At 34.1% G+C, this 61789-nt stretch overlaps 1 pseudogene; it reads left to right on the top strand.

Moving 5' to 3' along the window:
* The first annotated feature begins 23619 nt into the window (after positions 1 to 23619).
* On the top strand, positions 23620 to 59687 carry LOC116874536 (annotated as a pseudogene).
* The last annotated feature ends 2102 nt before the right edge of the window (positions 59688 to 61789 follow it).

A 61789-nucleotide genomic window follows, 5' to 3' on the forward strand; every position in this document is an offset into this window, starting at 1 on the left:
AAAATACAATGGTTCAGAATCTGTGGGACACAACAAAGGCAGTCCTGAGAGGAAAATATATAGCAGTACAAGCCTTTCTCAAGAAACAAGAAAGGTCTCAAGTACACAACCTAACCCTACACCTAAAGGAGCTGGAGAAAGAACAAGAAAGAAACCCTAAACCCAGCAGGAGAAGAGAAATCATAAAGATCAGAGCAGAAATCAATGAAATAGAAACCAAGAAAACCATAGAACAAATTAATGAAACTAGGAGCTGGTTCTTTGAAAGAATTAATAAGATTGATAAACCCCTGGCCAGACTTATCAAAAAGAAAAGAGAAAACACCAAATAAATAAAATCATGAATGAAAGAGGAGAGATCACAACGAACACCAAAGAAATACAGACAATTATAAGAACATACTATGAGCAACTCTACGCCAACATATTTGACAATCTGGAAGAAATAGATGCATTCCTAGAGACATAAAAACTACCACAACTGAACCAGGAAGAAATAGATAGCCTGAACAGACCCATAACCAGTAAGGAGATTGAAACAGTCATCAAAAATCTCCAAACAAACAAAAGCCCAGGGCCAGATGGCTTCCTGGGGGAATTCTACCAAACATTTTAAGAAGAACTAATTCCTATTCTCCTGAAACTGTTCCAAAAAATAGAAATGGAAGGAAAACTTCCAAACTCATTTTATGAGGCCAGCATCACCTTGATCCAAAAACCAGACATGGATCCCATCAAAAAAGAGAACTACAGACCAATATCCTTGATGAACACAGATGCGAAAATTCTCACCAAAATACTAGCCAATAAGATTCAACAGTACATTAAAAGGATTATTCACCACGACCAAGTGGGATTTATTCCAGGGCTGCAAGGTTGGTTCAACATCCACAAATCAATCAATGTGATACAACACATTAATAAAAGAAAGAACAAGAACCATATGATACTCTCAATAGATGCTGAAAAAGCACTTGACAAAGTACAGCATCCCTTCCTGATCAAAACTCTTCAAAGTGTAGGGATCGAGGGCACATACCTCAATATTATCAAAGCCATCTATGAAAAACCCACCGCAAATATCATTCTCAATGGAGAAAAACTGAAAGCTTTTCCACTAAGGTCAGGAACATGGCGGGAATGTCCATTATCACCACTGCTATTCAACATAGTACTAGAAGTCCTAGCCTCAGCAATCAGACAACAAAAGGAAATTAAAGGCATCCAAATCGGCAAAGAATTCAAACTATCACTCTTCGCAGATGATATGATACTATATGTGGAAAACCCAAAAGACTCCACTCCAAAACTGCTAGAACTTGTGCAGGAATTCAGTAAAGTGTCAGGATATAAAATCAATGCACAGAAATCAGCTGCATTTCTCTACACCAACAACAAGACAGAAGAAAGAGAAATTAAGGAGTCAATCCCATTTACAATTGCAACCAAAACTATAAGACACCTAGGAATAAACCTAACCAAAGAGGCTAAGAATCTATACTCAGAAAACTATAAAGTACTCATGAAAGAAATTGAGGAAGACACAAAGAAATGGAAAAATGTTCCATGCTCATGGATTGGAAGAACAAATATTGTGAAAATGTCTATGCTACCTAAAGCAATCTACACATTTAATGCAATTCCTATCAAATGTCATCCATTTTTTTTCAAAGAAATGGAACAAATAATCCTAAAATTTATATGGAACCAGAAAAGACCTCGAATAGCCAAAGGAATACTGAAAAAGAAAGCCAAAGTTGGTGGCATCACAATCCGGACTTTAAGCTCTATTACAAAGCTGTCATCATCAAGACAGCATGGTACTGGCACAAAAACAGTCATATAGATCAATGGAACAGAATAGAGAGCCCAGAAATAGACCCTCAACTCTATGGTCAACTAATCTTCGACAAAGCAGGAAAGAATGTCCAATGGAAAAAAGACAGCCTCTTCAATAAATGGTGTTGGGAAAATTGGACAGCCACATGCAGAAAAATGAAATTGGACCATTTTCTTACACTGCACATGAAAACAGACTCAAAATGGATGAAGGACCTCAGTGTGAGAAAGGAATCCATCAAAATCCTTGAGGAGAACACAGGCAGCAACCTCTTCGACCTCAGCCGCAGCAACATCTTCCTAGGAACATCGCCAAAGGCAAGGGAAGCAAGGGCAAAAATGAACTATTGGGATTTTATCAAGATCAAAAGCTTTTGCACACCAAAGGAAACAGTTAACAAGACCAAAAGACAACTGAAAGAATGGGAGAAGATATTTGCAAACGACATATCAGATAAAGGGCTAGTGTCCAGAATCTATAAAGAACTTAGCAAACTCAACACCCAAAGAACAAATAATCCCATCAAGAAATGGGCAGAAGACATGAACAGACATTTCTGCAAAGAAGACATCCAGATGGCCAACAGACACATGAAAAAGTGCTCCATATCACTCGGCATCAGGGAAATACAAATCAAAACCACAATGAGATACCACCTCACACCAGTCAGAATGGCTAAAATTAACAAGTCAGGAAATGACAGATGCTGGTGAGGATGCGGAGAAAGGGAACCCTCCTACACTGTTGGTGGGAATGCAAGCTGGTGCAACCACTCTGGAAAACAGCATGGAGGTTCCTCAAAATGTTGAAAATAGAACTACCCTATGACCCAGCAATTGCACTGCTGGGTATTTACCCTAAAGATACAAACGTAGTGATCCGAAGGGGCACGTGCACCCGAATGTTTATAGCAGCAATGTCTACAATAGCCAAACTATGGAGAGAACCTAGATGTCCATCAACAGATGCATGGATAAAGAAGATGTGGTATATATACACAATGGAATACTATGCAGCCATCAAAAGAAATGAAATCTTGCCATCTGCAACGACGTGGATAGAACTAGAGGGTATCATGCTTAGCGAAATAAGTCAATCGGAGAAAGACAACTATCATATGATCTCCCTGATATGAGGTAGTGGAGATGCAACATGGGGGGTTAATGGGGTAGGAGAAGAATAAATGAAACAAGATGGGATTGGGAGGGAGACAAACCATAAATGACTCTTAACCTCACAAAACAAACTGAGGGTTGCTGGGGGGCGGGGGTTGGAAGAAGGGGGGTGGGGTTATGGACATTGGAGAGGGTATGTACTATGGTGAGTGCTGTGAAGTGTGTAAACCTGGCAATTCACAGACCTGTATCCCTGGGGATAAAAATATATTATATGTTTATAAAAAATAAAAAATTAAAAAAAAAAAAGAATCCTGAGTTAGATACTTTGGTCCTGACATGGTATCTCCATGATGTCTCCAGTGCCTTGGGCTCCTTCCATAATTCTCTTTACCATCTTTAACATACAGTTTTCATTCTCATGTATCTGTAAATTAAATCTCTTGAATCTGTAAATTGGACTGTAAAACTTTTGCTTCACAACCACATGCTATTAGGAAAAAGAAAAAAGTTTAAAAGAGGGGTAGGGAAGTGGAGCCAATATTGGAAAAGCTAAATTGTCACTGAAAAAGTGATCAAATTTAGCTTGCAGTTTTTTGGTTTAAGTGTAACATAAGGTTTTAAGTTCTATAATTAAAAAAAAAAAAAGCCTGAAATGTTTTCTAGTTGTAGCGACTATATTATACAAAATTCAGATAAGAATTATTTATTTGTATTTATTAAATAATGGTTTATTTATTTATATTTATAAAATATTTATTTTATTAATAAAGAAGTTTAGAAACTGAAATGTGTACCTAGCTCTTCCCTTTAGCACCAAATTCAGGATTTCTGAGTAACTTTCATTTCTTTCAACTATTAGACTTAGCTCTACAAAACTGTGTGATTAAAAGCAACTGTAATCAGGCTTAAAACATGTATAGTGCCTGAAATCAAATGATGTTGAAGGTAAAACTTAAAGAAAAAAAATATATTTTTATTTTAGAAAAAGTACAAAGGTAAGCCAATATGCAGTAGTCAACAATTCATGATCTACAGCACATCCCACTGGACTGGCTAGAAAGGACTCATTCCTTGGAATTGGACAGACCTCCCTGTCAGTCACTCCACTCATCACAGGTTCTGCCTGTTATAGGAGCTTATCCAAACAAGCTCTCTATGCAACTGTGACTGGCACAAGTTGAGCAGCCCACTTACTGTTTGTGGAGTCCCTGAAAGTTGCTTCAGGGCTTGAACAAACATGGCCTTCCCCCCCACACACATACCTTTTTAAGTCAGGCACAATAAAAACCTACAAAAGACCTTTAAGATTACACTTGTCTGTTAATTTTATTCAAAGAGGATCAATTAATAACTAATACCAGGAATAGTGTCAGATCATTTTTTTTTAATTTCTTTATAAAGATTCAATTTTTTTTTACTTATTTGACAGAGAGAGTGAGAGGGAATACAAGCAGCGGGACTGGGAGACGGAGAAGCAGGCTTCCTGTTGAATAGGGAGCCTGATGCAGGGCTTGATCCCAGAATCCTGGGACCATGACCTGAGCAGAAGGCAGACGCTTAATGAATGACCCATCCAAGCGCTCCAATGTCAGATCATTTTAAAATCTGGGCCCAATATTAATAGGGTTTCACTTCACTGGGCAAGTTCAGACATTGAATAAAGTGATTTCAGTTTGTACCAATGAGCTAAAGCATAGGAATATCACTACATAGATGGATAATGACTATTGCTCTAATTCCTGCTTAAAATAGCTTTCATATAAAAAGTGTACATGGAGGCAATCAAATACAGTGGTTGATACACAGACTTGATGTTGAATGGTACTGGGTTTGAAACACAACTCTCCCAATTGGTAAATGTGTGTGACCTTGGATAAGATATATATATATATATGTTCTAAGACTAATTTTCTTACTCAGCACATTAGGGATATTAGTATCTATATCATAAAAATATTGGTAAAAGGTACTAATACATAGTAAATGCTCATTAAATTTCAGTTATTACTATTATTATTTTGCCATTATTATGGTTCAAGTATATTTGTTAAGGCAAAGGTATACTACTCTATGAAATCAGAAAACCCTTCTATGCAAGATTTTCTGTATATATTTTTCAAACATTTTTCAGAGCACAACCCTAACCAGAATATTGGATTTATATGCAAAGGATTTATATCCCCTCTACTGTGGTAAATCTACAATGGTCTAGAGAAATTCAGGTGAATGAAGTAGAAAAAGAACACGTTGCTCCAGTTCCTCCCCTGTACGCCTGGCACCCAGATCTGGATTAAACATTCCTAGTACTGAAGGCATTTAGGAATCTGAGGTCCCCTTGAGCTAATTGTGAGAAAATTCCCTTGATACATTGAGTCTGTGTATCTTTTTTTCTTAGTAACACCTCTATAATCCTAAAACATTTAAAACAGAACTAGGCTTTAAACAAACTAATGCTTTTCTTGTCAAAATAGTTTGGGACAGTCTATAAAATAAGCTTATGGGAAGAGATGAATCTCTGTAGGAAGAGAGCTAAAGAAAAATAGGAAATTCTACCAAAAACCTAGAGATCAAAATCAGCAAATGTTTTCTTGTGCAGTTATCTACCTATAATATAGACAAAGGCTTCAAGCCTAGAAATGAATCAGTCAAACTTGCGTGGGCTATACCAAGAGTAGATGAACTTTTTCTCTCAAGGGACATTTAATAAGCATTTTGGGCTTTGCAAGTCAAGAGGAAAAATCAAGAATATAATGTAGGTAGCTTTATAACAAGAGAGAAAACAAATTCCACAAAAATTTTATTGACAAAATTCACATATAAAAGTAATAATTGGGTACAGTTTCTTTCTTTTTTTGTAATAAAAGTCTAATAAAAAATGAAGTTCTGTTTTTGATGAGACAACATTTTTCTTATTTAGGGTTTAAAGTCAGTGATCCCTATTATCGAGTTGACTGAAAATTTTCACTTGTGCTATGAATTGTGCTCATTTCTGTACTGAATTTTGTCTTTTCAAAATTCATATGTTGAAGCATAACCCAGAATATGACAATATTTGGATATAGGGTTTATAAGGATATAATAAAGATAAACTGAGGCCATAAAAATGGGGCCTTACTCTGATAGGACTTGTGCTCTTCTAAGAAGGAGAGACCCCAGGGATGCATGAGCACATAAGAAAGACCATGTGAGGACACAGCAAGAATGCAGCTGTCTATAAGCCAGAGTCCACACCAGAAACCAACCTTGCCAAGACCTTGATCTTGGACTTCTAGCCTCCAGCAACTATGAGAAAATAAATGTCTGTTGTTTAAGCTACCTGACTAATACAATCTGTAAAAAAAAAACATTCTTAACACAGTGGCCATACAAAACAGGTGGCAGGCAAGAGTTTGCTGATCCTAGGCTAAATGATCAAGAAAGAAACTATTTCTGGAAAATTTCCTTGAATAAAATGAGTGAAGTAAAGCAGTACATTCTAGCTACATGGATAAGATCTTACTTGCTCTGGAATCAGGAGCACTGAGCGCTCAACAGGTTCTCAATTAAGCTTTCCCTCCTCCAAATTCAGAGATTATACCATCTGTGTTTCCCATTAAGAACTTACCCTCCAATCTTGGTATTATACTTACACTGCTCTTTCATTGTCACTTAATATTTTTGGTCTTCTAGACTACCATAATCTTCCTGAGAGGAAAAGCAATGCCTTACAAATATCTGTAAATAAGTTAACTATTAGATGGCCAGCTCTAGAGAGATTTCATAATTTGGATCTACTCCTGGGATGTTCACATTCCCTGGTGTTTTAGAAATGGCTACTGGTTTTGCTTTACAAAATGAACATGTGATGGGTATATCTCAAGTTATCCTAATTTGCACAGTGTTTAAAAAAGGAACAAACCCATCTGTATGTGTTCTTTGGAAAAATGTTTATTGGGGGTCCTCTGTCCATTTTTAAATTCCATTATTTGAAGGAGTTTTTTGGGTTAAGTTGTATAAGTTCTTAATATATTTTGGATATTAACTCTTATCAGATAGGTCACTGGACCTAGAGAGTATATACTAAGTGAAATAAGTCAGACACAAAGACAAATACTATATGATTTCACTCATATGTAGAATTCAAAAAACAAAGTAAGTGAACAAAGAACAAAAGAGACAAACAAACAGACTTTTAAATAGAACAAACTCGTAGTTGCCAGAATGGATGTGGGTGAGGGAATGGATGAAGTAGATAAAGATCATTAAGAATACAATTACTATGATGAACACTGAGTAATGTACAGAATTTGAATAATTATATTATATACCTAAAACTAATATAAAATTGTATATTAATTATTCGTTAATTATAAAAAGAGGAATAAATCTGTTTCAAATATTTTTAAGTTAAATAGATACACCTAAAAATTTTGGTTTTTTCTCTTATCACCTCTTAACTCTGAAAAGAAGGGGGTTGATGGAGGACAGTTGACAAAGGGTGGGAAGGAGTCCCTGGATAGAAGTCCCATCCTAGCATCTCATCATTTTAGTGTATAGTATTCAAAATAACGGTGGAAGGGAAAGAGAAGTTCACAGATATAGGAATATGTTAGGTCACTTTCTTCTATTCTGTCAGAGCATCCCAACCCTTGCAGCAGTGATGCATTGGCCAGTGTTCCTTCAATAGGGAGCTGCCCTAGTGGCTGAATGCATCCCTTTCTTGAGACACTAACTAGGGTATAATATTATATACCGTCATATAATATACCTAACTCTCCTCACCTCACCATAGCCAAACATTTATTCAAAACCCAAATCTACTTTATGTCATTCTATGAAAATATTATAACAAAATTTTCTGTAACTCAGCACATCATCTAAAGGATTTCTCATAGTAAGATGCAGTAATTGGAGGAAAACTAAGTCAAGAGGATTTTCTTGGTTGTATCCTACCCTAGAAAACAGTATTTTTTAAAAGATTATTTATTTATTTATTCATGAGGGTCAGAGAGAGAGGCAGAGGCTAGGGAGAACCAGGATCCCCGCAAAGCAGGGAACCCAAAGCAGAACTCGATCTCAAGACTGTGAGATCATAACCTGATCCGAAGGCAGATGCTTAACTGATTGAGTCACCTAGATGCCCTAAAAATCAATATTTTGAAGTGGTATAACAAAGGACATTAGTTGTACCCCAAATCTATTTTCTTCTTATTCCAAGTTAATAAAATTATTACTATTTAAAGTCTTTATTTCTCAGCCTCCTTTGCAATTCTGTGTAACCATTGGACTTAGTGGCCAATGTGATGTGGACAACAGTAATATGTGAAAACTTTTAGTCCCCCCAAACTGGGTAAGTAACATATAGCTAGATGATCTCAGTAAAATTAAAATTTTAAGATTCCAGGGTGCCGGGGTGGCTCAGTGGGTTAAAGCCTCTGCCTTCGGCTCAGGTCATGATCCCAGGGTCTTGGGATCGAGCCCCACAACGGGCTCTCTGCTCTGCAGGGAGCCTGCTTCCTCCTCTCTCTCTCTGCCTGCCTCTCTGCCTACTTGTGATCTCTGTCTGTCAAATAAATTTAAAAAATGATCTTTAAAATTTTTTTTAAGATTCCAGAGAAATCTGGACTTTAGCATCCAATCTAATCTATACTACTAAGAAGACCAATAGAATAGGACATCCATTAAGTTCACAATTCCCTTTATGTGGTCCTAGCACACTTTGCCAAGAAGTGAAACATAGATTGTATTAAATTCTTCCCAAAGTTAGGAAGCCCCTTGCCAGCTCCTGGAGGAATTTGCCTAAAAGCGGGTTGACGAAAGGCATCTCCATTCACAGTACTACATGTGAAATGATGGCAAAATGATCTATACAGCAGAAAAAATATGGGTACTAATGAACCATATGATAAAGAACTCAGAATTTCTTTGAGTCAATGGGCAAGCTATGTGATAGTCTGCAGAAAAGCGGATGAGAACCAATTTTCAGAGACTAAGGAATTATCATCAGGGGGAAAGAAGGCTAAAGCACATGAAAATGGGTCACACTCAACAAGTCCCATTTATCACTGTCACTAAAGACCACTCAAAGCCTCATTGATAGAGCTCAGTGTGCTTGAGTAGAAGTCAGGAAAGATCAGTGATGGCTAAGAACCTGAATTCTGAGAATCAGCTGATGATACCGTCTCTGCCAATGTCAGCAGGGATATAACTACAGGGAGGAAGAGTAAGTTTCCGTTCAGAAATCATGAGGACCCAAGAGGAAAAAATGGAGTTGCAATCAGTTTTGTAGTGATTTTATTCTTGGAAATCGTCATTACATTAGAACTGATAACTCTGCATAGTTAATTTTAACAGCTGAAAAATTATCTCAAAAACTCGGTTCAAATCATTGTACTAGAAATGTCAATCTCTGGAAGGTATTTTGACTTCTCAAAGTATAACTTTTAAATTATTCTACTTCACTTGGAAAGCTGAATGATACATTTAAGAAAAAAAATACACATTATTCAAATGAATTGCTTAAATATAAAACCATGGTGAGTGTTAACAACAGCATTATAGCTAGAAACCTTTTCTGGAAATTGAGTTTTTCTTAAGTCTTGCATTTTTATCCTATTAAAGAGTGAGTTTTCACATTTTATTTTTATCTCATAAAACAGCAAATTTTCTTCAACATAATGAGATATAGCTACATAAGAATTCCTCCCTCTGAATGCAGTATAAATTATAACTGCTAAATTATTTTTTAAATATTTACATATGACTTTATAAGTTGTGTTTTATTGATTCTATTTTACCAGTAAGTTTTATTTATCCTATTTAGGCAAAAATTGTTTAAATTGAATACTAAAAACAAGACATACTTGTGAAGAATCTTTCTCCCATTTGGTTCAGAACTTAGCTTCTTTTCTAAATGCTTTTCAGTTATACAAACAACCACTGCTTTTAGGAGGTTTTAGAAATAACGAGGTTTTACTTAAATATAATTAGTTTTATAATGTGTGATATTATTTCATTTTAAAATAATTTTAAATTTATTTTAAAAATTGAAATATTACTATTTTTTAAAAATTTCCTAAATCATTTGAGAGTAAGTTACCAGTAGAATGCTCCAAATGCTTCAATGTGCAGTTTTTACCAAAAAGCATATTCTCCTATGTAACTACAATACAAACAACACTGATATAGCACTACCTTTAATCTATAGAGCCACATCAATTTTGCCAATAAAGGCCTGGACTCCAATTGCTTAGGATCAATTTTCCATTTAGTTGCCATGTCTCTTTTAATCTCCTTCAGTCTGAAACAATGTCTTAGTTTTCCCTTGACTTGCATGTTTTTGACCTGAGAAGATTACAGGTCAGTTATTTTCAAGAATTATTCTCTATTTGGACTTGATGTGTTCTCATGATTTAAGTTTAGGTTTTACAAGTTTCGGTGGCAATTTTACTAAAGTGATGCTGTGTCCTTCACATTGTATCCTTCACACTATCGGGCTGTGTGCACTATCACAAGTTTCATTCTTGTTTTATTTCCCCTCTCTACATATTTGTAATTCTTGCACTCAACAGTAAAAGCCCCTTCCTGCTCTTGATCTACAATTCACTGACTTAGAGATGTTGCTTTGGTTCAACCAGTAATGACTAAAAAAGGGAAATTTAAAGGACATATTATAATTAACTAAATTACCTGAAATGAGATGAAACAACTCTAAAATTCTTCCTTTAAAAAAAAATACATATTTCTTCAATCCATTGTAGTTACCTTGGTCTGGATCCTCAGCTATCGGTCCTGAATACAAAATAATGGAGGACTGTCTGAGAATTGACCCAATGAGGATCAAAAGCTCTGGGGACAGTTACTGCACATTAGGAGCCATGGGCTTGTCAAAACATTGGGTAAAAATGAAGAAAACAGAGCAAGTCAAACTTTCTGATACTAATCTTACATCCTTTGGATGAGAGTATTCATTATTAGTTCTTTGAATTTTCTAAATTTGACCTGCCCAAAGTTGTCACTTATTGGACTTCTATTATGATTACTTCATTAAAAAAGTTTAGCCCTTCAGTCAATTTCACAATTTACACTCACTGGTCACTAAGGTTATATTATCTCCCAAATATTTCTGGAAATTTTCCAAAACTAAAGAACAATCAGAAAGAAAAGGAGAGTAGGCTTTGTTTCATGATTTTGGAATTTCTGCTTCTAATATAACAGCTTTTTCCTGTAATTTAAATAATCTTATTTGTAGAATCCCTGAGAATTATTTTTCTTTATCTTTGAAGTCTAGTATGTTTTATTAACATATTTCTCAAGGTTGATGATTCCAAATAATTTTCCCAGTTTCTTAATGGACCTTTCACTATATGGGTTCAGGATTTCTATTTCTGTAAATATTTCTTCAATCACAATGATAAATATTAATTTAATCCCAATGTGTTGATTTAATCCTTAGGGACTCCAATTATACAAATATTATGCCTTCTTTGCCTGTTTTCCATTGTACTATTCTTTTACTTGTTCTTCTCACTTAAGTTTTGTATTCTTTTTTTTTAAGATTTTATTCATTTTTTTGACAGAGATCACAAATAGGCAGAGAGACAAGCAGAGGAGAGGATGAAGCAGGCTCCCCACCGAGCAGAGAGCCCGATGTGGGGCTCGATCCCAGGACCCTGAGATCAAATCTGAGCCAAAGGCAGAGGCTTTAACCCACTTAGCCACCCAGGTGCCCCAAGTTTTGTATTCCTGATTGTTCCTCAGCTTTTCTTAAAATATTGTGAAGCTTTGTTTAATTTTATTATCTCTTGCAGTTTTTTTTTAATTTTTGAAATAATTTGTTCAATGCCTTCTACTTCTTTACCAAATTTAATCCACCTTTCCTAATTTCTTCTTTTTTCTGATCTTAACTTTTAATATAATTCAAGGGTTTTTTGTTTTTGTTTTTTCATATCCCTAAAAGTTTGTTTGAGTATAATTTAACTAAGTTTGAAGTGTTGTCTCATTGTCCTTTTTTGCTACATGTTTTTCTTCTTGTTATTTTTTGGAGAGATGCAGAGTATTATCAAAGCTCGTTAAATTTGTTTTCTGATTTTTATAAGAATTCTATGTAGATGTATTGAGTTTTCTTTTGTTCATTGTTGTTAACTGTGGGTGTTTTTACAAAACTTCTAGTTTAATGGCATCCTCTTTTGTTAGATTATCAAAATAGATGAAAATCTAGACCTTTAGTAGGATCTTTTTTTTTTAAGAGAAGAGGTGTGTGTTTCTGTCATTTAGTTCTCTGTTGTCTGGTAAGACCCTAAATTTTATTTCCCCTCTGTTACCTAATGGCCCAAAAAATCCTTTCATTTTTCTTTTCCCTGCTGCTTTTCTTGGCCTGTTCTTGTTCACTGCAGTGGTGCTACCATGTAAAGATTGTTTTCTTGGGATTTGATGTTTTTCTTTTTTTATTTACCATTATTTTGAAGTTCAGTCATTCTTCATTTTCAAGTCACACTTAAGGCAATTTGTGTGTGTGTGTGTTTTGTTTTTTTGCTATTATTTTTGTTGTTTTATATAGCTTTTCTTATGGTCTTGAATTGTCTGGGGTGGATATATTGAAAGATGCAGACTTAGACAGTTGTTTTGTCTTCAGCTCCCTGGAAGTTCTTTTTCTTTTAAGTTTTTGTTTTTATTTGGCTTATGTGCCTTAAGTCAGGTTATATGGACTGAATTAAGTGAGTAAGTTATATTATTTACAATTATTACTATCTCCTCTAGTAATCACATACACACATTATGATAACAAGGGTGAAATTTAAATTGTTAGTAATGCATTATAACCAATAAAGTGAAACTCGAACAAAATAATATCCAATCCTGAAGTTGGAGATTTCCATTCCATTAAACACAGGGTAGATATGCTACATAGCAATCAAGGAGAGCATTTTATATTACCAAATTATACTGCTGCTATACCTGTTATGTAGTTACAGACAAAGGAGTTCAGTCTTATGAATGTCAACTGGGCAGTTTTCACTAGTAATAAATTAAGTTTGAATACATTAAAACATTTAAATGAAACTGCACTATATTACCCAAAATGAGGTAGGTGTAGGTCATTAGAGCATAAATTATTACCCATTTTAAAAATTGCTAGTTTCTTGTTTTCTGGCAAGGAAACAGTGAGCCATTTTAGAGACTTGGCAAAGTCAAGTGTATTTTAGCACAGTTTCAAGATAAAAACAACTTGTCGTGTCAATAGCTGAGGCAAAGAAGCTAAAGAGATGTAGTTCAGTACCAATATATCCTATTTTGCCATGAGACTGAAAAAAAAAAAAATAGTGGTAGTGAGAGGTTTGACTCTACATTTCACTTTACCAGTGACAAATTATAGTGATTATTGGAAATAATCCTTATCTAAACAATAAACAATTTTCTATTTTAAAATTTGTTCTCACTTGCACTCAGCTTCTTCTTTCTAGTACCCTTATCAAGAAAAAATCATTTTCCTCTCTTCCAAATGTCTGCAATATGCTAACGTTATTTGGAATTTACATGATGAATTGTTACTAAAGATGTTCAAAACCCTTGCATTGCCCCACATGCATTGCCCCAGGGCCCATCTTCAACCACGTAACAGCCATCTTCTCCTTTTTTTCTCTTTCTCCAATTTGCCAAAGGGACTAATTTTTTTTATTTCTAAATTTGTGGTTGCAACCAACTAATCTACCCTTTGGGGATTTCTCTTCCTCAAAACTTGAAGTCAAATGGGGATGCTTTCTCCCTTGTTCTTTCTCTTCTTTCTTGCCACTAAAAATAAACAAGCCAGTGGATTTTACTGCTAATCACTAAAAGGGAAAAAACAAGACTTCACAAAATTAAATACAAACAAGTTGCCAGAATTATAAATTTCCTACTTCATGGTTCCTGGAAAATGATTAATTTTCCTTTCTAAAATTGAAACTTTAGGCTCTTACACAAATTTGCCTGGCTGTTAATTTTTGTTCTTGAGATAGGCTTCATCAAACAGATCAATATTCCTTGTATTTTTGTCTTTAATCAATGCACTGCTTGAAACATTCTTATAAAATATACTACCTCCCAATCATAAAATATCCAAAAATCCAGGTAATAAGTTCCTCTTTTATTCAAGTGGAAAATTTGCATGTCATTAAGCTTCATACTAAGCCAAAGGTTTTTCTTCTGGGTATCTTCTTAATATGAGTCACTTCTTTGAATTTTAGCTTGGTCATTTCAGTTTGTTTTTTTCTTTTTCTTTTTTTAAGTATAGTTTATTTTTATAGCAGTTTTAGGCTCATAGAAAAATCAAGTGGAAAGTACAGAGAATTCTCATATACTCCCCTGTTTGTACACGTGTACAACCTTCTTCATAATCGACATCTCCCACCAAAGTGGTGCATAAATTTGTTATAATTAATAAACCTATACTGACACATCATTATCTTCCAAAGTTCACCACTGACATTAGAGGTATTGGATTTGCACATTCTTTAAGCTTGGAACAATGAATATAGTGTGATATAGAATTATTTTAGTGTGATATAGAATTATTTTATAATTAATATAAAAAAATAGAATTATTTTACTGCCCTAAAAAATCCTCTGTGCTCTTCCTATTCATCCTTCCCTTACCTCTATCCCCTAGAAACCACTTATTCTTTTACTGTTTCCACATCTCTGCCTCTTCCAGAATGTCATGTAGTTGGGATCACGGACTTTTCAGTGTCTAGACTTTTCAGGTTGGCTTCTTTCACATAATAATATGCATTTATGTTTATTCATGTTTTTCATAGATTTGATGACTCACTTTCTTTTAATAGGCTTTATTTTTTTAGAATACTTTTAGATTCAGTTTTGAGCCCATGGTAGAGAGGTTTTCCCTACACCTGAAGCACACATGCACAGCCCCCTCCATTACTGATATTCCCCACTAGAGTGGCAAATTTGTTACAATTGATGAATCTACATTGATACATCATAATGATCTGAAGTTCATAGTCTATATTACGGCTCACTTTTGGTGTTGTAGATTCTGTAGGTTTGGACAAATGTATAATGACAATATCTACCATCACATCTACCATACACAGCAGTTTCACTGCCTTAAAAATCCTCTATGCTCTGCCTATTCATTTCTGCCTCCCCACTAATACTGGCAACCTTAAACTTTTTACTTTCTTCATATTTTTGCTTTTTCCAGAATGTCACATAGTTGGAATCATATAGTAGGTAACCTTTTCAGATTGGCTTCTTTCGCTTACTATTATGCATTTAAAATCCCTCCTTATATTTTCACTTCAGTGATAGTTCATTTCTCTTTAGAGCCAAATAGTATTCCATTATCTGAATGTACCATAGTTTATTTATTCATTCATCTATGGAAGGGCATAGCAGTGGCTTCCAAGTTTTCACATTATTTCTTTTTATTATGCATATTTAATAACTTGAATTTTGAATTTTTTCAATATGGGTGGGTGCAAACTTTCTAGTTCTACAAATGTCATCAGAGGGTGAATTGTAGGGTCTTTTTCAAGCTTCTTACCCTTGTGAGATTCCATAAACACAGTGCTGATGTATTTATTTATCCCTATCCAGCAAATCTCTTCCATTTCTTAAAAAAAAAAAAAAAAGCCTCAGAATATTCCAAAATCAGTCAGTCATTTGGTAATAGGTTGACATTTTAAAAAAATTTCTTACATCACAAATTGAATGTATTTCCTTTCCATTTTTTTTTTTAATTTATAAAAAACAACCAGATCATGACAAAGTGCCCTTCTACACCTTAAGATCACTATCAGTTTTGGAAAAAAAAAAAGACCTTTTGAAATAAGGACAACTAATTTGAAAATTAGTTTATTCTAAATTCTTTTCTCTAGTACCCTTAATAGGAAAGCATATAAAGAAATGTAGGCATGCTTTTTTTTTTAAAGATTTATTTATTTATTTAAGAGAGAGAGCACAAGGGGAAGGGCAAAAGGAGAGAGAAAATCTCATGCAGACTCCTGGCTGAGCATGTAACCCAACATGGGGCTCGTTCTCAGGACCCCAAGATCATGACCTGAACCAAAATCAATAGTCAAATGCTTAACTGACTGAGCCACCCAGGTGTCCCTACATGATTTTTATTCAAAGAAACTGTATTTAACTGTTTTTAAAAAATGAATATCTTAACTACTGCTTATTCTAATCTATTAGTATTGAACTGTCAAGACACCAGAAGGCTACATACCCCTTCCCAAAAGATATGCATCTTTCAAGATATCATGGGTTAATTTTTTACTGGTCAATATAGATCAACTATTCCCTAAGGCTCTGTATCAGAAGACTAAAACACCTAGAGGAAAGTAACTTTGGGAGTTGATATTTTGATGAATAGCTCCTTGAAAATGCTCACATAGAAAGGTGCATTTTCTTACAGTACAAAAGAATGTTTGTTCTTTTTCTACACTGGTATTTTAGATACAAGGGATTTTTCTATCATTTTATTCCTTTTCTCAACCTGAAATAAAAAGAGGAACCCTGTCTTACATCCTTTGGTTAACAAGGCTTGTTTCTTGCCTCACTCTGGTCAGTCTATTTTCTAGACCCGCCACTGGTAAATGTTCTCATACTTTGTCTCTTTTCAAATGGTTTCTCTGTTTTGTACCTCTTTCCTCTTTCCTTACAATGGAGATTTCTTGAATGTTTTTCTGTCCATGTAATCTAGTGAAATTATAAGACCTAAAAGAAATACCAATATGAAAACATAAGATACTACAAATAGGGCAGTGTGTAATTTAAAAAGAGTTTGGTCCTGTGAAGAAACTCAGAAAGAACATAAATAATGTGTTAAATACATTCACAGGAATTTTAGTATTTGTGTTGCAAAAGTCAACATATAATTATGGAATGCTTCACAAGTTCACTTTTGACCTGTGTACATAAGCAATGTACAATTAGACCTTCTTCGTCCTGAAAGATTAAAGCAGACAAACAACAGGACACCAACAAGGTATTTCTATGAACTTACTAAACCACAATGAACATTAGATTTTTCTTTTACTACATATAATTTCCAAATGGTTTATCTCATCTACCTCTGAGGTAGTTAAGAATAAAGCAAATAACTCTGAGATCGTGCAAGAAATTATTGAAGCTGACAAATGCTGTATGGAATTTCACAAGCTTCCCTTTCTAGCAGAGGAAGCTGAGTGTGCAGTACTTGAGGAATCAGGAAATAAAGACACCTGGTTACAATTTATCACCATTTTCTTTGGCTACACTGACTTTCTTGTCTTGTGATCTTTTATTGCTCTTGACTTCCCTCATTAACTCTTTCAAATACATTACTGCATTATGCTTTCAAAGTTCACAAGGGTGCAGTAGATATGGGACTTAAAAATACTGTACAGGATATAGATCAGAAGCCTTGTGTTGTTAGACCCCGGTATTAAGCAACAACAGTTATTATGTGTGAGTTTAGATAACATTTGCCCCCTTCCCTTTCCTACCACCTATTGTTGCTTTGTGAGATTTCAGGGGAAGACATGTTAATAATTGTTTCTGTTTAGTAAAAATCCTGTGGTCTATTGGTCCTGCTTTAAAAAAAAAAAAAATCAGCAGTAAAGGAGACCTTGCATCTATAATTGTCCTACTTGGTTGACCAGAAAATCTGGCCTCAAGCTACACCTACCCACAAACTGTTTGAAGCTTTCTTTCCAAGCCCAATATCCCCAGAGTTTCTGTTGAAATGAATAGATTCTTTGAAATGCATCTGTATATATAATATTAAGAAAGAAATTTTTAATATTTGTCCATTTTCCCTCTTAAAATGTCATCTTTAGTCTATGATTACAGTACTTCACATTTATTGAAGAAAACTCATTCTCTTCTGCTAAGATGTTTAAATCACTAATGTTAGCCAAGAAAAGTCTCTTGGGAACTAGATCCACATATCCAACTAATTACGGAACCTCCACTTGTAGGTTTCATAGTCATCTAAAACTCAACATTTCAAAAATTCAACTTGCCAACTCTTCCCAGCTTTCTCAGTTAACTTTAACTTCTTCTATTGTTTTCTGATACCTAAATGACTGTTATAACTATGCATGCAGTTGACCTAAAAAAAACTTTCAACTTTATCTTAAACTATTACATCTCACTCATAACTAATTTCATCCAGTGTTAAATATATTATCTTCAAAATATGTCTTAAATCTATTCACTTCTCTTACAAATATTGCTTTGAACAAACCAGCATCCCATTTTAGTATCTTAATTGAAATCCTTTTTCCAAGGTTTATATATTCTCTAATCCATTATTCACATTTGGAGGTAAGAAATACATCCAAATTAAGTATGATATCTTATAAATCTTAAAAGTGCCTACTATTTCTCTAGCTTCATTTATTATCATTTTTAATTAAATAAGCTTACATCACTTAAGTCATCATGAATTTACTAACAGAGCTATTAGGCTCATAAACTGTCTTTAATTATTTTTAAGTTGTTACATTCTATAATGAAGAATTATTAATTATAATGGTAGGCACTTACTTACTTCTCAAAAAAAGTCACACACTATTGCCTAGCAGCAAATTAACTAGTATCAACTGTACTAAAAGCCGAAAAATATTGAAGGTGTATTTAAATGTCTAATAGTTATTAGTTAAAATGAGAAGAAGAAAAAAAAAACTAGTGAAGGTGGCACTGATTAATATAAAGCAAAGATTTAACAGGTACAAAAAATTATTTTATTAAAAAAATTACAAAAGAAAATATTCTTTAACTTGGGTATAAGGAAGACTTTCTAATTATGACTAAAAATCCAGAAACAATGAAAGAATGACTAACTGGCTATATCTTTTTTAATTACCATGGCAAAAACACTATGAATGAAATAAAAATGTAACTGACAAACTGGGAAATAATATTTGCAGCACATATCACAGAAAAGGGCTAATAATTCCAATATATAAAGAACCCTTAAAAATTGAGAGAAAAATTAAAAAGCCTGGAGGCATAACAGACAAAAAATAGTGATGGAAAACTCTCAAATAAAAGATTAAAATATTATCTTTAAACATAAAAAAATTTCAACATCACATATAATTAGAGGAAAGCAATTTAATACATCACTGAGATACTATTTTTACCTAATTAATTGAAAAAAATTAAAAGGTAAAACAACGCATCTCTTGGTGGGAGTGGGGAAACTGACTTTCATGTATTACTGGTGGGAACACAAATTTATAAAATCTTGTGGAGGAGGATTTGGCAAAACCTATCAAAAATACATATGTACTCACTCATTCAGTAATCCCAATTTTAGAAATTTATCAAAAAATACATCTCCAGCAATACTAAAATACACATGATATGCCCAAGGATATTCATTGCAACATAACTGGTTATTGCAAAGTACTAGATACAATATAAATGTCCTTACATAGAGGAGTGATTGAATGAACTCTGATACATCTATATGGTATATCTGATAGAGTACTATGCAACTGTGAAAATGAACTGACATGGAGCAATTTCCAGAACATTCATTGTTAAGAAAAAAGCTTGTCAAGAAAGGTATCTTTAGTATGTTACTTTTTGTTTAAGAAAGAGGGTGAAATAAAATGTGCAAGAAACACAGAAGGGACAACTAGATAGTAATAAGATTGGCTACTTTCAAAAAGTGGGTATAAATGGCATATTTGCTATATTCTCTGAATACACGTTTGCCCTGCTATCCAAAAGTAGAGTATCTCTATGAAAACTTTTGTAAACCACAATAACCTAAAGCAAAGAATATCCCCCATTTTCCAAAAATTCACACTACATAATTTCGCTTTCACAAAGACCTACATTAGTACCTGTTTTTGTTAATTGAAAGAAATCCAAAGATTTTCACTTAAAAAAAAAGTCTTTACTAATACGGATCTTTTGTAAAACTATGAAAATAGTGAAACTAAAGCTGGAGAGGCACAGAAAACTGAATCTATAGGTAACAAGGGAGAATGAATTGTCATGAAAATTTTGATTTAATGTGCCTCATGGAACAACTTTTAAGTTATTTTAAACAAGTATTTTGTAAATGCTAATTTTTTAGGATTCCACCTGTTGGCATACAAAAATATATAAGGATGGACATTCTACCTCCTCATAGTCCTCCTTTTTGGAAATTTCCATCATCCTCAAGCAAAATAAATCAGTTTAATATTGGAAGCTATGTGAGGATTGATTCAGCATTCCATGTACTGGCTTTAAAAATTTAGTCTTGGGGCGCCTGGGTGGCTCAGTGGGTTAAGCCTCTGCCTTCAGCTCAGGTCATGATCTCAGGGTCCTGGGATCGAGTCCCGCATCGGGCTCTCTGCTCATCAGGGAGCCTGCTTCCCTCTCTCTGCCTGCCTCTCTGCCTACTTGTAATCTTTCTCTGTCAAATAAACAAATAAAATCTTTAAAAAAAAAAATTTAGTCTTGTGCATATTGTGGTGTTTTTCTGTGCATTTTAAATTTTTCACACAGTTTTTCTACAATCAATAATCAGTGGTGCTTTGTACCTAAATTTTATGTGATTTTAATAAAACATGGGTAGTTGTAGCCACCTGCTATTTGTGGTTTAAAATAAAAGGTTTTCTTGCCTGCAAAATAAAATAAAATAAAGTGACAACTTGAACTTTGGTAAGCAGAGAATACCCTTTTCTACACATCTGATTTTCATAGTCATGTTAATATTTCATATATACAAAAAATTAAATAAATCCACAGAACTCTAAATCTGAATACAAATAAAAAACATATTAACTTAAATGTGTTCAAATGAACAACATTACAACTTAGAGGGGAGGGTTGATAAAAATGGAGTCACTTTTAATATCGTGGTTAGAGTATACACCCTCCCAAGCTAAACACAAAAGAAAAAAGTACTTCCTAAAAACACTCAAAATAAATTGAAATCCAAGTAGATGCTTTCTCTATGATAAAAACATGAATAAACAGTTCTGAAATAACTTTCTGCTTTCTAGAACTGAACACATATGTAAAAACTTTGTAACTTTGTAGAAATGGGAGATACATTTCTCAAGTACAAACAAATATGGAAATTTAAAAGATAGTATAAGGCCTGTGGACTTGGATTGGACTTGCCAACATCAGTGTAATAATTATCTGTTTTTATATTCTAAAAACAAAGAAGCAATGGCTCCCCAATAGCGAAGAATAAATCTAATAATGGGATTTTGATTTCTAAATACCACTTTCTTCTTAAAAAAGCCAAGAATTCTTGGGGAAATGGCTGATAACTGGGTTAGGGAAACACCAAGATAACCCTGGAATAATTCTGAGCCAGAATGTAAGCAAATGCACAAAGAATAACAGAGGAATGTCAAAAAGGCCTGGAATCAAGTTAAAGGAAATAGCATTATAACTTGAATATCAAAATAAAGTAAAAATTATATTCAGTAAAATAGGAATCCACAATTCATACTGATAAACCTAACAGGAAAGAGGACAAACTACTTCTTTCCAGTAACACACTAACTGATAAATGAAATCACCATTTGAAATCATTTTTGAAATCAACATTTGCCAACCACTATTACAATATCTTTTCCTTTTTTTTATTATAATAATTGATTCAGTCAAGAATCATCAATAGATGCTAACAATTAGTCCAACAAGAGTAAAAATATATTTATTTTTGCCTATCTCTACAGAAGGTACTCAAAAATAACAAAATGTAAAATAGTAACATTACAGGGAAGAAATTTGACAGAAACCACCTCAACCAAATGATCTAATTAACATTGCCAGTACTGAGACAAATCAACAGCAAGTGCTCCCAGCTCTAATATACTAAGAACTCAGCATCAGTTCCATGGCATTTTCCAAAGTGCATACTCTCAATATAATCGTGAGAAAACACCAAACTCAAATTGAAGAATATTGTAAAAAGTAACTATCTTCTATTCTTTAAAACTACCAATGACATAAAATGCAAAGAAACAAATAAAGGAAACTAAAGTGATATGACAACTGAATATAAGACATGATTTTAGATTTAATTTGCTTCAACCATCATTAATATAGATACTGGTGAAATCACAATTAAGTCTTGCATCAATAAATTTCCTTCTTTGAACACTATACTATGGTTATGTTCTTGGGAAATAAATATTTAAACATTTATGGCAAACACATCATATCTGTAACTTATATTTTAATGGTTTAGTGAAAAATTTTCTACCACTTATTCATTTACCTAGAAAAAATGATAAAGAAAATATGGTAAAGTGTTAGCATTTGGGGACTCTTGGAAAAAGGTGTCCAAGAATTCCATGTACTACTCTTGCAATTTTTCTGTAAATCAGAAATTGTTTTGAATAAATATTTACATAATAATGGATTAAGTAGCTCATAAATAGTTTTTTCAGAACTATACTAGCTTCTTTTCCACTAATAATTATCTACATTTCTTTAAAATCTGTTTCTGTATTTCTTTCTTCCATTTTGGATTTTGTTTAGTAGAAGATGCCAGCTACTAATAGTCTGCAATATAATGATAAACATTATAGTAAATAGAATAAGAAAGTATTTAAGACAAATTTTGAAAAAGAAGGCAAGGCTATTCAAAAGTAATAGGAGTAATATACTCATAAATAAAGATATTTATATCTAAAGTAGTATTTTTACTTACATTCTATATTACAGAATGTTTGTACTATAAGGGACCTATGGCATTTTACACAAAAGGAAACTAAAGTATTGACAAGCTGAGTGACTGAGTTCACAGAACTGGGAAATGGCAGAACTGGAAATAAAAGTCAGATTTCTTGCCTGATCTGCTGTGGTGGTTAGGATTTGGCAATTTCCCTGTTATTGGCTGCATCTGAGTCAATGACAGGAAAATTCTTTCTTGAGGAATTATAGTTTAGTGGCTCCTGAGACCAGGACAGGGACTAAGGAAAGTTGTATACTAAAACCAGTTCTGTTGCTTACTATGTAACTATGGGGAAATCTCTTCCAGCTCTAATTCCAAATGTAAAGATATTTCTCCAACTTTAGTTTATTAAAATAAAAAATTAATTAAAAGATTAACATTAAAACATAAATTTCAAAATAAAAACATCCATATCCCACAAACAGAGCTTAGATAAGTACTGAATTTTTCAAAATCAATTCATTACTGAATGTTGAATTTGTAGATAAGCAAACAATGCTGATAGGAAAACAAATTACTATATAGTTTTTGAAGGATGATGTAATAATCCACCTTTAAAGCTATAGTTATTTGTATATGCTTTCTCAAAAAGTACACCAATAGCAACGCACCATGGAACAGTAGAGAAAGACAGTAACAGAGTGGGAAAGCCCTAGGCTTGCCTGGGCCCATGAATATAACTAGATAACTACCAAATCATCCTAAATACCACAGAAACTAACCTGGAGACTGGCAGAACAAACTCAACAATTAAAATAGAAAAGAAGCTACATCAAAGAAAGTAAAGTGCAGAGATGGGCTTGGTAAAGAAATGGATCATGGTGGGAAGGAAGTCCCAGTTGCAGAAAAGGGAGAGAGACAAACTAGAACACAGGGCAGCACGTGGGAAAAATGAATCCCTATAGCAAATGGACTGGAAAACAGAGGGCACAAATTTTGCAAGTTCTTGCAATGAGTGGTGTTTAAAGCGTGGAATTTTAAATGTCAGGATGTTTGGTTCTGGGCGACCTTGCAAGACATTGGAGCTTCCCTTGGAGAAAATGCAGGGCAAACAACTTGCAGACATACTGCCCGAAAACAGCCATCTAAAGAGTGCCTGGGGCACAAAGTCAGGAGGTTAGTTGCTCATCTTGGACCATGTCCCAGAGAGGTAACATTCACAGAAAGACCCCTCTAGGAACAAATAAACGGGCAGGCACCATTTCCCTGCCCTGTCCCTCAGCATAAACTCAGAGCCACCTGCAGGAACCAGCACAGTGCCTAAACTCACTACTTCACTACCTCACTACACCCTGCACCACTGTGCTCCAGTGGAACCAACCCCTCCCCAGCCACACTTACCTCAGTCCCAGTGTAGCAGGCCACCTTCCCCAGAAGACTGGCTCAAACCATGGCCAACACCACATCTTCTCCCTTTACCTGCTATTCCCCCTGCTTGTGTTCTCTCTCTCTCTGACAAATAAATAAATAAACTAATTTTTAAAAAAAGTAAAATGGCAAAATATAGTGATGAAGAAAAAATACTAAAAGCAGCAAGACAAAAGAAAACAGCTACATACAAAGAAAACCCCCAAAGCTATCAGCAGATCTTTTTCAGGAGGCACTTTCCAAGTCAGAAAGGAGTGGCAGAGTATATATAAAGTACTAAATGAATGAGAAAAGCCTGAAGACAAGAACACTCTATCCTGCAAGGCTATCATTCAGAATAGAAGGAGAGATAAGCAAAAGGAGCTGTGACCACTAAACCAGCCCTGGAAGAAATATTAAAGGGGATTATTTGAGTGGAAAGGAAAGACCAAAAATGACAGTATGAAGGTAGGAAACACAAAAGCAGTAAAATGAATATATCTGTAAAAAATCAGTCAAGAAATACATAAAATAAAAGGATGTAAAATATGACACATTACACCTAAAATGTGGGGAGGAAAGGAGTAAAGAATGGGTTCAAACTTAAAAGATATCAACTTATTATATACTGCTACATGTAGACAATGCTACATAAATTTAATGGTAATAACCACAAATCAAAAACCAATAAATATACAAAAAAGAAATTAGTCCAAATAGATCACTAAAGCAAACCAGTAAACAATGAAAGAGAGAAAGACTTCATCAGAGACAATCTTCAGAAACAAACATAAAACAGACAATAAAATGGGAATAAATACATATACATCAATAATTACTTTTAATTTAAATGGACTAAATGCTCCAGTCAAAAGACATAGGGCGATAGAAGTATTTAAAAAACGGACTCATCTATCTGCTGACTCATTTTAGACCTAAAGAAACCTGCACATTGAAAGTGAGGGGATGGAGAAACATTTATCAGGCAAATGGCTGTCAAAACAAGGCCAGAGTAGCAATATTTATATCAAACAAAACACACTTTAAAACAAAGACTATAATAAGAGATGAAGAAGAATACTATATAATAATAATATAATAATAAATGGGGCAATCCAACAGAATATATAAAAATTCTAAATATTTATGTACCCAATATAGGAGCACCCAAATACATTAAACAGTTAATAACAAACATGAAGGAATGAATTGATAATAATACAATAATAGTAGGTGACTTTAACATCCCACTTACATTATTGGACAGATCATCTCAACAGAAAGTCAAAAAGCAAGGTAGGTTAGAGGGAACATACGTCAACGTAATAAAGACCATATATATAAAAAACCCACAGCTAGCATCATCCTCAATGAAAAAAAAAAAAAGCTGAGTGTTTTTCCTCTACAGTCAGGAACAAGACAGAGATGTCCACTCTTAATGCTTTTATTTAAAATAGTACTGGAATTGGGCACCTGGGTGTTGTAGTCAGTTCAGCTTCCAACTCTTGGTTTCAGCTTGGGTCATGATCTCGGGGTCATGGATTTGAGCCCTATGGAAGACTCCAGGCTCAGTGTGAAGTCTGCCTGGGACTCTCTCTCTCTCCCTCAGCCCCTATCTGCCTTCTTCTGAAATAAATAAATCCTTTAAAAATATAAAATAAAGTAGTACTGGGAGTCCTAGCCATAGCAATCAAACAACACAAAGAAATAAAAGGTATCCAAATCAGCAAAGAAGAAGTAAAAGTTTCAATATCTGAAGATGACATGATACTGCATATAGTAAAACCTCAATGATTCCACCAAAAAACTTCTAGAACTGATAAAGGAACTCAGTAAACTCATAGGATACAAAATCAAGGTAGAGAAGTCTGTTGCATTTCTATACACTAATATTGAAGCAGCAGAAAGAGAAATTAAGGAATTGAGTCCATTTACAATTGCACCAAAACCCACAAGATACTAGGAATAAATGTAACCAAAAAGGTAAAAGATCTACACCCTGAAAACTACAGAATACTGATGAAAGAAATTAAAGATTAAAGACACAAAGAAATGGAAAAACATTCCATGCTCATGGATAGGAAGAACAAATATTGTTAAAATGCCTATACTCTCCGGGGCACCTGGGTGGCTCAGTTGGTTGAGTGACTGCCTTTGGCTCAGGTCATGATCCTGGAGTCTCAGGATCGAGTCCCACATCTGGCTCTCTGCTTGGCAGGGAGTCTGCTTCTCCCTCTGACCCTCCCTTTTCTCATGTTCCTTCTCTATTTCTCTCTCAAATAAATAAATAAAATCTTAAAAAAAAATGCCTATACTCTCCAAAACAATCTACACATTTAATGCAATTCCTATCCAAATGCCAGCAGTACTTTGCACAGAACTAGAACAAACAATCCTAAAATGTGTGTGGAACTACAAAAGGCCCTGAATACCCTTAAGCAATCTTGAAAAAGAAAATCAAAGCTGGAGGCATCACAGATTTGGATTTCAAACTATACCAAGAAGTTGTAGTCGGGGCACCTGGGTAGCTCAGTGGGTTAAGCCTCTGCCTTCGGCTCAGGTCATGATCTCAGGGTCCTGGGATCGAGCCCCGCATCGGGCTCTCTGCTCAGCAGTGAGCCTGCTTCCCCCTCTCTCTGCCTGCCTCTCTGCCTACTTGTGCTCTCTCTCTCTGTCAAATAAATAAATAAAAAAAAAATCTTAAAAAAAAAAAGTTGTAGTCAAGACAGTATGGTACTGGCACAAAAACAGACACATAGATCAGTAGAACATAACAGAAAACCCAGAATGGACCCACAACTATATGGTCAACTAAACTTTGACAAAGCAGGAAAGCATATCCAATGGAAAAAAGATAGTCTCTTCAACCAAGGGGGTTGGGAAAACTGGACAGCAACATGCAAAAGAATGAAACTGGACCACTTTCTTACAGCATACATAAAAACAAACTTGAAATGGATTGGAAGTATAAATATGATACCCAAAACCATAAAAATCCTAGAAGAGAACACAGGTAGTAACTTCTTGTACATCAGCTGCAACAACTTTTTTTCTAGATAGGTATCCTGAGGCAAGGGAAACAGAAAGAATAAACTATTGGGACTTCAAAATAAAAAACTTCTGCACAGAGAAGGAAACAATCGACAAAACTGAAAGGCAATGTTGGAATGGGAGAAGATAATCTGCAAATGAGTTATCAGATAGAGGCCGAAGATCCAAAATATATAAAGAACTTATAAAATTCAACATCTAAATAATGAACAAATGGGCATAAAAGATGAACAGGCATAGAGCTGGCCAACAGACACATGGAAAGATGTTTATCAGCACTTATCGTCAGGGAAATGCATATCAAAACTACAATGACATATCACCTCACACCAGTCAGAATGGCTAAGATCAATAGCACAAGAAACAACTGGTGTTGGCGAGGATGTGAAGAAAAAGGAAACTTCATGCACTGTTGGTGGGAAGGCAAACTGATTCAGCTGCTCTGGAAAACAATATGGAGTTTCCTCAAAAATTTAAAAATAGAACTACCCTACAATCCAGCATTTGCACTACTGGGTATTTACCCAAAGAATACAAAAACACGTATTCAAAGGGATCATGCCCCCCTATGTTTATAGTAGCATTATTTATAATAGCCAAATTATGGACAGCCCATGTATCCATCAATTGATGAATGGATAAAGAAGATGTAGCTAGCACGCACACATGAGTACACACACACATACTGACACACACACACAGGAATATTATTCAGTCATAAAAAAGAATGAAATCTTGCCATTTGCAATGACATGGATGGAGCTACAAAGTATAATGCTAAGTAAAGTAAGTCCATTAGAGTAAGAAATACCATATGATTTCAACTATATGTGGAATTTAAGAAACAGATAAATGAGAAAAAGCAAAAAAAAAAAAAAAAAAAGAGAGAGAGAGAGAGAAACAAACCAAGAAACAGACTCTTATTTACAGAGAATAGATGGTTACCAGAGGGAAGGTGGGTGGAGGGATGGGTGAAATAGGTGATGGGAATTAAGGAGTGCATATGTAATGACCACTGGGTGATTAAAATTTAGAGAAAGAGAAAAAAATTAAGAAAATAATCAAATAAGTGCTAAAATTTATAAATTAAAAGATATCCTATATTATGAAAATACAAAAAACCTGCAACAATGTAAAAGTCTAATAATAGTGGATTAAATATGCTGTATCTACAGAATGAAATAAAATGTAGATATTAAAATAGAACAATATTTACAAATTCGTGTTAAGAAACAAGAGTCCTTAGGATGCCTTATATAGAAAAATTTTTAAATCTGTAAAATTATGTAAAGTTAGGTGTCATTAATTCTCAAAAATGTTAATATTTTAATATCCATTATGTTTCTCCACATAGAAAGATCCAAGAGATATTTATGGAATGTGTTTAAATTTCATTAGATCCTGGAACCCTATTTTTTTTTTTGGAACCCTATTTTTACAGATAATTTGTTAAGACCACATAAAACAATGGTTAACAGAATGATGTATGATAAATACTTTGGAAGAACATTTAATGCTGTGGTAAATATTCAAAATATATAACTAATTTAAATGTATGTCATTAAATAGATACAGGCTATATATAAAACTATATGAGAGAGTGTGTGTATATATGTATGCATACATATGTCAAAAATTAATAACCTTGGTTTGAGAATGAGAATATTTGTTTCTCATGTTTAATTTGAAAATTTTCTATAATGTAAATAAATTACTTTATTCAAAATATTTCCTTCATATTACCAAATGCTGTAATTTTGGTATTTTGATAATTTTGGTTGGTATTTGAATCTTTCTGCCCTGTGGTTCTTTATTCTTCCTATGTTGTTGGTTATTTTTAAAAAGATTCTACATCCTAAAATCCACCACTTAGTATTATTTTGTACCCAAACTGAAAAAATTCTGTCAGTGTTTCTTCCTTTGTAACATCCTCTTCTCTGTTTCTACAGTGGCATCCTGCACATCTGGTAGATTTCATTTCCCAGCTTCCACATATATACTTTCACCTCTCCTCCACAATTTTGTGTTTCCATAACATGCAGCCAGACACTTCTGTCAAAATCATCTCTCAAATGCATTACTTAGCCCACATCACTTCCTACTGCAAATCCTCCAAACACTGTATTTCTTTGCATATGAAATTCAAATTATACATTTTCAAACAGCCTTTATCTGCACATACATACCCATGAGATCTCTCATCTATCCTATCCTGCATACTCATCTTTTTTGCTGAGTATATAAAATAAACATGTTCATGTTAATGTTATCTAAACAAGGTTTTTAAACATTCCTTTTCACTAAAGTATTTTGTCAACTTTTATGTGTCCTAGAGGTTTTCAGAAATGGAGGAAATGACTCCAACATTTATTACCTATTATATACAGAATACAGAGCAAGTTGACTTAGTCCATATCATTATTTTAAAATTTAATTGGATATTAAATAATTTGAAGTCAATGTACAATGATTTCATGAACTAGGAATTAAGAATGTTCTGCTAAGTTCTACCTTGTACCATTTTCTTCCTTCCTGAACACTCTTTGACTATCATTTTACTGCCAGAATGTTTTTTGTCATTTGTGTCCCTGGTGAGTGGGCCAAGGAGTAGGGAGCAATGTTTCTTTTTGTTTCCAAAATGAATTGTTTTTTCGTTTCTTACAGCCAATCTCTGTAGAGGATTAATTTTGTCCTTGCTCCCTAGGTAGGTAAAGTTCTCTTACCAAGCCTGACAGAGGATTATAAACTTATTATTTTATTAAGTAAAAGAAAACAGCATCAATGAAAACACAAAAAGTATACCATCTACAATCAGCATCTGTAACAACAACAACAAAAAGGTATTTTAGTATCAAAAAGTATAATTACGGGCTTAATTCCCTAAACAGAAGCCTGCCATTTCCCTAAATGGGCAATTGGCTATCACACACTGACATATCTAAGAATCAAAAAGTGAGGGAAAAATCATGCATATGCTCAATAAAACCATAAACTAATATTTTATTTTATCATATGACATCATATTTAATTGCTTCCTTGATATGTTTGTGAGTTTGATGACATCTATTCTATAACAGATAGATAATTTGAATCCCAACTATTCCAGGATTTTATTACTCATGGAAAATCCAGGGATACTGATAAACCAATTTGCCTGGGCTGCCATAACAAAATACCACAGACTGGATGGCTTAAACAACAGAAATGTATTTTCTCACAGTAGTGGAGGTTAGAAGTCTGAGATCAGTGTCATCAGGGTTGGTTTCTCCTGAGGCCTCTCTACTTGGCTTGTAGATGACCACCTTGTCACCTTCCCATATGGTCTTTCTTTTATGCGAATGCATCCCTGGCATCTCTTTGTGTCCAAATTCCTCTTCTAAAAGGACACATGCTAGGGGCACGTGGGTGGCTCAGTTGTTAAGTGTCTGCTTCCGGCTCAGGTCATGATCCCAGGGTCCTGGGATTAAGTTCCACATTGGGCTCCTTGCTCGGCGGGAAGACTGCTTCTCCCTCTCCCACTGCCCCTGCTTGTATTCCCTCCCTCGCTGTCTGTCAAATAAATAAATAAAAATCTTTAAAAAAATAAATAAAAGGGCACATGCCAGATTGAATTTGAGTCCACCCCAATGAACTCATTTTAACATAGTTGCCTCTTTAAAGGCCCAATCTCCAAATGTAGTTAGTTAGATTCTGAGATGCTCGTGCTAGAGTTTCAACACAAGAATTCTGGGGGGACACAATGCAACTCATATCAACTAGCAATACCACTAAAAATGGAATATCGACCTAAAATTTGTACTTTCTCTGAGATTAAAAGACAATTCAGTCCAACTGACAACAAGATTGAAAAATCTAGAGAGTTGTACCTGTTATGTGTGAAATCTTAGGGCAAGAATATGTTTAGTTCTTCCAGGAACTATATTTTTAGTCATTAAATAATAATTACCAGTTTTTCTGGTACTGAGAAATCAAAAAGACAGTGTTAGCCACTTTAATTCAGTGGTTTATAATGGTATTCAAGTGACACTGAGAGCGACACGATGGTTTTCCCTTCACATTCCTCTTAAAACATAAATCTAAAATGGAAAACTTGAAGGCTATTCAGCATTGAGGGAAATGGGAAATTCTTAAAAATGTACTTGCATTCTTGGTTGGTAAGTGAACTCATCTTCATGCATGGAATTAAAAAAAAACTTTTGACACAATTACAATACCTGTTCCTTTAAACATAAACATAATATGCATCCAAGATTTTATTTCAAAGTGAAATTTTCACTTTTCTCTACATTTTTGTTCTAAAACATACATAAAAACAGGATTTTTTTTTTTTTTTTTTGCTTTTGGGCGCTTCAATTGTTTAGCAGATCTGTTTCACACTTTTTGGTTGCAAGCAACACATAGGAACTTTGAGTAATTTCAACAGAAAAGTTATTCAGTTAGGTCACAGAACTGAGGCTGAAATGCTTGGCTCATAAAAGGACAGTTTAAAGGGCTGCTATTCCTGGCATTATGCAGCCAATTTACTGCAGCTGCAAGCACTGCTGAGTCTCTCACTGCTACCAAAAGTATCCCCGGTACCACCAAACCTGCAATGATCTTCCCCCTCCATTGACCCTACTTGGAACCATGCGTTTAATATCCAAAGTCCCTAGCAGGTGTCTTAATGGTGGAAATGCAGACGTGCATTTGCTTCCTAACTAAAGTTATAGCCTCTTCATTTTCCATGGTAGAGGTAGGTACTGGAAATCACCCTTCAACAGAGAGCCTAGATGGTATATGAGTAATTCCGTATCAGGAAAGTACTCTATGAGCTGGGGGATAGAAAATCACTACATTTGTCACATTGCCTAATAAATTGTCATGTGAGCCTAGGGAACATGGAAGGAAAATCCTTTATGTGTTAAATTGAATCAATTTCATACCAAAATTTGGGGGAAACTCCAAATCTCAATTTACAGACTGAAAAAAAAAAAAGGTTAAGTGTTATTAGGCATTTTAAAATAGCAGTAGCTCCTTCAGTAATTTCTGAAAAATAACAGGAGGTTTTCCTCAAGTAGATGCAGAATAGTATATTCATAGATAGAAAAAGCTCATGATATTATCTTATTTGAGCCAAAATTTCAAAGAATCCTGGGATCCATGTCTGGCTTCATCACTAAACTCAGTACTCTCATAAATGAATTCAGCTCTAGAAGTCATGGATAAAGTGGCTTGAGGGTCCTGTCATCCCAAAATACATATAGGCTAAAGTATAGCTTCAAATTTTGCTTCAAATCTTGCTCTGTAAAGGCTGCTTAATAATAATCAAAAAGGGGATGATTATCTTTACTTACATAACAAACATTTTACTAAATTAATTTCTTGGATTTCATTGTTCAGAAATTCTAAAATGATGATATAGTCCAAGAAAATATAATGCATAACTAATCATCCACTAATCAGACTTTAGAAGTGTTATTATTTGGTCATACCTGTTTTATCATACCTGTTTTTATGTAATCACTAACATATATAATAGATAAATTCTAATCCCTTTCCCTATGTCTAGTCACTTTCCCTTCACTTGAGATAAATATTATCATGAACTTAGTATATATACTTGCAATCTTTTTAACACATTTACATATACATATGTATTATTGAAGAGCATATATTTTGTTTTTTAGAAATGTATCATATTTTATAATTATCATTTTATAATTCTTTTATCATGTTTTGAGATTTATTTTTTGATACATTAATTTTAGTTCACTTATTTTAATTGATATGCTGTATCCCAGCTTATAAATTTATTTTATCTATCCTTACTGATGGACATTGTTTGTAACCATTCCCTTTTTGTTTTCACCAGTAATGCGTCAATGAACATTTTTGTACGTATCTTTTAGTACATTTTTTCTATAAATATAAATTCTTGACTACAAAGGCATGGGACAATTTTTATTATGCTTGGTGACTGAACATTTTTTCATCCTATATTACTTTTTTAAAAATTAAAGAAGATAGCCTGTATTTTTACCAATCCCTAAAATTTCTAGTTATACCTTCTTTTTCTTTTTGCTTTTACACCACAGAGGTAAATCTTTCTAATAAGATAAAATGGGTAACAACTTAAATGACTCTTCTCAGCATTACAGTTTTGGGTAACGATTTAATTAGCCAATGCATTCGTTTTTCCTTGAAAAGCAATTTTGTTGTATGACTGGTGTCCTTTTACAAAGTCCTGTGAAAATGCTTACTCATGAAAATTAAAGACAGATTTTCTTTTGGAAAAAGTCTCCAAATTTACCAGCACAAATTGGCAGAGCCAGGAGTATTTCTATAAAGTTTTGGGAAAACAAAACCTAATTAAAATTACCAAAATTAGACAAACAAAATCCCTTAAGCAAGAGTTTTTTGAGAAAAAACTCTTACTCAGTTTTGAAGATTTTAATAGGACACAGTGTTTGATTATACAAAAAAAAATTAGATTTGAAGAGAATTTTTCCACAGTCGTTGTTACATAGATATACATTTATCAATTTCCTTTTCATCTATCCAAGTAAAGACTTTCAATTTTGTCCTACTGTTTCCATCTATTTGATCAAGAACTGAGGAAAAATAGCAACTTGGATTTACCACTGTTTCTATTGGATTCTGAAAATAAAACATAAGCTATCCTATAACATGGGTGACTTGTCATGGCGAGTTTGATTAATCTAGTAAAAGATGTTGGGGGCATTCTTTATTACTGGGTCTCTGCCATCAACTAGGATTTAATTTCCATCTTTCTTGTTTTTCAAGATAATATTGTCTAAATATGCAGTTTATAAAAGCAGAGGGGTAAGTTAATTCCCACATCCCTCCTGACAACTTGGGCTAACTTTGCAAAATTAAAGTAGGGAAGTAGGTTTATGTGTGTGTGTGTGTGTGTGTGTGTGTGTGTGTGTGTGTGTGTAATAAGTTAGGAGCCCTGCTTCTCTCATTGCTCCCATTCTGAAAGAAAGGAAATGCCCCCTTATAGTGCAAAGATCCTATTTGGTTACCAGCCAAATATATTCTGGACTCTCAGACAAGGGGAATATTTGAGGTCCAGAGGTAGACAATCTCTGGGGAGAGTGAAGTGGTTTTGTTAATGTAAAGAAAAATAAATTTGCTTGAATATTTGCATGTTTCCACTTAGGCAGTGTATTGACTTTCCTTTCAGGTCTGCACAGAATCTGGGCAATGTGAGTGTGAAGTTCTTGAGAGTTGAGTTTTCTGGAGATTTAAATGGGATTTCTCCTGATTAACTATTTCTTGTCAGTACTAGTATTCAAGCAAAGTCTGATTATCAGTTGTCACAGTGGTTGGATGGATGACTGCTCTAACTGGGCAGTTGACCTATGTCATTTTACAAGACATTTTTAATATTAATGTGTTATGTTTTTAACAATTTGAGAAAGGGATAAATCAGTTTGTTTTAGTGGCTGGGAAAAGCATCAAAGGAACAGGCTCTGAAACACAAAAGCTGGGTAGAATTTTTATGTGTGAAAGGTAGGTCAGTTAGAGAGCAAACCTGAACAAAGGTATAACGGTGATGGTCATCCTGATGTATGAAAATTGCTCTAGGTCAAAAACCACTCTGCAGCATTACTGAGATTAGAAACCAAATTTCCCCACTTCTGAGTGATCATTCTATTTTCTCAGCAGAACGAGAGAAAGTTACTGTCATTCACACAATTTTAGGCGAGTTAGCTATCCCTTATAAATAACAATATATTTATATTTATAAAATATATTATGTATTGTATATTGAGAGAATAAACAGAAAATATAAAATGGGAACAAGAGGGTTCTTTAAGGAATAGGTAATAGTATAAAGAAAATATAATGGAAAAATGTGATTTTTATGTTGGCATTTTAAAAATTAAATAACCAGAGGTGCCTGGGTTGCTCAGTGGGTTAAAGCCTCTGCCTTCGGCTTGGGCTGTGATCCCAGGATCCTGGGATCAAGCCCCACATCTGGCTCTCTGCTCCGTGGGAAGCCTGCTTCCTCCTCTCTCTCTCTGCCTGCCTCTCTGCCTACTTTTGATCTCTGTCAAATAAATATATAAAATCTTAAAAAAAAAATAAATAACCAGAGTATATATCTCCACACCCTGTTTTTGGTTTTTTTTAAGATTTTATTTATTTGACAGATAGAGCGCCAACTGATAAAGACAAACACATGTTTATTAGTTCAATTTAGGGATATAAATGTTTCATTAAGTTGTCACTATGCTTAAAATCCTCATTATCACTACAAAAACGTATCTATAAGGTACATAAGGTACACAATTCAAAGTAACAATTTGACTAAGGGTTAAATGTAAACACCTTAACCAAATTACGATTTCAGGTAATAGCAAATTAGCAGTTTTCTTTAAACTGGCAAAATCAGAAACAAAGATTAAATACTTGTACATGTGTGCACGCGCACACACACACACACACACACACACACACACACACACTCTTATGGAAAAGGTAAGTTTTCACCTCCAGGGCAAGTCTCGTGTTAATGTACTTTACATTCTTCAAACTGCAATCTAGCTGCGGTCCACCTGTTTTAAGTAAACCACCCCTTTTCAGCTAAAATTGAGCATAACATTCATTCAATTTCATGGTGTTTCAACATGTACCTTTTAGAAATGATGAAGTAAGGGAAACTAACCCCTAATCAACCACTGAAGCCCATTAAAGAGGGGTTATTTGCAGAATTTGGCCTTATATGGATAACATGGTCCAGAGAGCTACATGAACTTCCAGGCTGAATGAGATACAGGGCTGTGGCTGATGTTTTCTTGTACAGACCACTCAGAACTCACATGGCAGCTGAAGTGTTGATGAGTCTGTCATAGATCAGCACTTCTCGGTTATTTGAGCAAACAAAGAGGTTCAGAAATATTGAAGCTGGAAACTACAAGGAGTTCAAGGCCAATTAGAAAAATGCATCTAAGTACGTTTGGGTTATTGATATTTAATTAGTGCTCTTGAGATTTCATTCCTCTAACACGTGATCCACCTTTCTGATATAAAAGTGGGAGACTTTATAAAATAAATATTGACGGTTTATTCAGTGTAGTATTTCAGCTTGTGAGGGCTAAGAGAGAGCCAAACAACCCAGAAGAAGTGGATTTTGGCACAGAACAGGGAAAAAAAAGGTCTGTTGAGTGATTGACAGGTCAGATTCTGAGGGAAAAAAATCACTCCAACTCCAACACAGATAATAAGGTACTTCTGAATATTCAAGCACATCCTGTTATTTTGAAAGTTTAAATAAAAAGAAAAAAGAATCATAGAACTAAACTTAAAAATACAGCTCAAACCAAGATAATCACATAGGATTTTTAACACTATAGTTCTATGCTACCAAAAGCTTCATTTCATACTTGAAAAATTTCAAAGCCATGTGTTGTATAGTCTAAGGTCAGAAACCTTTGATAAGAGCCAAGTTCTGCATGCCAGAATTATCTGTATTGTTACTTAGTTTATGTATACTTCAGTAAGAACAGTTAACATTTGAGAATTTCTACAACCTGATGAGTAACAAATTAAAGAGAATGTGTTATTTGATGTCTACCAATATAAAAACAGAAAATTTATGAAGTGTATCTTTTATGAACAACTTGATTTTAATGTTATATATATACACACATATATATTCATGTATATATGAATAAGTGGCATATTCACTTTCTTCAAATGCAAAATAACTGTACTTTTTTCCATTCATTGGACCCTATTTTACATTATCATTTGAAAAAATCCAAATATTCAAAATTATTTTATTGCCAGAAATATGTGAGAAAACACTAATTTGTTAAAATAAGTTACAAATAGAAAATATTTAAATTTACATGCAGTTTCAATACTCAGTCAAGATTCTTTTTTTTTTTTAAAGATTTATTTATTTATTTATTTGACAGATGGAGATCACAAGTAGGCAGAGAGGCAGGCAGAGAGAGAGGAAGGGAAGCAGGCTCCCCACTGAGCAGAGAGACCGACGCGGGGCTCAATCCCAGCACCCTGAGATCATGACCTGAGCTGAAGGCATAGGCTTTAACCCACTGAGCCATCCAGGCATCCCATTCCATACATTTATTAATACTAATTCATTATTCACCCTAAGACCCCTATGATGTATTATCTCTGCTTCACAGATTAGGAAATTGAGCCGAGGTTAAGTCATTTATCCAATGTTACATTACTAGTAAACGGCAGGGTCCAAGTTTTTAAACCACACTCCCAATGACCTATTCTTCACACAGACCCACTCAAGAAAAGACTATGTGAGATTAGAAGCTGAGCAAAGAGGAAATGTCATCAAATTTGCGTCACCAATAATATCTAAAAACTGTTGTCACTCTAATTTGTCAGATACAGAGAAAATCATTGAACATACTCACATCCAGTTTAAATTTGCTTCTGATGGAATTTTCATTACAACGATTAGAGGTATGATTTTTTTTTTAATTTATTTGACAGAGATCACAAGTAGGCAGTGAGGAAGGCAGAGAGAGAGGAAGGGAAGCAGGCTCCCCGCTGAGCGGAGAGCCCGACGCAGGGCTCTATCCTAGGACCCTGAGATCATGACCTGAGCCGAAGGCAGAGGCTTTAACCCACTGAGCCACCCAGGAGCCCCTAGAGGTATGATTTACAACTATCTCAGTTATTTTTTAGGAAAGAGGGGCATCTTTGTCAAATATTTAGTCCTAAGAGAGTTTTTCCATCTTATTGAAAATGAAGACACTTATCTCCTGTGACATGGTAACGTTGTTATGGATTTTTGCAGAGGCAAATTAAAGTTGTTCAGTTGTTAAATCAGAAAACAAATCCTCAAAGTATTATATTTATTTGACAGATACTCAGCAAATGAAGTCTATTCTCAAAATACATATAGTTATTTATTGTTTTTTATTTTTTTATTTATTATTCATTTATTGAGACATTTATTATCTCAGTTGTAGTATTTGTACCAATATCTCACTTTGGCAGAACACTATCATGAGAACATATATTTGCATTCTACTTGTCATTGAACTCCTCATCACTGCAAGTTAAGCATCTACTCAGAGTGGATACATCCAAACCCTGTCTGGTATTTCACTAAGAGCAGTGCACATGTCTGTGATAGAGTAATGGACTTAGAAATATAGGTAGGCCTGAAATGAAAGGCAAGAATCAGTGTATTGCTATAAATTTAATTGATGCTACTTTTTGTTTTTAACTAAGAAATCCAAATATATTTTTTTAATTAAATACAATTATTTAAGGACTACATAAAAATGAGTCAACATGATTGTTCAAGTAAAAATTGTTATGGTATTTTATTTGGCCTTCAGATATTTTATGAAATATAATTTAGAATGTGTATTTTACTATATAGTCTCTTTACCAATTTAAAATAACTTAAAAAGTATAAAAATAATATAGTATGTTCCCATAATTTATGGGAGATCCTGAAGGATGGTCTTAGAAGTGGACCCAGGAAAACATTGTCTAAAAGAAATCACTAAATGATCCCTTCTAATTCTAAAGGCTATTTTCCAAGAAAGATCCAGTGGACATTCTAAATGCATATTACCCTACAAGGCAAATATTTAGACACGACCCTTTTAAATCATTATTGATTATTCCAACATGCTTAACATTTTTCCAAAATAAAAAATTCTTTTCTTGGGGTTATCTATAAGGAATATTGAGTCACAAATATAACACATTTTTATAAATGTCATATTAGAAATTCTACAAATAACTAAAGATTGTGTTAAAAAAGTTTTAAGTGATGGTATAAATTTTGGACATGGTAAAGACAGAAACACTACTCTACTCTAAAACCTCATTTATCTTAGAGAGTTGAGGACATTTGGTCCCCCCAGTTAGAATATTTCTGTTATACTGGCTCTATACTTTGAATAGTTACAGTCCTTTATAAATACAGATTAAAGAAAAAATACAGAGAATATCTGTTTTACTTACCTGGTATATAAATCTAGAAAATCTGAAGCTTGATCTGAAGTACTACATATCTATCAGAGGAAGGGGGTGTCAATGTTTACAGATAGGGGCTGCCAGGAGCTTCTAAGGACAACATAGGTTATCAGATCTCTCAGAACAAAAGACGAAGTAGGCAATAGCAGAATCTCTAGTTAAATGATATAAAATCCTCTACATTTGTTGTTATGCTACTGGATATTAGATTTATTAAATTGTGTTGTCTCTTTCTTTGTTTATACTTCATTATAATCTCCTTGAACAGACACAGTTTGGAGGTTTGCTTCACTTCATATTATTACAATTGTTATGTATGGAATCTAGAATCTTGTTAGAATCCAATGAGTCTGTCGTGAATCAAGCCCTATTTTTTAAGACCCTGAGACAAATTCAACATAAACATATATACTTTTACTATACAGTATTAATTCAACTAAAAGCACTTATATTACTTTAAAAATATTACTTATTGGGGTGCCTGGGTGGCTTAGTCAGTTAAGCATCCAACTTGATTTCAGTTCAGAACATGATCTCAGGGTCATGTGATCAAGCCCTGGAGGGCTCCATTCTGGGGTGGAGACTGAAAAATAAAAATAAAAAATAAATACATAAAAATAAGTGTATCACTTATTACTGAGAAATAAACTATTATAATTGAGACTCTAATGTTTAATTTCTCTAAAAGCCTAAAACATTAATGTATTGTGACTGAAATAAGAATTTGCTAGTTGATTTTCTTTTGTTTAGACTGTCAGAAAAAGGTTTTGAAATGGAAAAAGAAAATAACCTGAATTTGTTCTTGCCACAGCAAATTTTTCTTCTAAAATAGGAAAGAATCTCTACAGTTTAACTTTAAAATATACTCAAGGGAATACAAAAATGGATTTATCTGAAAGAGAACCACATATCCACGTAAAGTAGTGAGTTTCACTTACCCTCTTTTCAGAGTTAGCTTTAAAAATTCCATGAACTAATTGATCTCTCATGAGCCATTTAAAATTAATAACATTTTACTAAATACAAAATCCAAATTATTCTTTTGGTCTCTGAAATGACTAGTTAGCATTTCTGGCACATATGTGTATATATAATTTAAATTCTAATTCATGTATTCATTCATTTATTTATTCATTCAAAACATATTTACTCAGTTTCCATCATGCCTGAAACTGAAAAGGGCATTGATTAGCACTGCATAATAGATTTTGTGATTTTTTTAAGGTTCAAGTTAGTCAAAGCAAACATTCTTAAAAGTAGAAATGTGATTTATTATGATACTAACAAGATTCACTATTGAGTGTCTAGTTATCTCCATATTGGTATTATCCATAGGTATCTCATTCTTCTCCATTCTCTTAGAATGCTCCTATTATGAATTCCTTTAAATGTATCAATTGATCTGCCTAGTAGTTCATTAACTATATAACATGTTTTGGAGTTATTTTTATATAGTCTTTGATTGAGTTAATAATCAATAACTTAAGGCATAGTTGTCTTTCTTTGCTATACTCCAAATGACCATGTATATATCATGAAAAAAATTATAGTAAACATTTATTGCCACATTTTCCATTTTCAATCCTTCTTTTTGTCCATTTGCTTTCTCTAGATACTGATACTGTCATGGTGCCTTTGCCTGTTCTTATACTCTGATGTCTTCTCTTGACAGATACCCTGATCATCTTCCTCCTTCTTTACATCCCCTGGCTCTCATCAAAATTTACTGGTTCTAAAATCAATAATTTATTCCTCTCTAATTCCTAAGGTAAGAACTTTTTAATCTAATAAACCCAAAACACTGTTTCTATGAGATGAGTTCATTATATATAAAGAGCAGAGCTCTATGCCACAAAGCTGACCACATCTGCTTTTTAACAGTGATTTCTTGAGATGATTCTTGTACCTTCAACTGATAAATATCCCTTTTTAAACTTTTACTATGAAACTTTTCAAACATTCACAAAATTAGAAAAATAACACAATAAACTCCCATGTAGCCATTATTAATATTTTGCTAATTGTATTTAATTTATCATCCCATCCCATTTTTCTGGAGTATTTTAAGGCATATCCCAAATAACTCATAATTTCACATTTTATAAATACTTCAGAATATAGTTCACCTTCAAAAATTGACAGTAATTTCTTGATATCATTTCCAGTTGTCTCATGTTACTTTATAGTTGGCATGATCATATCAGTACCCAAATAAGCTCTACATATGCCAAAGTCAATATTTTAATGGTGGCTATTACTGCTTAGATTAAAAAAGTTATGTCTGTACCACAGTAAAGGATAAACAAAATGGAAGACTGTTGCATGTAGTAATTAAGTGTCTTACATCTGTAGTCACAGTTGGGGCTCAGATCAGGGGCTGAGTTACAAGCTGTATAGTACTGGATAAATTAGTCTCTCTGAGCCTGTTTTTTCAACTGTAAAATGGCACTTGTGAGCATTTAATGGGCATGTATATTTATTTTATTTTTTAAAAATTTCTAAAGATTTTATTTACTTGAGAGAATCAGAGAGAGCATGAGAAGGGGAGGGGAAAAGGAAAAGGTCAAGCAGATCCCACAGAGCAGGGAGCCTGACGCCAGGGTTCATGATCCTAGGATCATGACCTGAGCTGAAGTCAGATGCTTAACCCAGGCACCCCTATATTTAAAAACAGTTGAAATGGTTCTCAGAAATAGTCTTGATGAAGGCATTTATTTTATTGTTTATTTATTTATTTTTATTATTTTTTACATGAACCCTCTTCTTTATTATTTTATTATTTAATGTAGGTTTTTTTTTTCCTGTGTGTGTGTTTACATTCTGCCTTAGAATATGAAAATCTTAAGATATTAAGCTAGCAAAGAAAAATAACACAACAGACTTAATTCTTCTTGAACCTTATTTAAAGAAAAGAGACCTTTCCAGAAAGGTGTGTTAGCTGAGGTTTTAGAGATACAGACAACTTAAAACCAACTGATGTCAGCCTTTCAACATGACTGAGAAACTTTATTGGTAAATTTCATAGTAGCTGCAGAGTGTGTGTGTGTCTTGAGTACTTAATATGCATATTACACTTACATGAGAATATCACAGACACAATAATATGTCAGATGTTTCTATGAAATCCAACTGATTTAAGGTTTGAACAATGGCCCTAATTTGTTTGTAAACAATGAAAAGTGTAATTGTGTTCATTTAATCAAGGATACTAGGATGACATCTAGTGCTCAAATTTCATGAACTGTAGACACATGGCCCTTAGGAGCCCAGCATATAATGGAACAGGCATATACAACTCACACAAAGTATCCAAAGTAACAAAAAATATGACAATTCTCATTTTATATGATTTTCTTATGGAGCATAATCTGATGTTTATTTTGATGTCACAATTTAGGTCTTTAAAATATTATATTGTTTTATCAACAGTATATTCCTATCAGTTTTTCCTGAGATTTTGTGTATCATCATAAAACAGTATCAACAACTGGTGAAATCTGAGTAAACGGCAGGTAAAATCCTAATAACAGGTTAAGGGAACTTTTATGGTGAATAATAATAATACAATCATATTTTAGAAGATTGCTATATGTTAATGTACTTTGTTCTTTACCTTTATTAACTCTAATATTCAGGAATTCTATGAGTGAGGTATTATAGCCATTTTACAGATGTAATCATATCTCAAAGAGTAATGTTTGCAACATTGCTTTGTTGACTGTATAAGTGTGACTGATTTTTATGAGATGACACTGTGCTAGATTACATGACACCAAATTCCACAATATTACAATGATGCCAATTACCAAACCAAAGCACAAAAATGACCACTGATTAGAGGTAACAAAATATGTCTCTGGTCTACCTATGACCTTATAACTGAAATCACCTCAAATACCTATGCCACAACTGTAGTTATAATAGAAACTAATAGAAAATTCAGATAATCAGATTATCTAGAAATAAGTTTTTTTTTTCAATGATTTTATTTGTTTATTTGACAGAGAGAGACACAGTGAGAGAGGGAACACAAGCAGGGTGGTGGGAGAGGAAGACACAGGCCTCCCACCAAGCAGGGAGCCTGATGCGGGGCTCAATCCCAGAACATTGGGATTATGACCTGAGCTGAAGGCAGCCGCTTAATGACTGAGCCACCCAGGTACCCTAGAAATAAGTTTTGCTCATGAAAGAATATTTGTTATTTTTAAAAATGTCATTAAATGATAGAAGAAGTATTGGTATCTCTTTCATGCTTCACCAGAGTTTATCAACTATTAATTTTGGCATTATCAACATTTTAGGCCAAATTCTTTCAGTCAGGGGCTGTACTTCAGATTATAAAGAGAATATGGTCCCCAGCCACCTATGCCCAGTATCACAATGATGAAATCTGTGTGGTGATTCTTGAGGAAGACCATCTGCTAATAGTTCCCACCTTCTTAATTTTACATATATATTCATTCCAAAAGAATGTTGAAAATAATTAGAGTTATCTAGGTAGTAGAGCAGAACAGTTGTGAATAAGACCAGTTGTGCTTAATGCCTAATAACGTGAAATGTTATTTTTAGTTAAGGTTTAGGAATTAATCTCACAGCATAAATTAATTTCAAAATTATATCTCTGGTAGATATAGGCTCCGGTAGGACCTTTTCTGCAAGGCCTGATCCCAAGACGTCTCTATTTGCAAAGGCTAATCATGTGTATAATGAAAGCTGTATAGATTTCCCAAAATTTTATGGTTTATCTTCTTTTATGCTGTTTATAGAAAATTGATCTCTAATTTTAGGTGGGACATAATGAACAGACAAAAAATAAACAAGTAGTTCCATTATCAACTCAATATAAGGCAATTCTCTCTCTTCTCTCTCTCTCTCTTTATATGTATGTATCTGTATATAGTTAGGTGGTAGAAAGAAATTAGAAGTAGAACAAAAGGACTGAAAAATGAGCAAAGATAATCTAGATGGTAAAAAATGGAAACAATATGGCATAGTGAGGGGGACTTGACAGACATTTCAAAGAAAATTTTAGTGTAATTTTTAACTAGTTCTATGACCGTGGGCAAAGTTTCATAAATATTTTTTGGTATAAATAAAAAGATGAATAACTGAACTGTCAGAATCTCATTTTCCTTCTATAGAAAGAAAAGGATTATATACATTCTTCATATCACTCAAGAAACTTACAAATATCAGATGAACTAATGAGGTCAGAAATACATTATTTGTAAAGATCAAATAAGATGCGCATTATAGAAATTCCCCCAATTTCCCATTAAAATTTCCGAAAATTTATAAAATGACAACAATTGTTAATAGCACTATAAGATAACATTAAGTCACAGTCTAGGCAAAATTTCAACTAAATTCCTTGTCACTCCTTTCCATTTTCCTAATTATTTTAACAGTACTTATTAAACATGGAGTTCAACTTTTCTATTTGAAGTTTTCCTCTACCAGTATAATTTTTTTTGGCTTTTGGATTTGACCTTGTCTTGGTAATACCAACAATAATTCCAGAATTCAGCAAGTACTTTTTAGTGGTCAGAAATTATTATCACCTTTTGATATTCTTTTAGTAAGTTCACAGTTCTTTTACAATTATATCTGTAATTCTTCCTCATCTTTGTGAATAACAAAGCAAATAAACAGAAAGTAAACGAAATAAAGTGTGTGGAGAATTAATTTAGTGGGCAAGTATAATTTTGTATATAAACAGCTGGCTCAATGCTAAGCTTTTGGAGATAGATTAACAGATGTGATATGTTAGAGTCCTAGAAAGCTATGTATAAGTTCAAATTCATTAAGTTTAATTCAGTTCCCCAAGTAATTAAAAAATCCTTTATGATGAAGCAACAGAATTAACAAAAAAGCTTATATAAATGAAGTTGATACACACACACACACACACACACACACACACAGAGGTAGCAAGCTATATATTTATTCTTAGTTGAATTTTTGAGAAAAAAAGTATCAAATCACATCAAAATAAGTATTTTAAGTACAAAACACTAAAGCAATAGAATAGATATGGAGTTTTTAAATGCATGATGAACCAAATACCAAAAGGAAAGCTGTATTCTTTTAGAAAATGAAGTTACTTCTGTCAAGTAAAAATTCACCTTATTTCAACTGCTTTGTATGTTCATGTTCTGGCATATTGGGTTTTCTTCAAGAGAAGCACTAATTTACTTTGTAGTGTAGAGAAACTTTCTATTAGTATTTAAAAGCTCAATGCTGCCTTGTCTTATGAAACATGTTATTAACTGTTAATCCACACAACACCCCTTGTTAAATAGCTCATTATTATTATCTTCACTTTCCAGCTGAAGAAACACACTAAGAGAGGTCACGGAGTGAGTCAAGGCCAGGATTAGCAATGAAAAGCACCCAGTTGTTGGTGCTTTCCTTGGTCTACCAGGCCACACTAAATAGGTGAGATGGCCTGTCTGGATAGCCACAAAGAATGGGAGCTGACCCAGAGCTTGTGTAACCAAATTCCTAATAAAGACAGCCTGTGTAGTCCTTGCCTGTGGACTTCATACAAGTTACCCTAAATTTGAATTGGTGGGGCCCTCACTAATATTCTTGACCTAGATACTGAACGTTGCCCTTACAATTTCTCACCTCATGTCACCATCACTACTGAAACCCTGTGAGTTTACCTGTGGTTTTCTCTACTCTGAACCCATTTCTAAGGAGAGAAAGGTAAACAGTGTTGAGGGCATTTTACAACTTAGGTGATATTTCTGGAGGGGCTGGAATCTGTCTTAATTCTCTTAAAAAATGAGACCAAATTTATAATCTCTGTGGGTTTTTATCTGTTTGGGAAAAAAATAAATGCACATGTAATAAAAACTAACTGAAATTCTAGACAGTAGCTGGGGTAGAAGCAAGAGATATAGTATATTTTATGAAATACTGACAAGGAAATATAGACAATGAAGACATGAATTTTCTAAATAATTAACTTATTATTGTTAAGAAGTCTTTCACAGTAGCAAGCACTTTAACCTTAAAAAGAAGTATGATCAAAAAAAGAAAAAGAACTTTGATCAAGGAAATAGAAAAGAACTCTTAAAACCACCTAATAGCAAACAAAAATATTGGGGTTTTATTGGAACATGTAGCTTTCAAGGTTTTTGAAATGTACAGGACATGGATTATCAATAATGTTTATCAAAACATATTTTATTTTTATTTTTTTAAAGATTTTTATTTATTTGATAGACAGAAATCACAAGTAGGCAGAGAGACAGGCAGAGAGATGGGAGGAAGCAGGCTCCCTGCTGAGCAGAGAGCCTGATGTGGGGCTCAATCCCAGGACCCTGGGATCATGACTTGAGCCAAAGTCAGAGGCTTTAACCCACTGAGCAACCCAGGTGCCCCCATATTCTTATTTTAATTAATCTAACATCTCATTGGTAAATAAAAATTGATCAAAGAGGTATATAAAGGTTTACTTATTGGTAAAATATTCTACTAATATTATATAATATTTAATATATTTGATGTAACTGATGAAATTTATAAAATGTTTTGCTTTGTATAATGACATACAGTTCTAAGTTATTTTTTCTTTAAGTTAAATGAAATGAAAACAACATTCCCTAGGATGGGGGGAAATAATAAAATACATTAAAGCTGATAGGAAAAACAAAATAGAACTATTATCTACAAAAGCAACTGAATATATTATTTCTTTCCATACTAAAAAATCACACTTCAAAATCTGGTCCAGATGACTTCACTATTGAACTCTTCCACATATTTGGGAAGAAATAATAATTCTACACACGTTCATAGAAGAGAAAAACAAGGAACAGTCTCCACCTCACCTTGTGGGGTCAGCACAGCCTTTACTCTAAAATTTTAAAAGGGCATAATGAGAAAGGAAAATTACAGAAAATTTTTTTTTGGAAAACATAGTTGAAAATTTCTAAATGAAATGTGAGCAAATCAAATCATAAAACAGATAATATAACTACATTAAGTAAGGTTTATTTTAGATCTGAAGAGAAGTTTAACATTCAGAAAGTGATCAATCTAATTCGTCACACTGATAGAATAAAGGGGGGAAATGGCATAATAATATCAACAGATACAGGAAAAGCTTTTATAAAAGTGAATATTCTTGCATGATAAACTTTTAGCAAACTAAAAATAGAGGAGAATCTTCTTAATTTGGTAAAGAATATCTACAAATGTCTACAGAATACATTATATTTAATTAAGACATATTAAAAATTTCCCATCAAGACTGGGAACAAGAAAGTCTGATATCATCACTTTTTCCAACTTTGCACTGGATGACCTAGCCTGTGCAATATTATTAAAAGAAATAAAAATTATAAAGTTTGGAAAGGAATAAATAAATGGACCCTGTTTGCAAATGGTATTACCATGTACACAAAAAACATAGAAGCATTCATAAAGTATTAGAATCAATAAGTAAATTTAATATGACTGTTGAATAGGGGTGCCTGAGTGGCTCAGTGGGTTAAGGCCTCTGCCTTCGGCTCAGGTCATGATCCCAGGGTCCCGGGATCGAGCCCTGCATTGGGCTCTTTGCTCAGTGGGAAGCCTGCTTCCCTTCTTCTCTCTCTACCTGCCTCTCTGCCTACTTGTTATCTCTGTCTGTCAAATAAATAAATAAAATCTTTAAAAAAAAAAGATTTTATTTATTTATTTGACAGACACAAGTAGGCAGAGAGGCAGGCAGAGAGAGAGGAGGAAGCAGGCTCCCTGCTGAGCAGAGAGCCTGATGCAGGACTCGATCCCAAGACTCGGGGATCATGATCTGAGCCGAAGGCAGAGGCTTTAACCCACTGAGCCACCCAGGCACCCCAATAAATAAAATCTTTAAAAAATATTACGACTGTTATGGTGAGTGCTGTGAAGTTTGTAAACGTGGAGATTCACAGACCTGTACCCCTGGGGGAAAAATATATATATATATATATATGTTTATAAAAAATAAAATTATTAAAAAAAAAAATTACGACTGTTGAATAAAAAACAATTAGAAAGTAAAAATTTTTAAAGAAAGTATTAATTTAGCATCAAACACATAAAATTCCTTATATATTTATCTAATAAAAATTGTGTATAATCTTTGCCCATAAAACTATAAAATATTACTTAGAAAAATTAAAGAGGAGATAAATAATTTATTAAATTTTGTAAATATAGTAATTCTTTCCCAAATTACACAGAGTAACTAAATAGATTCAATTCAATCCCAATTAAAGTCAAAGCTTTATTTTTATAGACATTAATAAGTTTATTTTAAAATTCAAATCAAAATGCAAAAATGTCAAGATGAGGCAAGGTGATCTTAAATGAAAACAAAGTCAGAGTATTTACATTACCATACACCATGATCACCAAGAAATCATAATAAGTAAGTTTTTATGATACTGACACATGAAGAGAAAATCTGGCCAATGGCATATAATAAACATCTAGGAACAGTATTATATAAACAGCCACAGACTTAAGATAAAGGTGACATTGCATGGCAGTGGGGTAAAAATTAGGTTAATAAATCTTAATCTTTATATCCGGAGTACTCCAAAATTGATTCCAGATGATGTGTAGAACTAAATGTAAAGTACAAAACAATAGAGGCTGTAGGAGATAATATATGTGAATGTTTTCATGACCAAAATAATAGCTTTCTGAATGAGGAAACAAACATCATCAGCCAAAGATAACACTAATAATTTGTGCCTATTTATCAAAATACTCCATGAAGACAGTTTAGAATATAATATACACATACATATCTATACACACACACTGTCACATACATACATATTACATATAATGTTTAGGAAAAATAAACAGACTACATAAAAAAAATCTACAACTCAAGAAACATAGATAGATGACCCCACAGAAAAAAGTAAGCAAACAATTTGGACAGGCATTTCACAAAGAGGCTATGTAAATTAAAACCACAGTGTGACAAATATTTATAAGGTCTACAAGAGGAAAACTATAAATTTCTGATAAATGAAATCAAATAAGAACTAAATAAATGGAAAGGTATTCCATGTCCATGAATAGGAAGACTCAGTATTGTCAACATATCAGTTCTTCCCAAACTGATCTACAGATTCAGTATAATCCCAATCAAATCTCAGCAAGGTTACTTTGTGGATATTGACAAACTGATTCTAAAGTTTAGATGGACAAGCAAAAGAAGCAGAATAGTTAGCATGATATTGAAGAACAAAGTCAGGGGACTGACAGTACCTGAATTTGAGACCTACTATAAAGCTACAGTAATCAAGACAATGTGCTATTAGTGAAAAAAAAAAAAAAAAAAAAAACAGAGATAGCTCAATGGAACCAAATAGCAAAACCAAAAATAGACCCACACAAACACGATCAATTGATTTTTGGCAAAGCAGCAAAGGTAATAAAATAGATCAAAGATAGTCTTCTCATGTTATGGAACAACTGGACATACACATGTTGATGAATAATGAATCTAGATTCATCAAAAAATGAATCTAGATAATTCAGACAGACTTTATGCTCTTCACAAAAATTAACTCAAACTGGATCATATATTCAAAACTATAAAACTCCTAGAGGATAACATAGGAGAAAACCTAGATGACCTTAGAAATGATGATGACTTAATAGATATAATACCAAAGGCACAATCCATGAAAGAAATAATTGGTAAGCTGGAATTCATTAAAATTAAAACTTCTGCGAAAGTCCATGTCAAGAGAATAAGAATACAAGTCCACAGACCGGGAGAAAATATTGCAAAGACACATCCAAACTGTATAAAGAATTTTTTTTATTCTTAAAGATTTATTTATTTGAGAGAGAGAGAGAGAGTTCCCCCACATGAGTGGGGGTAGAGGGGCAGACAGAGAAAGAATCCCCACTGAGCACAAAGCCTGACAACACAGAGCTTGATCTCAGGCCCCCAAGATCATGACCGGAGATGAAATTAAGAGTTGACACTTAACCAACTGAGCTACCCAGGCACCCCTAAAATATACAAAGAACTCTTAAAACCCAACAATAAGAAAATGAACTACTGATTTTAAAATGGGCCAAAGATCTAAACAGACCCTTCTCTAAAAAAGATATTCAGAGAGTAAGTAAGCATATGAAAAGATGTTCTAAAATCATATGTCACCAAAAAAGTACAAATTAAAGTAGCAGTGAGATGTCACTACATAGCTATTAGAATGGACAAAATTTGGAACACTGGCAACACCAAATGTTGTCAAGAATATGGAGCAATGGGAACTTTTATTCCTTGCTAGTGAAAATTCAAAATGGTACAGACACTTTAGGACACAGTTTGGTGACTTCATACAAAACTAACATATTCTTAGCATATGATTCAGCAGTCACTCTCCTTAGTAATTACCCAAGGGAATTGAGAACATGTCCACACAAAAATCCTGCACATAAATGTTTACAGCAGCTTTGTCCAGAATTGCCAAAATTTGAAGGCAACCAATATGTCCCTCAGTATGTGAATGAATTAATAAACTGGAATACAATAGAAAATTATAGAATTCTAGGGCTGCCTGGGTGGCTCAGTGGGTTAAGCCTCTGCCTTCAGCTCAGGTCATGATCTCAGGGTCCTGGGATCGAGTCCCGCATCGGGCTCTCTGCTAGGCAGGGAGCCTGCTTCCTCCTCCCTCCCTCTCTCTTTCTCCTTCTCTGCCTACTTGTGATCTCTCTTTGTCAAATAAATCTTTTTTTTTTAAAGATTTTATTTATTTATTTGTCAGAGAGAGAGAGGGAGAGAGAGCGAGCACAGGCAGACAGAATGGCAGGCAGAGGCAGAGGGAGAAGCAGGCTCCCTGATGAGCAAGGAGGCCGATGTGGGACTCGATCCCAGGACGCTGGGATCATGACCTAAGCCGAAGGCAGCTGCTTAACCAACTGAGCCACCCAGGCGTCCCCAAATAAATAAAATCTTAAAAAAAAAAAAAAAAGAAAATTATAGAATTCTAGATTCCAAACGATGGAATATTATTCAGTTCTAACAAGAAATGAGCTATCAAACCATGAACAGACAAGAAGGAACCTTAAATGAATATTGTTAAGTGAAAGTGTGAAAAGGCTACATATCCTATGATTCCAACTACATAACATTCTGGACAGAAAAAAATGTGGAAACAGTAAAAAGATAACTGGATCATTGTGGGCAGGGGATGGGATAAATAGAGCACAGAGGATTTTTAGGGTGGTGAAAATACCCTGTATCATATTATAATGATGTCATTACACATTTGTCCAAATCCACAGAATGTACAAAAAGAAGAGTGAAACTTAATGTGGACTATGGCCTTTGGGTGATTATGATGTGTCAATGCAGGTCTTCCATACTAATAAAGTTACCACTGGTGGGTAATGTTGGTAATGGGGGAAGCCATGCATGGGTGGGGGGAGGGGACAGATGGGAAATCTCTCTACCTTCTTATTGGTTTATCGTGAAACTAAAACTGTTTAGTTTTAAACAAATTAAAGTCTTCAAAATAATTAAAGTCTTCGAAAAAAAAGATTATATAAAATACACACACACACACACACACAATGACACCACTATACATTTGCCAGAAACACTGGGGGCAAGTACTGTAGTAAGAATATGAATAAGTACAATGTTTTTGGAAAGCTATCAGTGTATCTCCTAAAAAAATATATACTAATATCTTATAACACAACAAATTCACTATTGAATATTGTAAATTTGAATATATATGTTCACTGAAGGATATGTCAAAAAATTAATAATATCATTATTTGACATAGTGAAATACTGGAAACAACCCAAATATCTGTGAATAGAAGAACTTACATAATTTTAGAATACTGATCTTCTAAATGGTATATTGCATGGCCATGAGTATGAGCAATCTATTTCTGTAAGCAACAATATGGACAGTCTCACAGACATAGCACTGAGTGAAAGAAAACAGACCCATATACAAAAATACTATATGATTACATTTATATAACGGTCTCCAATAGGCAAAACCAATCTGTGTGATAGAAGTCATAACAACTGTTCTCTTTGGGAATGTAGGAGGAGCCAAGCCAAAATGAGCTGGCCAAGCAGAATAATATTGACGGTGTTCAGCCAGATCATAGAAGAGTATAAAGGAATCTTCTAATACTATTGTATATCTTGATCTGGGTGATAGTTAAAAGGTGTGATTAACAGATAAAAATAATTGAAATGTACTCTTAAGATCATACACACACACACACATACACACACACACATTTGTTACGCATCACACATTCTTAGAAAATTAAATAAAAAGTAGAGATCAGTTCAAAGACAAAGGGCATAAAATATTTTCTTTTTTTCATAATTGTATAACAATGACTAAATTCAAGTAACAAATCCAATATAAACAGATCAAGGTAAGGCTAAGAGGAAAAACCACTGCTAATCCTGCATCCAAAATTCAACAATTTTCTATTACTTGCCAAAAGATATTTTTTCATTAAGCAGCCATTGTTCATAGATGTCAATTGTTTTCAGATGAGATAAACATTTCCTTCCATAAGTATATATTGCCTTTCTTAAATCCAGGCACTACTGCATAAATAATTTCTCAAGTCATAAAGGAGATCAGTTCAGTCAACATACCACCACTATTAAAAAATAAATCCAAAGTACACATTTCTCTTGCCATGAACCAAATTCAAAATGTTCAGGTTATCTGTAGTGAAGCCTGAGTGTGTTTTATTCCCTTCTTGATTCAAAACACCAGAGAGATCCTTCATGCCAGCTGGTTGCAGCAGAAGCCAAACACATAAATGAAAGAGCAAATTATAAAGCCATCAGTGCTGCCTCCCACTTAAACAGCTTGCCCTGTTATCAAATGTCAAACTATTCCTCATTCCAGCAACCTCCCCTTGGATTGGGGACCTAGCATTTTAGTTTTAAGCACTCTATCCATAATAATAATAAAATAAACCAAGTTTTCTAAATCTACTCCCTAGATGCAGGCAGAGATACTCTTTAGCTTTGCACACTATTACTCATGTCCTGAGATAGCTTTATTATGGTTACTCTGATTATTATTACTTTCCTGGCTAATCAGTGCCTTTGAGGCCCCTGCACATTTAACCACAGCCATTCTATTTCAGTCCCTCACTCACCCCATTCCTTTAGCAAATTTAGCATGAAAGACAAACAGATCAGGCCCTAGGGTCATTATCATTACCCATGCTGTTCTGAGCACCCTGGGACTCAGGTCATACACAACCCCATGATAGCATCATTATCATGGGTTAAAGAGGTAATACATATTCCTAAAGAGAAGCACATTCATTCATTCATATTGTGAATTGGAATTAGGGCATAAGAAATTTCCCTTATTTCAGTTTAGTATTTCATATTTTTGAGGCATAATGTACATACCAGGACCTCCTCTGATCCTTGTATTGTCTTTGTATATCAAAGACAATTCAATAAATACAATCCTATATTCTAGCATCAACTTAAAGAATTATAAAATTTTAGCACTGAACAAGATAAATCGAATTACAAAGAAAATTTATAGATGAAGACATGACTAACAAAGATCCATGACTTGTTCAAGATCATACCACTACTCACTTGGTATTAAGTAATCTGCTTATATTTTATTACTTATATTTTATTACTGTGACAGAGGTAAACAGAGAAACAAATGGAGTAATTTTCTAGCCTCTGCAAAACTGGGTAGTAGAATAGTCTCAAAAATGTGTTACTGATGGGGTACATAGTAACAATTTTTGAGACAACTGGCTTAAGTAGGCTACATTGCTTTGCTATCATGATATTTAGTAGGATATATTTCATTTTATATATATATGATATACATATACACATGATATATGTATACATGTATGCTATATGTATATCATGCATGTACATATATTAGCACTTTTTGAGAACTGAAAACTCAAAATCCTCAGAAATTTAAGAGAGAATGTGATTGTAGACTAGAACTTCTTAAGCCAAGACTCAAGGACTTTAAGAGACCACAGAAGCTCAAAGGGTCTATTAATCAGCTGATATTTGTAAAGTATTTTGTATTTGCATATCTGTGTATACTTCTGCATGTCTGAAATATGTGTTTATAGCTTTTACTAGATTCTCAAAGTTTAAGAACAGTTTAAGCATCAGTGTTCTATACTCAATTTTGTATTATTTGTTCAGGTTCACTCAGCCAAAAGATCTTCTTTCCTTTGCCAAAATAGGAACCCCTTGGATACTATAATCCATATTTTGTACTCTTCAGTGTTAACCTATTCACATCTAAAATCTGGAGAGTCTGAGTTAGGTCAAGCCTTAATCAAGTTTAATTTTCACAACATGAATATTCCAAACTTAATGGATCAGTTTTGCTGAGTCCAGTAGAATTCTTTCAAAAGTGGTAGCAGATATCTAAACTCACGCTGTCTTTCAGGATCCCAAATCAATTCATGCAATGACTCCTGAATGGTATATTTCAGGAACTATATTACATTGGCACTATAATATAAATTCCAGTAAGGAATATACTGACGGATTCCAATTACCAAGGGAAATTGGTTGCTGGTATGGTGGGAACAAGGGGTTCCCATGTTTGGAACCTAGGAGATTTTCTGAGGTTCTTTTTAGTACTGCCATGACAATAGTAAGGATTAATGGAAAACTGCAGGAACCAGAAAAGGCAGAGTGATTGAGGATTCAGAAAGTTCTGAGGATTCAGATTCAGAACTTTCAGGAAGCAAAGAAGATTTGCATCTACATCACCAGTTCCAAGAAACTATGATCCTACCTTACGTTCTTGTAAGGTCCTATGAGAATCTGTAAGAGCTTTAAATGCTACCAAACTGGAACGGGTATTTGAAAACCATTCCTAGCTTCCCCGGATGGTCACCAAGATGAAGTCAACACTTGGCAAAGCAGCCAAAGAGCCTGGCTACTGTCCTTTCTGGAGCATGTGATGGAGAGGTTAGAATTTGGAACTTGACCAGTGAAAATGTATCTGTACAATGCAAACATATGAGGGGTTTTGTATGAAGAATATGTACTCATTTATGTGGGATTTTTTTTTTCTGCTGTCAATGACAAAACTGTGACGTAGTAGAAAATAGATGGACCAGGCTATGGAGAAGAGGAGGAACCAACCACCACATACAATATTAGGAAAGGGAGTAAATACAGGAATTGATCATCACAGGAAAGAAGCTGTTTTTTCCACATGTAGACACCAAGGAGACATTTGGAATGAGCAAAGAACCAATCTTATATGTTCAATGACCTGGGGATGCAACAGTATAAACAGTGTTAAATTAAACCCAATTGAGACATTTCTCTTGGGAAGTTGTGCTTCTGACAGGAATACAGTGCTTTATGATATGAAACAAGGTACTCCTCTGAAAAAAGTCATCTTAAAGATAAGAACAAATACAATTTGTTGGAACCCTATAGAAGCTTTCATTTTTACTGCAGCAAATGAATGTCACAACTTACATACTTCTGATATGCATGTACTGAACACTCTTGGTCATGTGGATCATGTATGTATGGTGCTTGATGTGGATCACTCTCCCAGTAGGAAAGAGTTTGTGTCTGCTAGTTTTGATAAACCTATCTGAATCTTTCTTGCAGAAAAAAATAGAAGCAGGGAAGTCTATCACAAAAAAAAAAAAATGTAACATGGGTTACAGTAAAATGGGATGTCTAACAGCAAATATATTATGTGTGGATCTGATGAAATGAACATTCGTCCACGGAATGCTAATGCTTCTGAAAAAGTGGGTATGCTTACATCACGAGAAAAAGCAGCCAATGACTATAACCAGAAACTGAAGGAGACATGTCAACATCATCCTCATAAAAAATGCATGGTTTGTCACAAATATCTATCAAAATCTATCTACAGCCAGATTCAGGAACAGCACATCGTGAAAGCAGCTCATCAATGAAAGGAAATGAATCAACTCAAACAGAGAAAGCCTGGATCTCTGTAGGCTGTGTCAGAAAAGAATACATAGGGGCAGTTGTGAAATAACACTTGGTATTCCTACCAATCCTGACATATAATTATTCATTACATTTTTATCTGCAAACTCAGTAAATAAAAATACTGGCTCTAGAATAATCAATTCAGTTACATGTGCAGAACGCTACCCTGAAAATTTATCCTGAAAGGTGGCCTGGTTGATAAGACTATCCAACATTTTATCCTTGATCTGTTTTCTCATTTCATTGAGGAATACAGCATTTGCCAACTTACCTACTTTTACTGTTAAAAAATGCAGATATATTTTCATGCTGATCTATTATTATAAATATACATGAGAATTTAAATTTAAGACCAAACATCTCTTTGTTAAATTTTTTTTATTATTATGATGTTCAGTTAGCCAACATATACTACATCATTTGTTTCTGATGTAGTGTTCAATGATTCATTAGTTACGTATAACGCCCCCGTGCTCATCACAACACATGCCCTCCTTAATACCATCACCTTGTTACACCATCCTTCTACTCCCTTCCTTCTGAGACTCTCAGTTCCTTTCCCAGGACCCATAGTCTGTCATGGTTCATCTCCCTCTCTGATTTCTTCCCCTTCAGATTTCCCTCCCTTCCCCTGTGGTCCTCTACACTACTGTTTATGTTCCACATATGAGTGAAACCATACGATAATTGTCTTTCTCTGCTTGACTTACTTCACTTAGCATAATCCCCTACAGTTTCATCCTTGTCAGTGCAAATGGTGGGAATTCATCCTTTCTGATGGCCAAATAATATTCCATTGTTTGTATGTACCACATCTTCTTTACCCATTCATCTGTTGGAGGGCATCTCTGCTCTTTCCAGAGTTTGGCTATTGTGGACCTTGCTGCTATGAACATTAGGGTACATGTGCTCCTTCTTTTCACTGCATCTATATCTTCGGAGTAAATACCCAGTAGTGCAATTGCTGGGTCACAGGGTAGCTATATTTTTAACATCTTGAGAAACCTCCATACTGTTTTCCAGAGTGACTGTACCAGATTGCATTCCCACCAACAGTGTTAGAGGGCTCCCCTTTCTCCATATCGTCACCAATATTTGTAGTTTCCTGTTTTGTTAATTTTTCCCATTCTACCTGATGCAAGGTGGCATCTCATTGTGGTTTTGATTTATATTTCCCTGATGGCTAATGATGTTGGGCATATTGTTAACTTTAATATTACTTTGGGTAATTATTGCAATGATTCTTAGTATGATTACCTATAACATGTAGATTTATGTCAGAACTTTTTTGATTCAAATAATTTTCTATGCTTTATTTGTATTTGGCTTTTTGGTACTTTAAAGATGATCACATATAAACTTTTACAAAAAAATAATTATATTTTATAGTCAAGATAATAAAACATCCTTTTTCTCAGGATAAAAATTCCTATAGGCAACAAATTGTGCTGTTTCCAAACACATTTTTCATTATTAAAGTTTGCTGATCTTCTAATAACAGCATCTGAGAGTGTTACTGTATGCCATACCTGTTTTTTTGTTTTGTTCTTGCTTTTGTTTTTTGTTTTACATTTTCTCTAAAATATAAGCCTGGTGAAGGCAAGGACTGGCTCATGATTCATCTATCTCAACTTCCTTCTGGGGAGACTTACTATACTGCAAAGGCCAGAAAGCGAAAAAAAATAACCTTCTCCTAAACAGCGTCTAGGTAAGTTTCCACAGGTGACTTATATTCTTGAATCATACACATGCATCTATTCACATGTGGAACTATGTTAAATGTGGAAATAAGCAGAGCCTGTACAAGGCATCCATTTTGCTGGTGCAAATCTATTAGGTCTAATGAGGCTTTGGAAACTAGATTCTAGAAGTTGTTGTCTGTTCTTGGAATGGCAGCTAAAGTGCTAAAATCTACACTCATCAAGTAAACATATCTTTCTGATTCTCCATCTCCTCTCTTTAAAAAAATTTTTTTAAATAAAAATTGTACATATTCAAGGTGTACAACGTGATGACTTGATTACCATCTTTTTGATTGTGGCAGATATGGCAATCAGTTATGGAGGCCCAGTCATTTGAATGGTTTGGAAAAACCAAATTCCTTATATAAAATCTACTTTTGCTGAAAATAAAGTGGTTCCTGTTTTTAATCCACTTCTGACTGTTACATGGGCACTCAATTTTTGTTGACTGAATGCATACAGTTCTAAGGAGGCATAAAGTACCTTAAAAAAGAAAAGAACACTACAAAGAAAGTTCACCTGTGTTTCTGGGAAGGCAGACTCTAAAACAGCAATTTGCACATAATTAGTTCATGCGCTGGTGTTTTCTGGATCAACACCTGGACTGGGCAGTGAAGGAAGGTAAACTGTGATGCATATTCAATAAAGGTATCAACAATCATGCCAGGAAAGCTCTAGAACTAGAATGGTTTTTATGAGTTGTTTCAGAACTATGAAGAGTGACAGACCCCTCCATCAACTAGTAACTGGATGTGAACTGACATCTTCCCAAAGGGTGCAGTCATGGCTAGGCAGTAGTCTTCTTGGATTAGGTCAATTCCTAAAGAAAACTTGCTGACTCATTTAAGAGCTATCACCCACCAACACTCTCAGCAACTGGGGAAATGAGTGGTTTTGTTCTGAAAGGGGGAAGGGACAGATCTGGGCAGTGTGCTATGGCATCTACCTCACAAAGACAGCATTAAGGAAAAACAGCCATGTGACTTTGAACAAGAAAACCTAGATTTGAGTACCATTTCTTCCACCTACTAGCTATGGGAATTTGGACATAAAATGTTAACTCTCTGAATTTGTTTCCTCATCTATAGAAATGTAATAATAATAACACATTATTATATATAATAATAATCTTACATGTTAAAGGTTTATTGTAATATATGCAAAAGAACATGGCAATCTGCAGATCTTTCAAGAAGGTAAGTATAAACTTAGTACTACAATACAATTCATACAGGCCTTAAAATTGCTTACTGAGTTAATTGAGCTGTATATTTTTAACATGTGCACTTTTCCACATCTGTACTTTAATTAACAAGAAATAAAAAAGGCTCACCTGGCAGGTAATCAAAACGAGAGAATTAAGTACACTACTCACTAACCAGCAGCTGGCCACCATTTAAGAGAGCTGGGTTATGGGTGTAGCCTAAGGATGGTTTATTTACTTATATCACAACTAAAAACTCAGTTATTATTTTGCAGGAAGTTTGGCTCAAAATGACATGGTCCGTTTTTAAATCAGTGCTTGATTTAGCCATATGCATACTATTGGAATAATAAGAAAAAATTACAGAGAAAGCAAATCAAAGAGAGAGAGAGAGAGAAATATAATACATTTAATTTCTCCATTCATTCTTACATTTATGAATTTATCAAATGACAGGTTATCATGAATACACTTTGTGGAAAGATTCAATTATTAGGACATGCATGTCATGACAATGACCTTCTTTGAATTTAATGAAAAGAAACTATCCAACCCTTTTGTGCCAGTGTTAGTATACCTCGACAGGCCTGGAAGGGCATTCCAAGTAAGAGTTATCAAGAGCTAGGTTTTCAAAACTAATCCGATACCCCACTAAACTTTTCATCACTGTTATGTAGCATGTCATTTTCTTTCTTTTTTTTTTTTTTCAGATTTATTTATTTATTTATTTATTTATTTGACAGACCGAGATCACAAGTAGGCAGAGAGGCAGGCAGAGAGGGAGGGGAAGGCAGGTTCCCCACTGAGCAGAGAGCCCGATGCGGGGCTCGATCCCAAGACCCTGGGATCATGACCTGAGCTGAAGGCAGAGGCTAAACCCACTGAGCCACCCAGGTGCCCCACATGTCATTTCTTTAAAAAAAAAAAAAAAAAAAAAAGACATTAAATTGAAACAATAGTGACTTTAAACTTTTCAACATAAAATCTCCCACAGTTCCACTTATATTCTAGGATTCAATGCAGTGATCAAGGCCCTGTGATGTACAGCCAAAGACAGCATGGGGATGTTGGAGGGGGTAATATACGGTACCACCTACACAGTTCCCTTTCTATTTCTTAAGACAGCTACTATCATTAAGAGTATTGATGATCACATATTCTTTAATTTCTGTCAAGACCTAGTTTGGTTGCCTCTTCTTCCTCAAGTTGGTGAATAAACAAATAAACCATACTCAGGCTAAAACCATAACACACCTCTCTTAAAAGGTGGTCAACCACTGGTTTAGTGAAAAGTATACTAAATTTTCTTGTATCTGATTACTCTCTAGGTGAGCTCTTGTTTTTTTTCTTTATTTTTATAAAATAAAATATGTAGAAAAGTATGTAAACTCAGATTTACTGAATTAGATTCTCCAGGGACAGGGTCCTACCATCTTTGCTTTAATACATTACTAAAATGAAGAAACACGAGACTAAGGAAACAGAGACATGCTATTGCCCTTATTGTTTTAATGCAGGCAGGCAGAAAACACTAGTTAACTTGTTAGTGACATACATATGTATTCACTACTAGAAAATAGTAATTCCTTATTTACTAAATAAAGCTAACCATCTTTTCATAAACATATGTAAACTTCAGGTTGTCTTGTCTCTTAGGTAATGACGTTAATAATCACATCTCCTGGATTCAATGAGCAGTTACGAGAATGTCCAGGAGGTTTCCTGATGACAATTTTCCTTGCTTTAATTGTTCAGTAAATATAATGTCTATAATAAGTAAACACAGAGAGAAGCCAGTTGAAGGGAACACTGTGTTTTTTATAATCATCTCTCCTGACTTCCATTTACTTGGCTTTATTTTCCAATTGGAAATGGTGAAGTCCTCAATATTTTCTGAAAGCCAGAAACAATGTTTACACGACCTACATAATTTACATGGTAAATTCCACTTCATGAGTGACTAAATTTTAACTTCAGAAACAATATTACCTTCCTGAGTTTTCAAACAGGAAAAGCCACCTTTAAAAATGACTAAAGACAGCAGAGTCTTTCAATCTTGAAAATTAACAGATTTTTAAAAAATAATGATTCATTTTACAAGTTGATTTAAATAATGATTCATTTTAAGTTTCAATAAGCCTTTGATTATCTGCTATGTACCAGGAACTGATTCATGTCACCAGTGAAACCAGAGCACTTTTTTCCCTTCCTCTGACCACTGTATGACTCTCATTACATTCCCCCCCAAAAAAACTGGAGATGTGTGAATTCGAAGAGAAACTGGAAGTATGATAACAGATAACACAGGGCATTGCAACCCAGGAAAATTAGCATGTAAGAAAGTAGTTTGACCTAAAAGAAAATTAGTAGACAAATAATTATCTGAAAAAATTTACTTCCATTAATTTTGGTCTTCTGATCCTTATACTTTCACATAATTACTAGATTAATATGAGTCATTACTAAACATTATAGAAAAGAGAAACCGTAAAACACTTGGATTCCAATAAGCTTAGTGGTAATTTTTTTTTTTTTAGCACAGTGGTAAATATTAAAGAAACCAACCATGTGATAACTCCTCTTAAAATATATAGAAGGGGTGGCAGAGTATAATGGACATAAACCTAGTTTTTGGATTTATACTAAACTGAGTTGATTCCAAAGTCAACCCAAGCATACCAACTTAGGACAGTTTACTTAACCTAACTGGATACAACTCCAAGTTTAATTTCAAGTTCTACTACCTCTGACAAATTAATTGTCAAATTGGAACAGGGTCCACATTTATAAAATAATTTTTAAAAATACCTAAC

Source organism: Lontra canadensis, unplaced genomic scaffold (genome assembly GCF_010015895.1).
Source record: "Lontra canadensis isolate GAN:19392208 unplaced genomic scaffold, GSC_riverotter_1.0 scaffold37, whole genome shotgun sequence".
Classification (NCBI taxonomy): domain Eukaryota; kingdom Metazoa; phylum Chordata; class Mammalia; order Carnivora; family Mustelidae; genus Lontra; species Lontra canadensis.